General features: G+C 38.7%; 2 protein-coding genes and 1 long non-coding RNA gene across 3 annotated transcripts; all 3 read left to right on the top strand.

The window, feature by feature from the left end:
- The first annotated feature begins 28,210 nt into the window (after window positions 1-28,210).
- Window positions 28,211-32,407, top strand: LOC110900364 (putative disease resistance RPP13-like protein 1). Its single transcript, XM_022147243.2, has one exon. The coding sequence runs from the start codon at window positions 28,352-28,354 to the stop codon at window positions 32,405-32,407; it is 4,056 nt and encodes a 1,351-aa protein (XP_022002935.2). The 5' UTR covers window positions 28,211-28,351.
- A 19,345-nt stretch (window positions 32,408-51,752) lies between these two features.
- On the top strand, window positions 51,753-52,358 carry LOC110903570. Its single transcript, XR_002572071.2, has 2 exons — window positions 51,753-51,940; window positions 52,075-52,358. It is a non-coding gene; the product is annotated as an uncharacterized LOC110903570 (long non-coding RNA).
- An 806-nt stretch (window positions 52,359-53,164) lies between these two features.
- Window positions 53,165-56,283, top strand: LOC110900362 (putative disease resistance RPP13-like protein 1). Its single transcript, XM_022147242.2, has 2 exons — window positions 53,165-55,684; window positions 55,835-56,283. The coding sequence occupies exons 1-2, from the start codon at window positions 53,166-53,168 to the stop codon at window positions 56,259-56,261; spliced, it is 2,946 nt and encodes a 981-aa protein (XP_022002934.1). The 5' UTR covers window position 53,165; the 3' UTR covers window positions 56,262-56,283.
- The last annotated feature ends 15,806 nt before the right edge of the window (window positions 56,284-72,089 follow it).

Below are 72,089 nucleotides of genomic sequence, written 5' to 3'. Positions count from 1 at the left end.
TCCATCGATGCCCACTGCTAAAAACAACGTCCCTTTAAATTCACCCTTTAGGTGGGCCGCGTCAATGATAATGTCAGGTCTTAGATTAAACATAAAGCTACGAATCTGAAAATTAATGAAAACGAAATAAGAGCAAAACCCATGTTACTTTAAAAAAAATAAAAGCAACTACAAAAGAAAATGTGTAAATTACCGCAGCACCTAAAGCAACAAAAACCATTTCAAAACGACTCTGCTCATCAACCAAGATGTGAGTAACGCTTCCAGGATTTGCAAGCTTCAAATTGTAACAGTATATTGGTAGTTCGGCAAAAGAGTCTCGGGTTGTTCCTTGTAGAAGTTCAAGTGTATAGCTTTTACCACGCCAAGCTTGAAGGTTTGTTATCTCAACCTCGAACCTTTGTCTAAAATCTTTGACAATCTCTTTCGCTCGATATATGTCACGACCCCCGACCCACCCTAGACGGAATCGGGTGTCGTGAGCAGTCCCGTGGTACCGGTGGTTGCTTTTGAAAAACATTGCAGCGGAAATTTCATCAGGACCGTGAGTTAGGAAAAATATCAGAGCTTAGAAAACACCGGATTTTATTTATTAAATAGATGGGATAAATCCATGTTTTACAAAGGTAGCTTTAATAAGGGATAACCCAATTTATATAAAACAATATTTCTTAATTTGATTTAATTAATAAAATAAGCCACTTCTTGAAGTCTTTCAGTGCCAGATCCAATTCTTACTCCAATCTACTGTAATTACCTGAAACGCGTTTTAAAAAGGTTTTGTCAGCGGGAAATACTGAGTGAATCATTCATTTTAAATAAAATGACACGTTGTTATAATTTACAGTATTAAGGGAGATTACAATGTTTTTATCAACCAATTATCAAGAATAGGTATTTGTCACTCGACCGTATCTGTGACTGTGGTTATACCACTATTGGGTCCCGTCGCCCCAATAGTGACGAGTATCAACAATTTTAGGCTCGCCCACCTAAAGTGATAAAAATAGTAATGTGCACAAAACCCCACATACCGGCTGTAATTTGGTGATTACAAAGACTTAATCCCTGTAATTATAACTTTTGGAAAATAATTTGGAGTATTGTAAAACAGTTGATAAAAAGAGAATGACTCACAGTATAAGCATGCAGTATTGATTTAACAAGCTTCTCGATTCTACTCCTTCTGATAATTTAGCATATACTTTATTATTTTGGATCTTCTGATGATTTAGCATCCATTTTGATTGTAAGTGTATATTTGGGAGTATTCGGATGGTTAAACATATAGTTTAACAGAATGGAATACGTATTGGTGTAAAACCCAAATCAAACCTAACGGTAGTCACGAGATTCGAACCTTAACGAATTTCACAAAGTATAGTCTTATTCAGACAGTACTTTGGTATCCATTTATTGAACTCACAAAGTATAGCACTTTGGATTCCGTTTACCGAAATTCACAAAGTATAACACTTTGGCATTCGTTAGATGGTTCATGAATCGATCGGACAAAACATCTCTTTGGTGATTATTGGTTAGAACACCAACGTATAAAAAGAAGAATAGAAGAAATGAACGAAGGAAAAATGAATCCTAAGCTTCCTATTTATAGGTAGATTCATTTCTTAGCTAGGAAGTTTCCTTAACTATTAAGTTTCCTTAACTATTAAGTTTCTTTAACCATTAAGTTTCCTTAACTATTAAGTTTCCTTAACCATTAAGTTTTCTTAACTACTAAGTTTACTTATCCATTTAACTAATTAACTTACTTAGTTGTTTAATTAATCTTGCTTAGCTTAATTAATCTTGCTTAGCTTAATAAATCTTGTTTAGCTTAATTAATCTTGATTAACTTAATTAATCTTGATTAACTTAATTAATCTAGATTAACTTAATTAATCTTGATTAACTTAATTAATCTTGATTAACTTAATTTAATCTTGATTAACTGATTAATTAATCATACTTAACTTAATTAACAGATTAATTAATCTACTCAGTTAACTTAACTGCTAAGTTTATTTAACTATTAAGTTTCTTAGCTTTTAAGTATTCTAGCAGCTACCTGCTTACGAGTTCTAATTTATAGATACAATGGAACTCGTATTAGTGTATTAACTCAATTCAACTTTAACGATAATCACAAGATAAAACCCTAAAAACGAATGACAAAGTGCGATACTTAAACATCCATCGAATTCACGACGAATGACAAAGTATAACCCTAGTTTGATGTAACACCCTCTAATTTCATGCTTTCATCTATCACATCTACTCAATTTATTTAAGACTTTTAAACATTCAAGTAATCAATTATGAGATTTTTGGGGTGTTACAAATCTACCCCCCTTAAAAGAGGTTTCGTCCCCGAAACCTTAACACGTACCAAAAAGAGACGGGTAGTGCTTTCGCATTTCATCTTCAGATTCCCAAGTTAGATCCGATCCTTTCCGATGCCGCCATTGCACTAACACTTGTCGAGTGGCCTTGTTTCGTAAATGCTTTATTTTGGAATCTTTGATAGCTACCGGCTTTTCAATATAATTCATTTTATCATCCAATTCAATGTCATCAAGTGACACATGAGCAGTATCATCCGCGAGGCACCTTCTTAGTTGAGACACGTGAAACGTGTTATGGATTCCATCCAGAGCCGGAGGTAATTCTAGCCGGTATGCGTTTGCCAACACGAGCCACTATTCTGAACGGTCTGATGTACCGAGGACCCAATTTTCCCCGTTTGCGGAACCGTATTATACCCTTCCACGGCGAGACCTTTAAAAACACTCGATCTCCTTCTTGAAATTCAATAGGGCGCTTTCTTTTATCGGCATAGGATTTTTGCCTGTCTTGTGCCGCTTTCAAACGATCCCGGACTTGATCAATCTTTTCATTCGTTATTGCCACAACATCTTTAGGCGCGAGTTCCCGTTGCCCGATTTCTCCCCAGCATACAGGAGTTCTACACTTTCTACCGTACAACATTTCGTATGGCGGCATTTTGATACTTGTAACACCTCGAAATTTTGTGTCCAATGATGTGTTAACACGTGTCGTTTGATTACACGTGGCATCTATAATAAATAAAGGACCAATTTTGACAAACCTTGAAAGTATATATATTCGAGGGTTATAAACGTCAACAAGGGTAAATATACTGTATAGTAACCCTAAATAATGCTTGAACCTTCAAACGAATGTATCATATATCGTACGGAAGCGAAACACGAAAGAAAGTGAGAGATTACAAGCTATCAGGGGTTAACTGTGTCAACATGTTTAATTATACCTCTGAGTGACCCTTTAACGTTCCCAAGGCTGTGTAACAGTATTATACGCTCACTAGAATATAATATATAAATTTCGCGAAGTTTCGTTATGAAACGAGAAAGTTACGATCGGATTCGTACAAGAAGGGTTGAAAGCGTCAATAATGAAAGTCAAGGCTTTCTGAATAATTAATAAATAAACCGGGGACTTTATAATGCGGGTAAATAACACGAGGCCCCTATCGGTAAATAACCGAGGGCCAAACCGCAAAGTTACCCCTTCAAACTCGAAAGGTCAGGTAAATCATTACGAAAGATTTCGTTATTAATTACCGGATTCTGATAATCATGACAAAAGATTTTAAAAATCTGAAAAACAGACCTCTCGCGACCCGCGTGAAGGTTAGGCTTAAGTGTAGGCGGGCCGCGAGCCTCCTAAATAACACGCCTGATATTTGAACTTTAGGCGACCCGCGTTAAAGGAGCATGGAACTTCCATGCGGGCCGCGTAAAGTGCCCAGATGCAGAAAGTTGATGTTTTCTTGACTTTTGAGCATGGTGAACGATCAATCTCCAATAAATGAGGCATGGGCGCCCCCTACTCGACCCATACACCTCTGGGACACCTACCCATCATCTCTGGACTATTGTGGTGGTTGTAATGATCATAGATGTTTGGCATTGGCTATAAATAGCCACATTTTTGCACATAACATTCACACAACTTAAACATACACCTCTGGTCATTCTAAGGAGCTCCCAAGCACCCTTCTCTGCTCTATAAGCAAGAACACAACTTCTGTAACTGATCTAACCCTTTGTGGTTTCACATTTCCTTAGTAAATGGCTAAGAACCAAACCGTCGTAACTACGGTTTGACTTTACAATAAATCAGTAATGATTCAGTCTTATGACGAATCAAAAGTGGTTATGAGTTGGTATTTTTGTGGGTAATAAACCTCTAAAATGGTTCCCCCTGATCACCACTCTAACTATGTCAAATGTCGAGTCAAACGTGCGGTTAAAAAGTCAACAGGAAGCTATTTTAGCGATTTATGCATAATCTGTAATGTATATATTATGGAACCTGTTTTGACAATCATAAAACATGATAATAAGTATATAAACCGGTTTACGCTCGTTTGAATCGACCATTTGCTATATTGAACCGGTTCGGAGCCGAATGTCGCAAAAGTTTGACTTTTGCTTTGACTTCAGTTCTGACCCGTTTTAGTGAGGTATAAATATACCTTAGGACTCTCTAAGGACCAGGTCACATGTTGGAATAAACCTCTGTGATCGGTTCATGAGTTATCCTAGTCTTTTACGCTTTCCGTCAAATCGCCTAAAAGTTGACCGTAACGCCACTTTGTAAATAAAATGAGTATTTCGGACACGTGAACGGACCAGAACCTTTCTTATTAAATTATAAGCATGTCCTTAAAGTTTCACGTCAATCCGAGGTCTAGAATGAGAATTATGCTAAAAGGCGCACTTTTAAGAAAGTTTAGTAATTAACGGCGCAATTAGCATAACGCCCATCTAACCTAAGTTTTCGTCACCAAAACTTTTACCCACTGTGGTAAAATAATATTTTGGGAATTTTAAAGATTTTTAATAATTTTTACCTTGCTCATAACCTGCGGTTATGGCTACGGTTCGGTAAATACCGAATATGTCCTTTTTGGCCAAAACATGAGTTCTACAAAGTCTTTTGACCCGATTCCAGTTAACACTGATTTTAAATAATAAATAAAGTATTTTAAACTTTATAAACTATTCGGGAAACTCAGATTTCCTGTAGAACCCGAAAAGCTCTTTAAAAGTCTTTAAAATGACCGAAAAACCCCTACGGGGCGTATAAACAACTTAAACTCATTATGGGCATCACGGAAGGTATCCTACTGATACCAAAATACTTTTAAGGCATATTGACTTAGGAAATAAGCGTAGGGCTCTTACGGTTAACCGTTTCGCCTATTGCGCGCACGGTTCGGCTCACGGAACTAGTTTTCGTGCAATAGCCGATATGGGTCGAATTATATCATTTGAACCCCAAAACCCAGAGTATGAACTATAAACCCATATAAAACAAGTCTCTAAACTTGTTGGGTACAAATCATACTCCATTCTCGGTTTTCACGCGATTAAACCTTATCTACATATCGGAACCAACCGGTCTAGGCTACGACCAATATAATGACCCGTTAGCATTCTAAGAGGTTAATTGAAACCTTCGTTCCAGATTAGGAAGCCCCAGTAAAAGCTATCAGTGATTTAATCTAATAAAGGACTATACTTGCAAAGGTAAATACTTTTGACTTATTTCCCCTATACGGGCTTGGGTTACGGTATATTAATACCGCTTGATTGAGCATTATATGATTCCATCGCTTAGGTGGTTAATTGCTTTAGTATAATCGGCTCATTTAAACAGTTTTGTTTCTTATAAGCCTTTGGGGGGTTATTGACCGTTGTCCCGGATATCCTTGGCATCATTCTACGAAATGGCCACGACCATCGACATCCCGGTGTAGGCGTACACCCGGTATAAATTGTCGACATATAAAATTAAAAGACGTAGCCGATTGGTTTTTATACTACGGTTTTACGCAATGTGGTGTGTCAATCAATCTTTAACCCGGCACGACCCGGGCTACTGAACGCATAAAAGAACATGTAAAACGTTCACAAGATCATTATGAATTTTCCCAAGTTATAAAAGAGTTTGTGCCTTGTGCATTCAAATCAATTTAATAAACATTTTCAAATGAGTCAGTTGAATGTATTTACCAGTGTAAACTGACGTATTTTCCCCAAAAAGATTAAGTGCAGGTATCTAAACGTAATTTGGCTGGTACTAGCTTCCAAGCGTATTGATAAGTCTCGCAAGCTTGACGCCATATCTGAATGGACAATATTTTTATGATTTTGATCCTACTGTGGATATATTCAACTTCTGTAATACAATTGATGTTACAATCAGAGGTTGAAATCTATATTTATCTTTTAAGCTTCCGCTGTGCATTATATAATTGTGTGCTTTGACTATATTGTTGCCAACATCGTCACGGTAATCCCCCACCGGGCCCACCGGTGAAACACGTGGAAATCGGGGTGTGACAATACTACTTTGATAACTGTTGTTGTACGCGAACTCTACTAACGGTAAATGGTTGTCCCAATTACCCCCAAGGTCTATGACACAAGCCCTCAACATATCTAGCAACGTTTGTATAGTTCTTTCCGACTGTCCATCCGTCTGCGGATGGTATGCGGTACTTAATCGCAAGTTCGTGCCCACATCTTCGTGAAATTTTCGCCAAAATCGAGACGTGAATCTTGTGTCACGATCCGACACAATAGACACGGGTACTCCGTGACGAGCAATTATTTCATTCATGTAAATTTCTGCCAATTTTTCGGATGAAATAGTTTCTCGTATGGGTAAAAAGTGAGCGCTCTTTGTAAGTCGATCGACTATAACCCAGATCGCGTCATAACCTCGTTTCGTTCTGGGAAGCTTTGTAACGAGATCCATGGTTATGTCTTCCCACTTCCAAACTGGTATCTCTAAAGATTGCAATTTACCATATGGTTTTTGGTGCTCCGCCTTCACTTGGGAACATGTCAAGCACTTCGCCACGTACTTAACAATGTCGCGTTTCATTCCAGGCCACCAATACCCTTTCTTTAAATCTTGATACATTTTTGTAGCTCCAGGGTGTACCGTATAACGAGATTTGTGAGCCTCCTCTAGCAATAATGATTTCACCTCGGATAACCAAGGTACCCAGATTCGGTCATACCTGGTCATGACGCCATCGGTATTCATCTTTAATTCCCCAATCAGGCCTTTCATTCTTTGGATCACCATTTAAGGATTTTATTTGAGCCTCTTTGATCGTCTCCAAAAGTTTAGGGGTGACAGTCATTTTCATTGACTTAACTTGTATGGGTGATGGGTATTCCTTCAGGCTTAACGCATCTGCTATGTCACACCCCGATTTCCACGTGTCTCACCGGTGGGCCCGGTGGGGGATTACCGTGACGATGTTGGCAACAATGTAGTCAAACCACACAATTATATAATGTACAGCGGAAGCTTAAAAGATAAATACATATTTCAACTTCTGGTGAAAATATTAATGTATTACAGAAGCTGAATATCCACAGTGGATCGAATAACAAAATATTGTTCATACAGATATTGCATCAAGTTTGCGAGACTATCTACGATGCTAAGGAAGCTAATACCGGCCCATTTCGCTTAGTACCTGCATTTAATCTTTTTGGGGAAAATACGTCAGTTTACACTGGTAAATACGTTCAACTGACACATTTGAAAATGTTTATTAAAATTGATTTGAATGTACAAGGCACAAACTCTTTTATAACTTGGGAAAATTCATAATGATCTTGTGAACGTTTTACATGTTCTTTTATGCGTTCAGTAGCCCGGGTCGTGCCGGGTTAAAGATTAATTGACACACCACATTGCGTAAAACCGTAGTCTAAAAACCAATGGCTACGTCTTTTAATTTTATATGTCGACAATATATACCGGGTGTACGCCTACACCGGGATGTCGCTGGTCGTGGCCATTTCGTAAAATGATGCCAAGGATATCCGGGACAACGGTCAATAACCCCTCAAAGGCTTGTAAGAAACAAAACTGTTTAAATGAGCCGATCATATTTAAATCAATTAACCACCTAAGCGATGGAATTATATAATGCTCAATCAAGCGGTATTAATATACCGTAACCCAAGCCCATATAGGGGAAATAAGTTAAAAGTATTTACCTTTGCAAGTATAAATCCTTAGTTAGATTAAATCGCCGATATCTTTTACCGGGGCTCCTAATCTGGAACGAAGGTTTTAATTAACCTCTTAGAATCCTAACGGGTCTTTATAGTGGCCGTAGCCTAGACCGGTTGGTTCCGGAATATAGTTAAGGTTTAATCGCGCGAAAGGCGAAAACCAAGAATGGAATGTGATTCTGACCCAACAAGTTCGAAGACTTGTTTAATATGGGTTTAGGGTTCACATTCTGGATTTTGGGGTTCAAATGATATTATTTGACCCGTATCGGCTAAGTTATGAAAACTAGTTTCATAAGCCGAACCGTGCGCGTCTTAAGCGAAACGGTTAACCGTGAGAGTCTTACGTTTATTTCCTAAGTCAATACGCCTTAAATAGATTGTGGGATCAGTAGGATACCTCCCGTAATGCCCGTAACGAGTTTAAGTTAAAATATCGCCCCGAAGGGGTTTATTGGTCATTTTAAAGACTTTTTAAAAGGGCTTTTCGAGTTCTACAGGGAATCTAAGTTTCCCGAACAGCTTATAAAGCTTAAAATACTTTATTTATTATTTAAAACCAGTAGCAACTGGAATCGGGTCAAAAGACCTTGTAGAACTCATGTTTTGGCCGAAAAGGGCGTATTCGGTATTAACCGAACCGTAGCCATAACCGCAGGTTATGAGCAAGGTAAAAATTATTAAAAATCTTTAAAATTCCCAAAATATTAATTTATAATAGTGGGTAAAAGGTTTGGTGACGAAATCTTGGCTTAGATGGGCGTTATGCTAATTGCGCCATTAATTACCAAAGTTTCTTAAAAGTGCGCCTTTTAGCATAACTCTCATTCTAGGCCTCGGATTGACGTGAAATTTTAGGGATATGCTTATAAATTAATAAGCAAGGTTCTGGTCCGTTCACGTGTCCGAAATACTCGTTTTATTTTAAAAAGGCCGTTACGGTCAACTTTTAGGCGAATGACGGAAATATGTAAAAGACTCGGATAACTCATGAACCGATCACAGAGGCTTATACCAACATGTGACCTGGTCCTAAGAGAGTCGTAAGGCATATCTATACCTCACTAAAACGGGTCAGAACTGAAGTCAAAGCAAAAGTCAAACTTTTGCGACTTTCGGTTCCGAACCGGTTCAATATAGCAAATGGTCGATTCAAACGAGCGCAAGCAAGTTTATATACTTATTATCATGTTTTATGATTATCAAAACAGGTTCCACAACATATATATTGCCGATTATGCGCAAATCGCTAAAATAGCTTTCTGTTGACTTTTTAGTCGCACGTTTGACTCGATTTTTGACAAGGTTAGAGTGGTGATCAGGGGGAACCCTTTTAGAGGTTTATTACCCATATAAATACCAACTCATAACCATTTTTTATTCGTCATAAGACTGAACCATTTGCAAGATATTGTAATGACAACCGTTAGTTACGACGGTTGTGTTTATGAGCTATATCTATGGAAATGTGAAACCAAAATGGTTATGAACGACTTACAGAAGTTAACTCTTGATGAGAGAACAGAAGAGAATGCTAGGGAGCTCTTGAATGATCAGATATAAGTGTTTTGAGTTGTGTGAATATTATGAGCTTAAGGCATGCTATTTATAGCCAATGCCAAGCCTTATTGATCATTACAAGCACTACCATCTGACCAGAGGTAATGGTAGGTGTCCCCTAAGTGATATGGGTCAATTGTAGGGTGCCCATGCCTCATTGTTTGAGGTTTGATCGTTCAAATGGTCCAAAAGTCAAGAAAACACAATTTTTCTGCATCTGGGCACTTTACGCGGCCCGCATGGGAGTTCCCATGCATTTTAACGTGGGTCGCCTAAAGTTAAGAAATTAGGCGAGTTAGTTAGGAGGCTCGCGGCCCGCCTCAACTAACCCTTAACCTTTACGCGGGCCGCCTAAGGTTAAGATTTCAGGATTTATTAAATCTTTTGCAATGATTACAGAATCTGGCCATTAATAACGAAATCTTTCGTAATGATTCACCTGACCTTTCGGTTTCGAAGGGGTAACTTTGCGGTTTGGCCCTCGGTTATTTACCGATAGGGGCCTCGTGTTATTTACCCGCTTTATTAAGTCCCCGGTTTATTTATTAATTAATCAGAAAGCCTTAACTTTCATTGTTTACGCTTTTAACCCTTCCTATACGAATTCGAGTATAACTCTTTCGTTTTAAAACGGAACTTTGCGGAATTTGTACAGTATATTCTAGTGAGCGTGTAATACGGTCACGAAGCCTTGGGAACGTTAAAGGATCACTCAGAGGTATAATTAAACATGTTGACACAGTTAACCCCTGTAGCTCGTAATCTCTCACTTTCTTCCGCGTTTCGCTTCCGTTATGATTTATGATTTGTTCGTTTGAAGGTACAAGCGTTTATTTAGGGTTACTATACAGTATATTACCCTTGTTGACATTTATAACCCTCGAATTTATATACTTTCAAGGTTTGTCAAAATTAGTCCTTTTATTTATTATGGATGCCACGTGTAATCAAATGACACGTGTTAACACATCATTGGACACAAAAATTCGAGGTGTTACATGCTACAACATTGGCTTTCCCCGGATGATAAAGGATTTCACAATCATAATCCTTAATTAATTCTAACCACCTTCGTTGTCTCATATTCAATTCTTTTTGTTCGAAGAAATACTTGAGACTTTTGTGATCCGAATATATGGTACATTTAATTCCGTACAAATAATGTCGCCACAGTTTCAACGCGAATACTACTGCAGCCAATTCTAAATCGTGTGTTGGGTAGTTACTTTCATGTGGTTTAAGCTGCCTTGAAGCATATGCTATCACTTTACCCCGTTGCATTAAAACATCCCCCAAGCCCTGATGTGAAGCATCCGTGTATACTACCAAGTCATCTGAACCTTCGGGTAAGGTTAGAATTGGGGCGTCAGACAGCTTACTCTTCAAGGTTTGGAATGCCTTCTCTTGCTCAACTCCCCACATAAACTTCTCATTCTTCTTGGTTAGTCTGGTTAAAGGTAACGCTATTTTGGAAAAATCCTGTATAAACCTTCGGTAATACCCAGCCAACCCCAGAAAACTTCTCACTTCGCTCGGGTTCTTAAGAGGAACCCATTTCACAACAGCCTCTACTTTAGTTGGGTCTACCAAGACACCATCCTTATTAATGACGTGACCCAGAAATTGCACCTCTCTAAGCCAGAAGGCACATTTGGAAAATTTTGCATATAACTTCTCTTTCCGAAGAACCTCTAACACTTCACGCAAATGATTTGCATGTTCGGCTCTACTACGAGAGTACACGAGGATGTCGTCTATAAACACTATAACAAACTTATCTAACATGGGCCGACATACTCTATTCATTAGATCCATGAAAGCGGCCGGGGCGTTAGTCAAACCGAATGGCATTACTAAAAACTCATAATGCCCATATCGGGTCCTGAACGCAGTCTTCGCAACATCTTCTTCTCGTACCCGAAGTTGATGATACCCCGAACGCAAATCGATTTTTGAAAACCAACTTGCTCCTTGTAGTTGGTCAAAAAGATCATCTATTCGAGGTAAAGGGTATTTGTTCTTCACGGTCAACTTGTTCAATTCTCGATAATCTATACACATGCGCATCGTGCTGTCTTTCTTTTTCACAAAGAGTACCGGGGCTCCCCAAGGCGACACACTCGGGCGTACGAAACCCTTATCGAGTAATTCCTGTATTTGTGTCATTAGCTCTCGCATCTCAGTGGGAGCTAATCTATAAGGAGCTTTAGCCACTGGCTTGGCACCCGGGTTTAATTCAATTCGGAATTCCACCTCTCGCTCAGGTGGCAATCCCGGTAATTCATCCGGAAACACATCCGCATATTCATTCACCACTTCTACTTCTCCAATTTCAGGCACCTTCTGTCTTGTATCCACTACATAAACCAAGTAAACCTTACCCTCATTCCTTGCGTGCTTCACCGCCTCGACAATCGTGCACAGTTTTGTCTCTAACTTTCTTTCCCCACAAATGCTTATTCGAGCCCCACTAGGTGAGAATATATGAATGACTTTCGCCTCGCACCGAATTTCCGCGTGATAGCGGGATAACCAATCCATCCCTACTACCACCTTGAATTCCCCCAAAGTCATAGGAATGAGATCTATTTCAAATTCTTCGTTTTTTATGATTATCTTACAATTCTTACAAATTTCACATAACAAATAACTTTTACTATCCGCTACTTCTGCTTCTAAGGGTACAGGCATTCGTTCTTTTCTAAAAGAGAGGTAACACATAAGTTCGTCTGACACGAAAGATTTGCTAGCACCAGAATCGAATAACACATTCACGGGTATTTGGTTGATTAAGAAAATACCTGACACGACATTCGGTGAGGCCTTGGCTTCCTCGGTAGTAATCTGAAACATTCTTTCCCGAGCCTTCTGATTTTCATTCTTCTTTTCATCCTTCTGCCCTTGTTGTTTAAGCTTTGGACAGTCAGCTTTTACATGACCGGGAGTGAAACAATTGAAGCACGTCCTCACGGGACTAGGGCACTTAAAGTAGGGATGTCCCTCCTGACCACAGTTGTAGCACCCTTTCTTTCCCATTAAACATTCTCCGGTGTGAAGCTTTCCACAAGTTTTGCATGGGGGTATACTACTTTTTGATCCTCCTTTACTTCTAGTGTCGTGTTGCTTAGGCTTCTTGGAGGGACTCATAGTTGATGGCTTTTCAACAGGCCGTTTCTCTCCTCTTTCCACTTGTCGCTTCAGTTCTATCTCTCTATCCCGGGCTAGATTGATGAGTTCACCCAAAGTTTCACACTTTGAAGGAGTAATGAACTCCCTATACTCAGCCTTCAACATTCCATAGTACCGATTGATCTTCATCCTTTCAGATTTGACGAAATCATCACAGAACTTCAACTTATCGTAGAATATATTGGTAATTTCATCAATAGACTCATTTTGTTGGCGAAGATGCAAGAACTCATCTTGTATTCTATCAATTGCCGATTGCGGGCAATGATGTTTTAGGAACAATTCTTTGAACTCTTGCCATGTTAAAGTTTGGAGTCTTTCTTCCCCTATCTCTTTACATTTAGTATCCCACCAATCCTTGGCTTGTTGCTGAAGTTGACCCGTAGCAAACATTACTTGATCTTCTTTCTCACATCGACTACGCACAAATACAGCTTCAACGTTTGCTATCCATCTTTGGCACTTTATCGGATCCACCTCCCCTTTATATGAAAAGGGATTACACGCCATAAAATCCTTATATGTACACCTTCGTTCCTTACTTTTAGTTCTGGATCCTTCAATCATTTCCTTTAGCTCCTCAATCTTGTTAGCCATCATTTCATCAACAACCCCTAAAACTCGGCTCTCAACTTCTTGAGCTAGCTTGGGAAGGTTGGCATTCATTACTTTTTCTGCCGCCTCCATCATCTTATTATTGATTGCCTCTTGACGGGCTATTTCAGCATCATCTACATTACTTGTGTCCGTCATCTACATAGAACATTAATTCTATATATTAAAATTCTCTTTTTATACATCCCTCTTGACACGTACATATTCATTCTATTACATATTTCATTCTGTTTACTATCCATACTTTGCACATTATCATTCTTGATGATAATGTTGTATTGCTAGACCATTCCACATTAAATCATGCCTTCTTTCTTATTAGACATTTTCTTTCAACATTCTTGATGCATAATGACCTTAGCAAAAGATTACGGGGCCTTAGGAACTAATTAAAACAAACCCCGTACTCAAACAAACAACATAAAAAAAAATTTCAGCAACTTTAATGGTCACCGTAAGCTACGGTGAGCACCGTAGCTTACGGTGCTGAGTTATGCTTTACGGTGCTTCTCTTCTGTCTTACGGCAACATTATTTTTTGCCCAGTACCTACCGTAGCTTACGGTGGCCACCGTAAGCTACGGTAGTGCCCAGCGAAATTCACCCCAAAATTCATGTTTTTGACCATCCCGAACCGTTTTCGCGCACGGTTTCAATTCTACTAACCCCCAGGTATTCTAATGCACCATTTATCACTATTACTACATTCAAAACTTCTTTCTAACACTTTATAACTTGTAACATTAATTACTATAAAGCTTTCTTAAAAGTTTTACCTCTATTTGCGTCTCGGAGCGAACACACCCATCCTTGCGAGCTTTCGGTTTGAGTTCGGGCACTACATTGTGTTCGAATCCCTCAAACCTAGGCTCTGATACCAACTTGTAACACCCTCTAATTTCATGCTTTCATCTATCACATCTACTCAATTTATTTAAGACTTTTAAACATTCAAGTAATCAATTATGAGATTTTTGGGGTGTTACATTTGAGCAGCACTTAAACATCCATTGGATAGTTTCAATCGATCGGATAAAGTATCATACCAGTGATTAGAGTTATTACCCTAATAATGGGCAGAGTTTCGGGATTTAGAAGGTATAATCCCGAGCTACTATTTTACTATAATAAAAGCTAATAGAAAGAAAAGAATTGAACGAAATGAAATGAAACTATCGACTGCTATTTATAGGCTGGAAATAGGGCAGCCCGCGGCCCGCGTGAACCTTCAGCCAAACTTTACGCGGCCCGCGTGGATATGTGGATCAGATCGGAGGTTGATGAGTCACCGGTGGTTGCGACACGTGTGATGACACGTGGCCTTCATGCACATATGCAGACCTTCAAGCTGTCGCGGCCCGCGTAAGATTTCGTTATTCTTTACGCGGCCCGCATGAAGCCTTTATGCTCATCCGGAATAATTTAAGTTGACGCGGCCCGCGTAAGGTTATGCTTAACCTTTACGCGGCCCGCTTGAAACTCTAAATTTCTTGTTTTCTTGATTTCTCATGTACGTTAGGGTTTCAGGGGTTCGGGTTTCCACTTACGGAGTGTTTTAGGACATTTTTGCGCGAGTCGTTACAATATATCCTACCACTGTCTTTTAGTTGTTCCTTTAAAAAGTGACCCAAAACCTTTGGGTTAGCCTGACGGAAATGTGGGTGTGTTTGCGTCTTCGAACAGGTGTGTCTATCGTTCATATGTTTAACAAACCATAAACTACCATAAGGAATAGCATAAGCCTTAAATCGCCATTCACAACCATCACCCATGCATGAAACTTCATACCGTGTCTTAGATGATCTATCAACTTTAAACTCGAAATGCTCTAACAAACATTTCCTTCCCAACTCGAGCTTCATCTCTTCTTTGTTATTGAATATATTACCGGCCTCGAACACTATAGATGAAGAACCTGATTCGTTGTTAGACGTGAATGATTTTTCAAAATTATTTTCTAAAATAGGACACTCATCGTTTAAAACATCAACACTTTCTTTTACTGGAATATTTAGATCTGGAGCTTTGAAGTTGTTTAAAGAAGAAAAACCAGAGGAACCAACATCAGACTCTTGAATAACATATAATTTATATAATTCAAAAGGATTCTGCATCGCCAAATAAAAAAAAATATAACATCTCGATCATTAATTATATCGATCGGATCAGTAAACGTAGACATCTGGTATAACAACCGTGTAATGTTTGGAGTATCACACATGTTAGAAACATAGTTTACAAAACTATTATATGAATGATATATTTCAACTTCTAAACCACGTCTCCTTGAATCACTATCAGTAACATACTCAATGTTTCCGTTAATGACATCCCACTTCCCCCCAGAATAAAAAACAAACCTCACCCTCATGTTGTGAGATATTTACTAAAAACAAACAAACTTTTTGAATCTTAAATAAGGGATTCCATCTAAATAATTGCAACAAACGTGTTAAAATAAAAAAAATATAAAAACGTCTTACAATCGTACAAAACGTCTTCAATACGTACAACAAACCGTCTTATCCGGCTCGAGCTGATGTAGCCGGCTAAATAGAGTTAAATGGCTTAAGCCGTCCGAAAACGTCTCAAGGCCGTCTGGATAAATGGCCAGCCATAAGGAAACGTCTCAAGCCGTCTGAAACGTCTCAGCCAAGACGTCCAGACGTCTAACTTTTCTGTCGGACACGTGGCAGGTTTTGGTTGGTCAGCCGCCAAGACGTTTCAACATGTTTCAAACGTCTCCACGAGACGTTTGACTTGGCTAATTCGGAAACGTTGACTGAAACTTGGCTATTTTGGCTATTTTCCCATTGGATAATTCAATTGAAATTTTATATATACTAAATAGAGTTAAAAGCCTGGCTGGTAAGAAAGAAATTGAAATTTTAATGTTTAGAAAGAAAAAAAAATAAATTACAAGTTTTCTCTTTTATGTTTACATAAAATTACAGTTGTTGTCCGTTTGTGAGCCGTTATTTCAAATGTTTTACGAAACCCTAAATGTTTATCAAAATATCTACACTGATTAATTATTTGTAATTCTACAATTATCATCAGTATGTGGGGTTTTGTATACTTTTAATTGACACTCGTTACTATTGTGAATAGTAGCATGACCGCAAGCACAGGGAACAAAGGTTGCCCAGTAGCAATACTGTAATGGGTAATTGGGTAGATATAAACATTGTAATCGCTTTTAATACTGTAAAGTTATAAAATCTGTTTTGATTAAACTGGGATGCACTCACCAGTATTTTCTTGCTGATAAATTTTTTTTAAACGCGTTTCAGGTAACTTAAACAGAAGCCAGCTGGAGAGAACTGAATGCTTAGAAAAGTGCTATAAAAGTTAGCTAAACAAAAAGGAGACTTTGTTTTCAATAATTAGGGTTTATCCCTTCAAATGTATTGCAAACGAAACTTGGGTTTTATCCCATTATTATTATTATCTATATTAAAACCAACTCATGATGAATAGTAACCTAACTTCAATTTTTTTATTTGTTATTCTTTTATTTCAATTACATTACAAAATTACAAAATATTATTATTTAAATTCTTTTTATCTATATTAAAAGTAACTCATGATGATTTTTTATTTTTATTAGTTGTTTTGTTATTATAATATATTATTATTTGAATTACTTTTAAACCTATTTTGTTTTTCGCTTATATTTTGTAAGATATGATATTTTTATAAAATGCCATGTATGACTTTGGGATGTGGTTATTTTAGCGACATGTTTATTTTTATCTTCGTTTTGCTTTTGTTCAAAATCGAACAGATCAATTATAGTTGTTTCTTTTGTTCTTTGTCGTGGTCAACTGAAATAATGCCATGCAAACAACTTCGATTGCATATGGTATTTTATTTATATTTAAACTATGGTGAGTGTCAATACCATATTAGTACCGTGATGAATCGAATTGGTGTCGTGTGAACAACTTTGGTAGTGGTATAAAGTATCTTCTTTATATCGTAAACCATAGAGAGTATTTGTACCGCATCAACAAGATTCAAATTAATAGTTTTGAAGCCAAACAAAACAAAACTCAAAGTTAATACCAGAAAAATACTAAAAATTAAGCACATGATACAACTCAATACAATATAAACAAACTAATAAACATGTGGTACAAACCACATATGCACTAACATATCTCAAATTGATTGATAGTATATAACTTATTTTACAAATTTATACACACTAAGCATCATGTACAACACAACTATGCAAAAAAAAAAAGAAAAAAAAACTTACTAAGATCATATACAACACAACTATGCACAAAAAACTCACTAAGCAACATGTACAAACCCACTATGCACTAACATGTTTCAAATCATGTACAACCCAACTATGCACAAAAAAACTCACTAAGCAATATGTACAAACCCCCTATGCACTGAGATGTTTCAAATTGATAGTATATAATAAGATAATTATTAGGTATTTATTCTTTTTATTAGTAGCATTTTGTTTAGCATTCGGTTTGAGTTTTTTATAATAACTTACGTTCGGATCACTACAATAGCGACACGATATATGTTATCAAACAAAGAAACATAAAAATTAATACATACCGGTACCGATGTTGTTCAGTTCGGTACGGTATGATAGCAATACGATCTTAGTTTATCGAAAGGAAAAACAATAAAAATAAATCCCGGTATTAATACAAATGTTGTTTAGTCGGTTTCGGTTTGGGTTGGTACGATAGCGGCGCAATAGCCGTTTTCCATAATGTTTATATAGCAACGGTGAAAAAAATAAATATAGAATGCAAACCAATCAAACTAATATCACCTGAACAACATACAAATCAAATGATGTGTTGTGAGGGTTGATGCGTTGCATTGCAAGTAGCCGACGCAAGTTCGATTGTTGTTGTGTCCAATTCTATGTTTTGCCAATGTGGGGCTAGCCCACTTGTTAGATGTTCCAGGTTCAATCCTGGGTAAGAGTGATAAATATTAGAATTATTGGTGAATAGAGCAGATCAGACGTTGTCATTCAAAAAAAATGAACATCGGTACTAGTATGGATATTCGCTTTTATCGTTTTCGATCGATGTAAGATTTCTTTTTTCGATTACTATAGCGAGTGTAGGTACCATAACAAACGAACTGAACAAATACTAACTAAATTTTCGCCGCGAAGCGCGGGTGGAAAATCACTAGTTTGTTTATTATAAGAGATGGTGTTTTAAACTCTGATAAATATTTCCTAACTACGGTCCTGATGAAAATTTTCCGCTGCCAAATTAAAAAACACCAATACCATCTGACTGGCTCACGGCTCCCGCTCCCAGGGTGGGGTCGGGGGTTGTGACACACAAAGATTCAAAAATTAGAAAGTTTTTGGAAGCAATTGAGTGTGTCGCCGTGGGTATCGCCTGGGAGTGAGTAGCCGAATAACAGAGGTTTTTGAAAGTGTTAAGAATAACAAGGTCGTACAAAAGAATATATAACAAGCCCTAACCTTCACAAGTGCTAATGAACAATCATAAATCACAAGTACTCATGAACAATCACAAGTACTCATGAACAATCTTAAATCAAAAATCACAAGTACTGATGAACAATCTTAAATCACAAGTACTCATGAACAATCACAAGCACTCATGAACAATCTTAAATCACAAGTACTCATGAACAATCTTAAATCACAAGTGCACACAAGATTGACTCACAAGTTCTGATGACAAAAAAATCACAAGTTCTGATGACAAAAAAATCACAAGTGCGCACAAGATTGACTCACAAGTTCTGATGACCAAAAACAAGTGCGGATGATAAAAGACAAAAGGAAATTCACAAGTGCTGATGACCAAAAAACAAACAAGTGCTAATGAACAAATATCCAACAAGTGTGCACAAAGCTTTTATCACAAGTGCTGATAAAATTTGACAAGTGTGACTTCACACTAGTCCCTAGAACAACAAATACGGATACTCAAACTTCTAACACATAGTAAAGTTCGCACAATACCTTTTTTGGATCAAAACATAGATCTGAAACAACTTGAAAAAGAAGAAAACTTCTCAGACGACGACGAATATCTTCAAAATCTTCATTTTTTCTGCAAAATCTTCACGTCTCCATGATGTTTGGCAGAAACAAACATCAAATCAAGAGCGATGATGATTCGGAAGGCGGTTAGACCATTCCGAATCGGTAACCACGCTCTGATACCATTGTTAAAGCACCGGATCAACGACTAACATCAACATTGCACTTGATTCAAGACATGAAGAAAAAGCATAAACATGAAAGATATAAAGATGTAGAAGATGAAACCCTTTATTAACGAATCGGTCATCACAGATTACATACCAAAAGGGTGCACACATCTACAAAGCTGATCACTCAGATCCATTCTCACTTAGATGAATGAATGTGATGGATTCCTTGCCAATTCTCACCTATACATGTCAAAAATTCGGACCCTTTAACATATAACTATCCGAATTTGTTTGTGTATAACAACATGTATGTCCGAATTTATTGAATCTTGACTTTTCTTGACATTGGACTTGACCAGAACTGATAAAGCACAATTATCCAATGAGAGCTGCACTTACAGACTCCCCCTTAACCATTGCTATCAGTTCTTGTTAGGCATCGAAAATCTGCAGTCACCGGATACTGCGCTTACAAACCATTAAAAATTTATAGTAAGAAAGTTTTCCTCAAACAAATTGTTACGAATTTGAATATGTGAACTCATATTCCTTTGTGTTGACACTTGACTTTTACGCGTTTTTCAGGTACATGAGTTCGGCTTCAGGATTTTGGCATGTCTTGTCGTAGTTGATGCAATACTTCTTAATTAATGTTTTGGACAAACTTTTAAAACTAATTTGGGACCAAGTGTACTAAGATCCATAAGGATCAAACAACTATGTGGTGGTTGTGGCTATGTTTAAACTATAAACTTTAAATTTTATGTTTTAATTAAGTGGTATGTCCAAAATTATTATTGCACCCTCCACTAAGATATTTATGGGTACCAACCTCCGTCATTGCCACATTTGTATTTCCGTCGCGACGTTTTTGGGGTGTGATAATTGAGTCTAACAAGCCCCACCCTTGGCTATCCGTACCCTTGGGTGCAATTATGTCCTACTAGTTATGCATCGCCTTAATTAGTTGTGAGACAACTTTGTTATGGTTTGGTCACGAGCTTATGTTAACACATTCGTCGTTGTTCTTGCATGGCAACGATTTGATCATCGCGATTTTCATTAGACTATGCATATCGGTTTTTATCAAATGATTTAAAGTTTTGTCTGTGTCATTTAAACCTGTGAACTCACCAACAATAAGTTGACATTTTTAAGCACATGTTACAGGTAAGTGAGTGGCGTCTCACAACTTTTGGAAAAAGATGTAGCATGCATTATGACGATACTTTGTATGTTTGCTTTGTATTACCCGTCTTCGTAAGGGATATACTTGTCAAAGCCTTTAGTTAAATAAACATTGACTTTTGTTTAATTAAGTATTCTGAACATGTTGTTTATTTGGGCGATGTATGCCTAAACTTAAATACTTGAGTTTGCAACTTTAAAACACACTTGGTATCGTTGATCATTTTAATCACGTAGATGTTTGCTAATCGGATGCTTGAAAACATTTTTTGGCTGCGCCCCACATTTCCACCTTAGGAGGGGTGTGACAATATATGTCTTGGTTACTTTGTGTATTTTTTCCTAGTCATAAAACTTTACAAAAGAATTCATGAAAATCCTAGATCACCAAGAGGTAAAACGATCACTGTATGGCGTCAATTTACAAAGTAAAAATCATTTAAAAATATATGTTTATTCAAACCATGTCATTCCAATTGGAAAATCTTTATAGCTCATAATACTGCCTTCTATATAAATTTTAAGTTATTTGAACTTCTATTTTGTGAGTTATGCCCCTTGTAAGACACCCTAATGTAATGTTTCTGATTCGAAAATAGTTTTGACACATGTTTTTGTAAATTCATAGATACTGACCTAGGCTTATTGAAATATTACGAAATTTAATATTTGACATCTAGGCTCTTAGTATTACAAATTAGACTAAAAATCATCCAAAATAGTTTCTTTATTATCAAGTTATGACTTAAAGAAAATCAGTTTTGAAATCAAATTGCAAACTGTTGTGACTATTTTTGTTTTAAACAAGAGTTTAAGTACTAACCTTATATGCAAACATCAAATAGCGGCCAATTATCATCATGCTCATGTTATATCATCATTATTACAATAAAAATGAAGTTTTTAGGGTTAGGTTTTTGAGTTTATGTTCTGGAAACAAGAAAACACTAGAACAAGATCATACCGAATGTTTTCTTGACTGTTTTGAGGATTTGATGATGCTGGTTGTCCTACACGATCTTGGAGTGCCTTCTTGGATGATTTTAATGATCAAACATAGTAGGCTAATTAAGTTTAGAGATATGAATTCACAGATTAGATACTGAAGAATATTATGGCTTAATTGATTCTTCTCATTGATTTACACCTCAATATATACAAACTACAATCCCATAAATTAGGGAAGAACTAATTACATGATCTTATCTATATTTACATAAGGTATATCTATTACACCCCCTCAGTCGAAGCAAGAGGTGGACGAATGTTGAGACTGGAGCGGAAGTCGTCAAATAGAACCCGAGGTAAGCCTTTGGTGAAGATGTCTGCAATCTGAAGTCGAGTTGGGGTGTGAAGTACCCGTATCATGCCGCGTTGAACTTGCTCCCGCACAAAATGTATGTCAAGCTCGATATGTTTCGTGCGTTGATGCTGAACGGGATTACTCGATAGATAGATTGCACTGATATTGTCACAATACACTAAGGTGGCCTTGGAGAGAGGTCGACGCAATTCAAGAAGAAGGTTGCGAAGCCAGCAAATTTCAGCAACAACATTAGCAACTGCACGGTATTCAGCTTCAGCACTGGATCGCGAAATGGTCGATTGCCGCTTAGAAGACCAAGATAACAGATTTTGCCCCATATAAACGCAATATCCAGATGTAGAACGACGGGTGTCGGGACACCCGGCCCAATCGGCGTCGGTATACGCACGGAGAGAAATATCCGAACACGATGATAAGGTGAGCCCATAGTTGGCAGTGCCTTGGATATAACGAATAATGCGTTTCAATGCCTGCCAATGATCAACGCTAGGATGATGCATGTGAATGCATATTTGTTGAACCGCATAACTAATATCGGGCCGAGTAAACGTGAGGTATTGGAGAGCACCCGCAAGGCTTCGGTATAGCGTGGGATCTTCAAACAGTGTACCAGATGAAGCGGCAAGCTTAGGCTTTGTATCGACTGGAGTACCGACCGGATTGCATGAGGACATACCCGCACGATTAACAATATCCAAGGCATAAGATTTTTGTGAAAGAAACATAGTCTGACCGATGCGAGAAACCGTAATACCCAAGAAGTAGCTAAGAGGTCCAAGATCTTTCATGGCGAATTCAGCCGCGAGGCTGCCCATTAGTTTCACTCGTAGTGAATCGGTAGACGTGGTGAGAATAATATCATCAACATAGATCAATAAATACGCAATATCACCCCCGTAATGATATGTGAAAAGCGAGTTATCACATCGACTTTGCTCGAAACCCATGGAAGTAACAAAATCCGTAAATCTTTGGTACCACGCCCTTGGTGCCTGTTTAAGCCCATAAAGAGACTTCTTGAGACGACACACGTGATGTGGATAGTCTCGATGGCGAAACCCCATGGGTTGATACATGTATACAGTCTCCGTAAGATTTCCATGAAGGAAAGCATTTGTAACATCGAGTTGATGAATGGGCCAAGACTGTGATAATGCCAACGTTAAGACTGTCCGAATGGTGGCCGGTTTAACAACCGGACTAAAAGTTTCCCCGCAATCAATACCCACTTCCTGATTTCGACCATCACACACAAGCCGTGCCTTGTATCGATCTAACGTGCCATCGGACCTGTATTTATGGCGAAAGAGCCACATGCTACGAATAATATGCATGTCAGGATGTCTCGGGACAAGTTCCCAAGTCTGATTTTTAATTAAAGCATTAAATTCGGTCTGCATGGCATGAAACCATTCCGGTGTAGATAAGGCAACAGTGGGATTTTTTGGTATAGGTGCAATGTGGGTCGAGGAGAGGTTGAAAATTTGTTTGGGTTTGGAGATACCCGACATGGCACAGGTTTGGATGGTGCGATGGGGTGGAACGGGTGGTGGTGGGTGTGTCAGTGGGCTAGGAGTTGGGCAAGGGGATGTAGGCGGTGGGCTGTGAAAGGGAGCATCGGCCAATGAGTGGGCCGAGGGGTTAGTTTGGGCCGGATGAGGAGTGGTAAATGATGGGCTGGTTTGAGCTGTGGAAGTAGAAGGGTGAGGTTGGGCCGGAGGGGTGGGTGTGTGCTGTTGCGGTTGGGCCATAGGGGTGGGTGTGGGCTGTTGCGGTTGGGCCGTAGGGGTGGGTGTGGGCTGTTGCGGGTGGGCTGTAGGGGTGGGTGGGGTTGGTGTGTGGGCCAGAGGAGTGGAAGGAGGTGAAGTATGTGGTTCTGTTGGGTGGGTAGGTTGGCGAAGGTAAGGGTGTATGGGGGTATCAAGGAATTGGTAGGAATGAGTTGTGGGTTTGTGAGGTTTGGAAAAGGGAAATATGGTCTCGTCAAAAAGGACATGACGATTAATGGTGATGGTTCGGGACTTGAGATCAAGGCATTTGTACCCTCGATGGTTCGTAGGATAGCCGAGGAATACGCATGGGTAGGAACGATAGGCGAGTTTGTGTATGGTTGTATAAGGTATAAGGGGATAGCAAATGCACCCGAACACTCGTAAGTGGTCGTAAGATGGCAAGCAATGGTATAGGCGTTGGGTAGGGGTTTGAAAGTTGAGTATTTTGCTTGGAATAATATTTAATAAATATGTTGCGGTTTCAAGGGCATGATTCCAATAAGTGTTTGGAGTTGAAGAGTGGGCCAAAATAGTACGCATTAAATTATTGATGGTGCGTATTTTGCAATCGGCTTTACCATTTTGTGAAGAGGTATGTGGACACGAAAAACGGAAGTGCATACCATGGGTGGTGCAAAACGTATGAAATTGGTTATTTGCGTATTCACGGCCGTTGTCACATTGAAATTGTTTAATTTTGGTGCCAAACTGGGTTTGAATGAGAGTGGTGAATTTAGTGAACATGGCATACACATCGGATTTGTTGGCTATAGGGTATGTCCATAAAAATTGGTGTAATCGTCTAAAAATAAGACACAGTAACGGTGTCCCCCATTGGAAATAATAGGAGAAGTCCAAACATCACTGTGAACAATATCAAATGGCAAACGAGTAGTTGTATTAGAAGCAACAAAAGGAAGTCTAGTGTGTTTCCCAAAAATACAAGCACGACAAACTTTATTGTTTAAAGAACCACAAGAAATTGAAGAAGAAGTTTTTAAAGTTTGTAAAATAGGTGGGCCAGGGTGGCCGAGCCTTTGATGCCAGATATCTTGAGAAATAGCTGCAAAAGTGGATGCGGTGGTGAGGTTCGTGATGTTGGACGGGTTGAGAGTGTAAAGGTCCCCCGAGCTATTGCACCGTAGGATAGGTTTCTTGGTCTTGAGATCCTTTACAGTAAAACCATAAGGGTCAAATTCAACAGATAATTGGTTATCAGTAGTAAAACGACGCACATAAATTAGATTTTTAACAAGGTTAGGAGCGTATAAAACGTTGTTTAATTTAAAGGGAGGGAAAGGTGGGGGGAGGGTTATGTTGCCTTTTCCGAGTACCGGAATGGTTTTGCCGTTGCCAACAATAATGTTGCGAATAATGCTAGAATTAAAAAGAGACGGAAACTTATCAGATTGAGGAGACATTGTACCTGTCGCACCGGTGTCCATGGTCCATGAAGATTCGTTGTGATGAAGAGCCAAGTTGTAAAGTGCTTGTGCTATATCTGTTGGAGCATATCCAGTAGCATATGTCTGGGCCGAAGAGGGAGTGCTCGGTTTTGGGCCAAGGATTCCTTGGGCCGATTGATGTTGAGCCGGTGGATCAGGATTTGGGTTGGATGGGTAGGGGCATGGGGGAGGAGACCATTGGGCCCAAGGAGATGTTGGCTGTGGTGGGTAGTAGCCGGCCCATGGAGGTGGCGGCCAGTAGGGTGGTTGGTAAGGGGGGTAACGACCACGGCCATTAGAGGAACGACCACGTCCGCGACCTCGGCCACGGCCTCGGCCGCGTCCGCCACGGCCTCGGCCGCGGGTTTCGGAGGGAGGGCGGCGGGGCGAATCGGTGGTGGTGAGAAGGGCCGTGCCGGCGGTTTGAGCCGATGTCTTCGCTTGAGCGGTCTTCCGTTCTTCAAGTTGGCGTAGACGGGAGCGCGTGTTGTAGAAGTCCGGGAGCGGTTGGGTTTGCTGCAAGATTAGGGAGATGCTCTCATATTGGTCTGTAAGTCCGGTGAGGATCTGAAGTACGAGCTGATTCTCGGATATGGTGGAACCAAGACTAATAAGTTGATCGTGAAGAAGCTTCATATGTTGACAATACTCGGTCATGCTGGAGAAGTTTTCGAGCCGAGAGTTGAAGAACTTGTTTTGTATAGTAATGGTGCGAGCAGCTTGGTTGTCGAGGAAGAGGTTCTTGAGACGGCACCATGCGTCGTAAGCGGTAGTGTTGGTGGTCATAATGGTGTGCATGAGATCTTGAGAGATGGTACCGTAGATCCATTGTAGAACAATGGAATCGATCCGTTCCCATGACTCAAGATAGTTGGGTTTGGCGACCGGAGCTTTTTCCTTGTCTTTGTCGGCTGCTTCTTTGGTTGAGGAGGAGGATGTCGCGTCTGCACGGGGCTGCAAGTGGTCGAAGACCTCGTATGCTTTGCAATGGAGGACAAAGAGTTCGGCCCAAGTGTTATAATGTTCGGTTTGACTATCAAGGATCAAGGGAATATAGTTTTTGATGTTGTTTATCGTGACGGCGGGGTGAATGGGAGGAGATGCCATGGCCGGCCGAGAAGAGGAAGGAGGCCGACGGCAGTGGGAGAGAAAAAGAAAGTAGGGTTAGGGTTAGGCTCTTGATACCATGAAGAATATTATGGCTCAATTGATTCTTCTCATTGATTTACACCTCAATATATACAAACTACAATCCCATAAATTAGGGAAGAACTAATTACATGATCTTATCTATATTTACATAAGGTATATCTATTAGATATGTATAACAAGAATTATCCTGCGTTTTGACAACGCTAAGTCTTGATGCAAAGGTACAGGTGGTGTAGTGGTTAGGTGAATCCCCACTAAAAGAACGAACCCGGGTTCGATTATGTTTCTTTTGTACGGTATAAATTCGATTTACTTTACGTTTGATCCAAAACTGTAATGCTCGTATTGGTTACATTGAGTTAGATAACATATCTACTAATGTTAATTGAATTTTTTCAACGTATCCTTTTTCTTTCTTTCTTTTTTCCTTTTTAGAAAACGCTAATCTATTTCATCGTTTAACTTCTTTTGTTTATTTGAAGTTTTGAAAATAATTTTTTTCAGTGATTCAACGAGAGTACGAGATGCAATACAAATACACAGTCACAAATAAGTTTTGAAGTTTAGGTTAGTACTCAAATACGCAGTATCTCGCAGTCCAAATACCATTTTTACTTGTTGATGAAATCCAAAGTAATATGTTTAAATACAAAATTTGGTTAAGCAAAATTTGGTGGAATAAAATTACCCAATCAACCTGGAGCCTGGAGGGCTGGTGGCTAATGAACATGTGAGCCAAAAGGCCTAGAATCATGAATTACCAAACGTGGGCCTAGCCCATCTAGCTGAAACTGTAAAAAATACAAAAGAAACAAGAGACCTCAGGTAACTTTTAATCGTTTTGTGTTTTCTGAATTTGATTAGATAATTAGTGTGTTTGATCAAAATTTGCAACCAGTTATTCTCTGCTCAACCTACAGCCTCCAAGACATAATCCGACAATCTGGTGACCTCATCTCAACCTTTCTACAAGGTAATGGCTTTTGCTTTTCACCTTTCTTTTGTTATTTTAATTGTATTGCAGATAACTATTCTTAATTAAATAATAGTTTATCAATTGGCAAAACAATTGGAGTTTGGTATTAGTGTGGTGTTGCGTTAACCGTTCACTAAAAACGGATTTGGTGTAATTCAAGCTGTAAAAAAACAAGTGATAATTTATATTATATTAAAATATATTTTGATACCTAATTAAATTAAATTTCACTACTTATTAAACCAATTTAGTGTTTTTACACCTCATTAATTTAGTTTTCTTAACAAAACAACCAAATCTACTTTTAATTTACATTATTTTCGACAAATCCTAGGCTAGGCGCTTTGTTCGGCATTTCAGTTAATGACTAGTAACCGTCTAACCAAGCGCGACCACCGAAGCTTTATAAATTCTTTATTTTAATCAAATAGAAGGGGGTTTATATACGCATGTTGTCAGTTTTATATAGTTTTAAATTACATTTGTTAACAGTTTATCTTAAAATAATTATAAAATCAGTATTTGGTTGGACAACTTGTTTGTAATAGTAATACCATGCATATTAGTACATGATATACCGAATCAGATATTTACAAGACAATATGAATAATTGAATACAGAATGTAAGATGACTGACTATATGTGGATGACTTACACTCGTTCTTTTCCTCCACTCATATCTTATCAACATTTATCCATATGCATGTGAATTCAAGACAATTGGTTGAAATTAGTGACCATAAAACAACGTTCTTTCTCTGCACTCATCTTATCTCATCTTCATTCCTCTCATACAAAACAAACCAACTACTTACTCTCATTTCCAATTTACTACTGTTAACAATGGCTGATGCTGCTACTACTGCACTTGTCAAACTCATATTTGAAAAGCTTGCTGATGAAGTCTTCAAGGAGTATGCTCGTGCTCAGGGTATTCACTCCGAGCTCGAGAATTTGGGGAGAGAACTGTCCCTGATCCAAGCTCTTCTTCATGATGCTTCTGAAAAGGAAGTAACTGAAAAATCTGTTGGGCTATGGCTCAGTAGTCTCCAGCATTTGGCTTATGACATCGAAGACGTACTCGATGATGTGGCTACGGAAGCCATGCGTCGTGAGCTGACCCAGGAATCAGGAGCAAGCACAAGCAAGGTAAAAAAACTGATTGTCCCAACTTGCTGCACAAATTTCTCACTAAGTCATAGGTTGTCTCCCAAGATAGATACTATTACCATCGAGTTACAACGACTATATAAAGCAAACGCTGAGCTAGGTTTGACGGTGAAAGATGGAAAGGAGAGAGATCCTAATAGAGGAAACGAAACCTCTTTGCTAGAATCTGATGTTGTTGGGCGAGAAGGTGAGAAAAAGAGATTGCTGAAGAAGTTGTTAGGGGGTGATGGGTCATCCAAGGAAAACTTTAGCATAGTACCCATAGTTGGTATGGGTGGGGTTGGCAAGACCACTCTGGCTAGAATGCTATATAACGATACACAGGTGAAGGATCACTTTCAACTCAAGGCGTGGGTTTGTGTTTCTGATGATTTTGATGTCTTTAAGATAAGCAAAACCATTTTTCAAGATGTGTCAAAGGAAAACAAGGAATTTGAAAATTTAAATCAGCTTCAAGTTGCTCTTACAGAACAACTTAAAGACAAGCGATTTTTACTAGTTCTTGATGATGTGTGGACCGAGAACTATGACCATTGGGAAAACCTAGCGCGACCATTAAAATCAGGGGCTCCTGGAAGTAGGGTAATCATGACAACTCGCAAGAAGGAATTACTCAAAACGCTAGGTTTTGGTCATCTAGACCTTCTGGAGAGTTTGTCCTCTGAAGATGCTTTGTCTTTATTTGCTTTGCATGCATTGGGTGTAGATACATTCGATCCATACCCAAACCTTAGGGAAAAGGGTGAAGCTATTGTGAAAAAGTGTGGTACTTTGCCTTTGGCTTTAAAATCAATTGGAAGACTACTCAGAACAAAAACAACACCTGAAAAGTGGGACGACGTGTTAAGTAGTCAGTTATGGGATTCTAAATATGTTGGTGATCTTCCTGAAGATTGGAAGGTGATTTTTCCGGCCCTTATGCTAAGTTATCATGATCTTTCTGCAAATTTGAAGAGGTTGTTTGCATATTGCTCCTTGTTCCCTAAGGACTTCTTGTTTAACAAAGCGGACTTAGTCTTATTGTGGATGGGGGAAGGTTTTTTAAGTCAATCAAATGCAACCAAGTCACAAGAAGACTTTGGCAAAGAAGATTTTGAAGCACTGTTATCAAGGTCCTTTTTACAGCATGCACCTAATGACGAGTCTTTATATGTGATGCACGACCTGATGAATGATTTGGCCACATTTGTTGCTGAAGATTTTGTTTTAAGGTTTGAGAATCATACCAAGCTGGGGAAGGAAGCTTTGACGAAGTACCGTCATATGTCGTTCATTCCTGAGCGATATGAAGCTTACCAGAAGTTTGAGCCTTTTAAAAGGGCAAGAAGTCTACGAACATTGTTGGGAGTATCTATGGATCAAAATCGTATAAGGTACTTTTCCAGTAAGATTTTGGTTGACTTACTTCCTCAATTACCACTATTAAGGGTGCTTTCTTTGAGTGGCATTGAGATAAGTGAGGTACCAGATTATATTGGTAGTTTGAAGCACTTGAGATATCTTAACTTATCTCGAACTGACATCAAAGAGTTACCAGAGAACATTGGTAATCTTTTTAATCTACAGATATTGTTGGTTTGTGGATGTTACAGATTGACTAAGTTGCCTAAAAGCTTCTCAAAGCTCAGAAAGTTGCAGCATTTTGACTTTAGAGGTACTTCGTATCATATAAAGTTACCCTTGGGGATTGGAGAGCTGACAAGCCTACAAACTCTCACCAAGATTGTCATTGGAGGAGATGGTGGGTTTGCTATAACGGAGCTTAAGGGATTGAATAATCTCGGTGGGGAACTTTCCATTGTAGGGTTGTGCAAAGTGCAAAGCGCAGTGGATGCACATGAGGCAAAATTATCTCTAAAAAAGCTTACTAAGTTAGAGCTGAATTGGGGGGATGGTTCTCAACATGAAACACCTGAAAAGGAGGTTCTCGAAGAGCTGAAACCTGATAGTGAATGGTTGAAAGAGCTTGCAGTTAAGTCATATGGGGGAATAGAGTTTCCAAAATGGGTTGGGCATCCTTCTTTTCACCGGCTGGTTCATGTGTCGATACACAATTGTAAAAATTGTACATCTCTACCACAACTTGGGCAACTACCTTCACTTAAGGAGTTGTATATAAGTAGGATGCCTAATGTTGAATTCATAGGTTCGGAGTTAACTGGGACCAACCAGCTAACTGTTGCTGCCTTCCCTTCACTTGAAATCCTAAGGTTTGAAAGTATGCATGGTTGGGAGGTATGGTCAACCAATAATGAGGTTTCTGATGCAGTGTTTCCTTGCCTTCGGGAGCTTCAGATAGTAGACTCCCCCAAATTGATTGAAGTCTCATTAAAAACACTACTTTCAGCGCTTCCATGTCTTAGAAAACTTCTTATAGTAAATTGTCCCAAAATGATTGAATTCTCACCTGAAGCATTACCCGCACTTGAATTTTTACATTTTGAAGATATGTTTGGATGGAAGATATGGTCTACCAATGATGCAGTTTTTCCTTGCCTTCGTAAGCTTCATATAAACAATTGTCCTGAATTGGTTGATGTCTCAGCTGAAGCACTACCTTTGCTAAGAGTGTTAAAAATTGATGGCTGTGGCGATGGTGTGTTGAGAAGTCTGGTTCAGGCAGCTTCATCAATTACTAAGTTGAAAATGAGTTCTATTTCAGGGCTTACTTATGAGGTGTGGAAAGGTGTTATAGAACATATTGGGGCAGTTGAAGAAGTAAGAATTGAGAAGTGTAATGAAATAAGATACTTGTGGGAATCAGAAGAAGAGGCGAGTAAGGTTCTTGTGAATATAAAGAAACTGACAGTATCTGAATGTTCAAATTTGGTGAGTTTAGGAGAGAAAGAAGAAAAGGATAATTTTGGGAGCAACCTCCTGTCATCTCTTAGGATTTTGGAGGTAAGAGACTGTGACAACATGGAGCGTTGTTGTTGTCCAAATAACATTGAAAGTTTGGATATCAGTGATTGTAGTTCACTTACACATGTCTCCTTCCCAACAGCAGCAGCAGGAGGAGGTCAGAAACTCAAGTCAATTGATATATGGGGTTGTGAGAAACTAATGGAAAAGATTAGTAGCGCAAGCATGCCCATGCTTGAAAGCATAAATATAAGTGACTGGACCAATTTGAAATCAATCATGCAATTGGGTAACTTCATTTACCTCACTAGTTTGATTATAAAAGAATGTAACAGCATGGAGTCATTGTCTGCCCTTCAAATGAAGAATCTCAGCTCATTAAAAGTTTTGGAAATCACAAATTGTAGAGGTATTGATCCTTCCTGTCATGGTGGGGTTTGGCCTCCCAATTTGTGTTGCCTTCGTATAGGGGGGTTGAAGAAGCCCATGTCAGAGTGGGGCCCTCAGAATTTTCCATCTTCCCTTGTTCAGCTATGGTTATTTGGTGAACCCGATGTGAGGAATTTTAGACAATTATCCCACATATTCCCCTCTTCTCTTACTCATCTTTGGATAGAAAGATTTGGTAAACTGGAATCACTTTCAATGGGACTCCAACACCTCACCTCCCTCCAACATCTCACCATTGAGCAGTGCCCGAAGTTGAAACATCTGCCAAAACAGCTACTACCGTCACTTTTGAGTTTGAAGATCGAAGAATGCTCAGATCTGAGAAAAAGGTGTGAAGGAAGAGGATCCCACTACTATCCCCTCATCTCTCATATCCCCAAAATCGAAATAGACTCCGGGTACTTTTTTATTATATAACCTTTTGACTCCTTGTGGTTTTTTCATATGTGTAAATTATATACTTATTTTTTATTTCATTTAAACAACAAATTTTACATACAGTCTCAAGACAATTAAGTAAATTATTCTGAATTATGAGGTTTATTAAGATCTTTGTGCCAAAAGAAAATGTTTTTGAAAGAGGTTAGAAGAAACTGAAAATGCAAGTTTGTTTAGACATTATTTTGCTATGCTCATGACAATTGCAAAAAGAAAATGTTTTTTTAGTCTTAGAAAGTCAAACATTTTTACTTTCTTTGCAGGTTTTACACTGCTGAATCTGGATTTATGATATTCTGAAGCCGGAGGTAGATGACTTATATCCAAAGATGGAGAAAGCAAGGTTTTGTGAAGCTCAGATTTTTGCAGATTCAACATTTGACTTTTTTAGTCGGAGGTCAACCCACAAAAATAAAGTAAGTTAGAATTAATTGTTTGTAAAATCAATTGATTTGTGTGTTGAGAAGAACTAAAGGAGATGAGGATAGTGATATAGCATCACATGAGAGTTGAATTAATTCTAATACTAAAATGTTTAATTTCAATGCAGGAAATGAAATATTGAATTTTGAAAGAATAGTTGCTGAAGTTAACTTGGGAGCTAGAAATAGAAATACAAGATGGGCTTGATCAAAAGAATACAACTGGGCTGTAGCTACGTTTAATTGGGTTGCAGAAGAGGAACTTGGGCTGTTGGTGTTGGGTTAATCTTGATTGGGATATAGCCGGGTCACCAAAACGGGTCGAAACCGGGTTTCACATGAAGGGGTCAAAAGGGTTGTTGCGGAATTGGTCTTGGTTGACCTGAAAAGGAGTTGAACGTGTGAAAGGTAGCAACTTGTGAACGTTGGAATGCTACGTATCATGGAATAGTGGCAGATATCAAGCATGTGTGATTTTGTTTTTCTATAAATAATGTATTTGCAGTAGTTTGTTTTTTACACACTCATTTTATTAAGAAAGTCTGCAAGCAGGAAACCTTTGAGTTGGCCTGAACCAACAGAGTCAAAAATAGAATTTTGAGTCTGCATATTTTATAATGAACTTCAAGCAAACATAATGGCAGAATACACTTTCTCTTGTTCACAGTCGGTTCACCGGGTTGGTTTCTTATGTTTAACTTTAATGCAATGTATTTGTATTTGGCTCTTTAAATTTTGTTGAGTTATGACACATGGATTCATATGTATTCTTGTGATTTTTGTTGGGTTTTGGTAATTGACAGATGAATTATCTAGATAGACTCTAGATGTGTAATAGATGTTCGGTTGGTCCAGTCTGCTATTATTCGTACCTAAAGTTAGTCAATTAAACAATATGTTGTAACATCGCGACATATTATTAATGGTGGGCTGAATTAATTATAATAGAAGAAAGTTGATTTTGGGTGTTACTAGGTTAGTGTGAACCACCCTTACGATGCCTACAAGATGTTTGATGAAATGCCTTAAGTGTCAAGTTCGTATAATTTTGTAGATTTTGGCTTTAGCTATGTTCTAAAAGTTACACTGAATGAAATTGTAAATGAATACGCACCATGGAATATGTATATACATGTATGATTATAGTCAGAAGTCCTTGTTGATTAAATGAATTAAAATCATCTCGAAAAAAGAACTTGGAAAAAGGGGTTCATAACGTGTCAAATGAGAGAATGTAATGTTTATCATAAATAAAGATAACACAGTAGAAAGACAATATGGACTCTTATGTAAACATTAAGATTTTAATTGACCCGTATGTGTGTTGAATGGTTATTTAATAGGAAACTTGAACCATAACAACGAGTAAGCATCCCTTAATCCAAAAGAAGGCAGCTATTCTAGGGTGGAGATAGTATGGTTTTGTGAAGCTCAGATTTTTACAGATTCAACAGTTTGACTTTTTAAGTCATAGGTCAACTGACAAAAATAAAATAAGTTAGTTTCTATTCATTCATATAGGTAGTTGTTCAAAGCTTATTGAACTCTCACCTGAAACACTACCTTCACTTGAAATTTTACGGTTTCAAAATATGTTGGGATGGAAGATATGGTCAACCAACAATGCAGTTTTTCCTTGCCTTGGTGAGCTTTATATAGCAGATTGTCCCAAATTGGTTGATGTCTCAGCTGAAGCACTACCTTTGCTAAAGGTTTTAAAAATTACTAGATGTGGCGTTGGTGTGTTGAGAAGTCTGGTTCGGGCAGCTTTATCAATTGCCATGTTGCATATGGAATCTATTTCAGGGCTAACATTTGAGGTGTGGAGAGGTGTTATGGAGCTTCTTGGGGGAGTTGAAAAAGTAAGAATTGATGAATGTGATGAAATAAGATTCTTGTGGGAATCAGAAGAAGAGGTGAGTAAGGTTCTTATGAATATTAAGAAACTGCATGTATCTTGGTGTTCAAATTTCGTGAGTTTAGGAGAGAAAGAAGAGGAGGATAATTTGGGGGGGCAGCAACCTGTCATCTCTTAGGATGTTGATGGTAAGGCATTGTAACAAGATGGAGCATTGTTGTTGTCCACCTAGCATTGAACGTTTGGATATTGGTTATTGTCGTTCACCTACACGTCTTCTTCCCAACATCAGCAACAGGAGGAGGGCAGAAGCTTAAGTCACTTCATATACGTGATTGTATGAATTTGAAATCAATCATGCAATTGGGTAACTTCATTTACCTCACTGAGGTGTATCTAAACAACTGTCCAAATCTTGAGTCATTTCCCGACATTCCACTGCCTGTTCTCACCCATTTGAAAATAGAAAAATGTGAAAGCATGGAGTCATTTTCTGCCCTTCAGATGGCAAATCTCACCTTGTTACAAGAATTGACAATCAGAGATTGTTCCAAGTATTGTCCAATTTGTGTTTCCTTGAATTCGGGAGAGGTTGAAGAAGCCCATGTCGGAGTAACTTCTCTTGTTAAGCTACAGTTATTTGATGAACCCTGTGTGAGTAACTTCAGACAATTGTCTAACCTATTCCCTTCTTCTCTTACTGAACTTCGGATATACGATTTTGATAATCTGAAATCGCTTTCAATGGGACTCCAACAACACCTCACTTCCCTGCAACATCTCACCATTGTCCGTTGCCCAAAGATGAAATATCTGCCAAAACACTTGTTGCCTTCACTTTTGAGTTTGAAGATCATTAAATGCCCAAAACTGACAAAAAGATGTGAAGGAAGAGGCTCCCACTACTATCCCCTCATCTCTGATATCCCATCCGTCAACATTTAATATTAAAATACCTTCATACGTACAATACACAGGTACATTTTTCTTAAATAACCTTTGACTCCTTTTAGCTTTTGATGTGTAAATCGTATATTACATTTTTCTTATATTTAAACATCAAATTTTACATACTATGCTCATGGGAGTTGCAAATTTCTTTTCTTTTTTTTTTTTTTGATTCTTAAAAAGTCAACTTTTTAACTTTCTTTGCGGGTTTTATTCAACATTTTTTTTTCTATGGATTTTCTTAATCCGGAAGAAGACAACAGTATTCAAGGATCGAGAAAGCCTGGTTTTGTGGAACTCGGATTTTAATAAAGTAAGGTTTAATCACTTTTCATTCTGTTGTAGATGTGGTCTAGGTTGTTTACTCCTTTAGATCAATCTGTTTTTGTTATGCCGGTCCAATCCGATTATGAACCAAGACCGAGGAGACTTATAAGTATAAACCGAAGCCTGCGAACATTGTTTATTTCGGTCTGGTTACGACCAGACACTTGGCAAAACATATTTTACATGTGGTGAAACGGAATTAACAGTTATAGCCTGGAAACTAGACTTCTCATTATGATTAAATACAACTGATAAATACATGACTTGAGTGATGTTACAATTAATTGTTTGTAAAATTAATTAATTTGTGAGTTGGAAAGAATAAAAAGTCTTTGCTGCAAGTTGGTGCTCTGATACATGTATTCAACCTTGGGTATACACCTTCCATGTAAGATACATTACATAATTTACAAGTCTTTTGTTGTTCTATTCACATCCTTAAATCTTTGTTTATACGGTTCCCCCTTTTGTTTTTGTAGCAATAGGTAACAATAAGTGCATTAATCTGCAACGGCGGCATAGGGTAAGAGTGAGACACACTGTATTTAGTTAAATAAACCGTTTCTGAATTAAACAGATCAAATATATGTATCAATATCCACTGCAATCATGTATTCTGAATTCTTTAGTTAAATAAACCGTATTTAGGTCAACCTTTTTCTTTTAACTTTTTAGCAGGTTTTACAATGTTAACAATTTTTTTTTCAGTGAATCCCAAAGAAGACAACACTATTCAAAAATGGAGAAAGCATGGTTTTGTGAAGCTCCGATTGTACAGATTTGACTTTGTTAGTAATAGGTCAAACTCACAAAAATAAAGTAAGTTTTATTCTCATCATGATAAAATAGAATTGAGAAATATCTATCTTGAGTCATGTGACAATTAAATGTTTTTAAAATTAATGTAATTGCTTGTTTAATTGCAATGCAGGAAACAAAATATAAAATGAGTCTCGGCAGGATACTTATGCCTTCTTGTGAATATGGGTCTCCTTTGGTGAAATTGGATATGAAAGAGAATCTGGGGATAATGCTGAGGAAGCTGGGTCGTTGGGTGATTACGTTAATGAAATGAACCAGTGAAGAGAAGTTGAAGCAGGGGATTTGGATGACGTCATCAAAAGAAGGCTCAAAGCATGCTTGATTCCCCTGTTTTGATGAATACTGTAAAGGAATATTAAACGGGTTAAAATTTAGCAATTTGAAAGGAAACGGGTCACGAGATAGTTGAGGTGTTGAGCTAAAAGTCTTTGCTGCAAGTTGGTGCTCTAATACGTATTCAACCATTGGTAGTTTGCTAAAGTTGACTTGTATTTTGTTTTCAACCATTGCTTTCGATTGCCGTTTAATAATAGCATATATGCAACTCTGCAGGTATCAAAACACTATTAGGAATAAATGATGGATGGGCGGTTCATACTATGCCGGTTTAATCTGGGGAATTGATATTAAACAAAGAGTCACAAGAACAATGAGCTACACAAAACAATATCATGAAAATTGAATAGTTATACTGCTGCAATATTTTAAGAATTTTGGGTTTGACTTCTGAAGTTAATCATGTTACCTTCTGAGTTCATGATGGTCTTGTTGTAATCAATAGTATACATTAAACTTGTAGTCGTACAATGACATCTCTTGTTGATTTAATTGCTTCATATTAATGTTGGACTTAAAAAGTCAAATTGTTCAGTGCTTTTTTATTGCATTTGCAGAACCAATATGAACTCCATAACATTGTAATCTTCTTATTGATAGTATTTGTTTTAAGGTTTAAATGTATTTATTGAATAATCCCTTAGACATTTATTGATTCTGTGACAATTCTAAACTTGGAGGTTAGTCAAGTACCTATAAGTCAACTTATGAAACAAATTTCCACAATTCAGAACTTGTGACAAATTTGACACTTTCCCTATTTTACCAATAGAAGTTGTGATGGTATTTGGTGACTATTAATCAATATTACTTGTAATCTAAAGATTTTACATCAATTCTGGATTTCAAAATAATCTACATTGCCTTAAAGTCAAACTCATCAAGGATGCTGTTTTTAGCCCATACTTACCAGACCAACAGTCAAGTTGAATTTTTTTACGAAACTTAACCCTGTTATTATCCAAAAGTTATTGTAAATTTCAAGATATATTATCAACTTTGGATTCGGGTCCATAGTATGTTTGACCTAAAAAAGTCAACCCTAGCTGTATGTGTTTATTTTTTATTAGTATCTTGAGTGTAATATTGCCTATCAGTGGTGTTAAACATGTTAAAAAGAAACGGGTCAAACGTGCCACCATATAGTGAAGTATGCAAGTTGGTGCTATGATTATGTATTCAACCATTGGTACACGCAAATACCTTGATATATTATTCAACCTATAGTGAATTAATGTATGCAACCATTTGGGCTAAAAACATCAGTACTGGAGTTTGCTAAAGTTGACTTTTATTTTGTTTATCAACCATTGGTCTATATAATGTATGCAACCATTTCATGAACATTTACATAAAAAGATCGTCATTCCACTGATCTGCAGTTTGCCTCAAAAGGAATTTTAAAGTGTTATTGAAGCATTTCATCAAACACGTGGAATGCAATTCATCGGTATGTGAAATTACATACAAGTCCAACTGAAGCATTTCATCAAACACATGGAATGCAATTCTTCAAATACTTGAAACATACATAACATTGAATTTGATTTTTGAATGGAATCAAAAAGAGCATCTGAAATTTCATGCGGGAAACTAACTAAGTTTTGATAATTAACAAATTTGATTTTGACCCGATCCCGTTTTGACCCATGACCCGACCCGACCCAACTCGACCCGTTTGCCAGGTCTAGTACTCTAGTACCTAAAAGTCAACTTATGAAACAAATCTCCACGATTCCGAACTTGTGACAAATTTGGCTCTTTCTCTATTTTACTAATAGAAATTGTTATTCAAATATTTCACATTAGTTCTCACCTCAAAAACCAAAGTGGTGGTGGTCCATTGGTAAAAGCAAGGCCTTTAGACACCTTGGGAGAGGGAGGTCTTGGGTTCTAGTCCATAGACGACATGGAATAAAAGAAATTTGCCGTTCAAAAAAAAAGTTGTGACCTCAAAAATATCATCTATAATTTGCACCTTGTATCAGGGATGCTGTTTTTAGGCCTAATACTCACCAGTCCTATTTTATTAGTAACTTTTTTTGTAAAGTAGAATGGATTATGTGATTGTTGAGACTAAAGGGATGTTGAAGTGATGTATAAGATACTTAAATTTTAATTACATTGACGAAAAAGTAGAAAAAAAATGACCAGAAAAAGGCCCATTACATTAAATGAGCCTTGAAATCAATTTGAAATCAATCATGCAATTGGGTAACTTCATTTACCTCACCGAGTTGTATCTATACAGATGCCCAAGTCTTAAGTCATTTCCTGACATCCAACTTCCTGTTCTCACCCGACTGGAAATAGAAGAATGTGAAAGCATGGAGTCATTGTCTGCCCTTCAAATGAAGAATCTCAGCTCATTAAAAGATTTGACAATCAGATATTGTCCAGGTATTGATGCTTCCTGTCATGGTGTGTTTTGGCCCCCCAATTTGTGTTCACTTGGAATAGGTGGGTTGAAGAAGCCCATGTCAGAGTGGGGTGTTGGTGCACCTGTGTCTGTACTTTGTCTGTATTCGGTCTGTATATTAACGATGTCCATATCAGTCCTGTAAGTTGACCAAGTCAACCGTCCTCCTGGTTTGACTTAGTCAACAGTCGAAAGATAGTGAAAGATGTTCTGATCGAAGGATAGACTCGAAGGATACTAGATCCTTCGAGGTACTCGAAAGATATGGTTAGACCATGGTTCGACCATGGTTCGACCATTAGACCTCGAAGGATGATCCTTCGAGGTCAATGCTGATCATTCGAGTTTGTTGTTGTCGACAGATGATCCTTCGGACCATCTGTCGATTTGTTGGTGCACCTGTGTCTGTACTTTGTCTGTATTCGGTCTGTATATTAACGATGTCCATATCAGTCCTGTAAGTTGACCAAGTCAACCGTCCTCCTGGTTTGACTTAGTCAACAGTCGAAAGATAGTGAAAGATGTTCTGATCGAAGGATACTAGATCCTTCGAGGTACTCGAAAGATATGGTTAGACCATGGTTCGACCATGGTTCGACCATTAGACCTCGAAGGATGATCCTTCGAGGTCAATGCTGATCATTCGAGTTTGTTGTTGTCGACAGATGATCCTTCGGACCATCTGTCGAATCCTTCGATCTGGCATCATGGGCTGGGTATATATATACCCATGCAGTGTATGTGAGAGAGAGAGTTCTGCCATTCTACACATCCGAGAGAAAAAGCTTTGAGAGCATTCTGTCCAGGACTCACACACACACACTTAGAGAGTTTATAGAACATTTCTGTAAACATTGAGCTTGTAACCGAACCCTCATTGCATTAATACAATTTGTGTTAATCGGTGAACTTGTGTGTTTGTTTCTCTACTTGCTACTAACTCGGTTTGCTTGCTAGCTTGGATTCCGCACTCGCTAGTAGGTTTGTATAACAAGGTTTGAGGTTCGTCATCCATCGGATAGGGACCTACAAGTGGTATCAGAGCTTGGCTCTTTACCTTGTTTAAAACCGGGTTTTTACAAGTTTTGGTGTGTTGAAACACTTGGTTTTGCACCTGTTTTTACTTGGTTTCTTACATTTTCCTTGAGTAAAAACGTGTCTAAACTAACCGGGAGTGTTTAAAGTTGGGTTGGGTAACTTGAAAACTGGTTTTTAAGAAACTTTGTATTTTCCGGCCAACTTCCGGTGTGTTTCCGGTGACCAGACTTGGTGGATAAGGTTTGCCATTTTTGGACATTATTTTTGAAAGTCAAAAAGTTGGTGAAATCTGTGTGCAGAACATACCTTTCTGCCGAAAGTTGGTACACCAACCTGTCACCTTTTCACCAACCTATCACATCAGATCAGAGTGTGTCAGAACCTGCCGAAAGATATCTTTCGACATCGAAAGACTATCCTTCGACATCTATCGATCAAGGAAGGCTCGAAAGATAGTTATCCTTCGACCCATCCTTCGAAGTTTGGATCATATCCTTCGAGAAAGGAATCTAATCGAAAGACAAGTGTCCGAAAGATAAGGATTTATCTTTCGAGATCTGTTGTTCGAAAGATAAGGATTAAGCTCGAAAGATAAGGATCTTTCAAAGGAGAATCCTTCGAGCTCTTGAATCTTTCGAAATCATTGTTCGAGACTCAACAGTAATCTTTCGAGTACTGTTGATCCTTCGAACAATAGTTGATCTTTCGATTGTGGTCAGTTTATTGTTAACAAGTTTCTGTGATTTCAGATCTTTCGACCAGATCCTTCGACTGTGTGATCTTTCGGGTGCTCATCATCTTTCGTGACTTGGACATAGAATTTATTTTTCTTGTCAAAGATGAATCCGAGTTGGTGGGGAAATCCGGCTCCAGACAGTGGAAAATACATGAATACCAGTCAATCTCCATCATGGGCAGAATCTCCGGTATCTACATCCTCACAAACAAATGCCACTCCAGCTGGTCAATGGGCGTTTGTTTCAAATCAAACTCCGAGTATACAAAGTCTTCTATTAAGCGAAAGTGAAACTGGAAGTTTAAACAGGCCTCCAAAGTTGATGCATCTTAATGAATATCCGGGATGGGTTGATCGTTTCCATACATACATTCTTGGTCAAAATACAGAGTTGTGGTTGCGGTTCACTACGGAATTCGATCAAACTATCGAGGTTGCTGCTTCTTCGACAGCTACATTTGCCGATCTTCCTGATGATCAAAAGAAGACGTATGACTTAGAAAAGAAAGCATACGCTATTCTCACTCAAGCACTGAGCAAGGATATTTATCATCAGTTCGTCAGTTTCAAGACTACGAAGAAGCTGTGGGATGCATTGAAGACAAGGGGAGTAGGTAATGAAGCCACACGTCAACTACGACGGGATCTACTGAAGAAAGAATTCGATGGCTTCACATGTATGGATAAGGAGTCCTTGGGAGATATGACAAGCCGTTTTTATCACCTACTTACTGAACTGACAAACTTTGAAGTCACAACGACTCCAACAGAGGTGGTAAAGAAGTTTGCCGATGCATTGCCTCCTCAATGGAATAACTTTCTGGAAATCTTGAAGTACAACGGAACGTTGAAAACTACAAATATCAACGATTTCGTGCAGCTCCTGGAAAACAAGGATCAGGAAGAAACGTTGAAGGCAAAGAGAGTTGCAGTGCCACAGAATCCAGAAATGTATTACGGCACCTCCAATTCTTCATCAGCAAAAGTCGGTTCACATGCTCCACTTCAAACGGCATTTGTCACAAGCACGGATGTGTATGGCAATCCAGTGCAAGTTCCTGTAAAGCCGCCTCCAACCACAGATCTGTATGGAAATCCAATACAACCACCTCCTCCTCCTCCTGCTCAACAACCTCAATATGCGTGTTATGGAGGAACATCATCTGCTGCAGGTCAACAATCAAAGCCAAATACAGTACAGCTTGACACTTCAAGCTTCTCTAAAGTCAGTGTAGAAGTAGCTAAGGAGCACATGGAGCTACTTAACACTGTAGTAAGCGCGTACTGTGGATTGATAGAAGGTCAGATTGGAAACATTAATCTGACACAAGAAGATTACAGGCAGATTGATAAGGAAGAGATGGACTTGATGGATATCAAGTGGGCCTTTGCGAGTGCTGTGAGAAGAGCAAAGGATTGGATGGAAAGTACAGGCAGAACCAGCTTGGAAAGTAAGCGAGACACCAAGTATGGGTTCGATAAGCAGGCTGTTAAATGCTTCAACTGTGGTGAACGGGGCCACTTTAAAAGGGAATGTACAAAGCCAGCACAGCACGGGAATCAAAATCCCTTCAGAAACCAAGGCAACCAGCAGAATCAGAACAGAAACACTGAGCGTTCATTGGTGCCTGCAAACAACCAAACCAACAGAGCACTTGCAGTTCAGGTGGATGAAGGTTGTGACTGGTCAATCCAGTTGGGTGGTGATGCTCCCGATAGAACAGCATGCTTTGCTCAGGTTGTGAAGGAGCTAGTTCACACCAGTGGTGGAGAATCTTCCGCCAGTGGTGGTGAATCGTCTGAAGATGAAGACTCCTCGGGGTATAGCAGGAGCACTGATGAAGAATCATCCAGTTCTAGTGATGATCATGTGGGCGAGACATCAAATGCAGCAATCGATGCAGATATTGATGAACTCTTGGGAGAAGGTGCAGCAGAAACTCAAAGAAGATCTATTCTGGTGGATCAAGCTGCTTATACCTCGTCTTCTCTCCATTCAGCCTTTATGGCTAATGTCGACAGTTCATCAAGTCAGGTATGTGTCGATGAACCCACTGCTATTAACTGTGATGAATGTGATAGATTGCTTGCTAGATGTGCAGAATTAGAAGGAAACATGTCTGAGTTGCAAGCCAAACATGATGCTTTACAAGCTAGTTTGTTTGACTTGCAAGACAAACATAGTTCCTTGAATGCTGAATGGTGTGACTTGCAAAGCGAGCATGAAGCTTTGCAAGAGAAATATGATGTGACATTCATCCACAATCAGAAGTTGACTGTGGATCTTTCAAAATGCACAGAAGCCAACATGTTTTATGCAAACCATGAAAAAGATTTTAAGTCAACGATTGAGACTTTAAAGAAAGATAAATCTGAATTGACTAAAATGGTTTCAAGAAAACAAACTGATATAAATTTGTATATATCTCGTCTTGAGGATATGCAAAAAGAAATGGCCTGTGTGAAAACCGAAAGTGATGCGATCCAACTTAAGCTAGACAGCTATTTGAGCTCTAGTTATGTGCTGGATCACATCATTGAAGTTCAGAAAGCGAAAAGGGATGTCACGTGCATAGGCTATCAGAAGTGTCCACCACCAGTGAGACATAATTATGATGCCATGCCAGATGAAGAGTACAGAACTCATTTTGAGCCATCTGTACCTCTAGATGTGAAGGAGTTTGCTGCAGGAATCGGATACCAAAAGGAAGTATCCTCAGATTCAGATGTGTCAGCAGATACATTTGTAAGTGCTGAACAGAATCAAGATCCTCCAGTTGTGATTGAGGATGTTGATTCTTCTGATGATGAATCTGACGATACTGTCCCAGCAAAGTCTGATGCGGTAATCAAAAATGAGGACATACCTCTTGAGAATCACATTCTATGTGATCCCCCTGTACAACCCGCTAAGACTATTGCAACTGAGTCCACATCTGCAGAAGAGCCGGAGAGGGTGAATTTGCTGTACACTCTAGTTGGTGATGATAAAATTTACTCAGACAAAGATTTTCCCATTAAGAATGTTAATCAATCCCTAATCTGTAAAGTCTTTGAAAATTCGACAAGTAAGTTTTTGGGAAAGACAGGACCACATGTCACAGTTACACAGTGCCCTCCTGTTCCAAAAGCTGAAGTTCGAAAACAATTTGGCAACAAGAAATTACCAACTGTGCCAAAACAGCAAAATCACACCAAGACCACAGGAAAATCACCGGCTCAAACTCAAAAGAAGCCGAATCAGAAGAAGAACAAGAAAAATGTTAACTTTGTGAAGTCGACGGGAACCGACAAAATGGAAAAGTTTGAAAATCAATCTAACTTGGATTTTGTCAAAAAGGCTACAATTTTGAAAAGAAATGAACAAAGCAATTCAAAGCCTAGTACCTCGGGTTCACAAAGTCCAACATCATCGGCTAAACGAACACATGATTCTTCGGGGTTTGTAGAACGAAGAACATGTTTCAATGTGGAACCATTGGGCATATAATTCGAAATTGCCCATATCTTCATAAAATGAAAGAAAAGGTTGTTGATCCCCGTGATAAAACTGACCGTAAGCCATCTGTTTCCACAAAGCAAGATCCCAAACTTGTAAAAGAAAGGGAAAAGAAACAGAAGCGCCAGCAGGTCAAAAAGGTTGAAAAGGCAATTAAAACCGATGTGACTCAAAAACAATCTGTTTCTGTAAAACCAGAAAAATTAAAAACTTCAAACAAGAAAGACACTGGTAAAACAAAACAGACTTGGAGACCGAAATCGGTTACTAAATCAGGGGGAACATCACAACTCACCAACCATCAAAGACAAGAGGTTATTGTCATTGATGAAAATGGAAGACCCAAGACCACAATGGCTTGGGTCCCCATCTCCAACTAATCATTTGAGTTCATGTGCAGGGTGCTTCAGGAGGAACTATCAGTAGTCACTGGATTGTTGATAGTGGGGCATCCAGGCACATGACGGGCGACATGAAGCTTCTCTACGACGTTAAATCTATTAGGGGAGGTTATGTTGCTTTTGCTGGAGATAAAGGTGGGTACATTACGGGTGAAGGAATGATATCCAACGGGATTGTCAGCTTTGACAAGATCAATTTTGTGCAACAACTTGATCACAATCTTCTTAGTGTTTCTCAAATCTGTGACAAGCAGTTCTCAGTACACTTTGATGCTAATGGATGTTATGTGCTGAAACCCGGCTTCAAAATTCCGAAAGAATGGATTCTCTTGTCGGCTCCAAGGATTAATGACTTGTACGTCCTTGATATGAGCCAGGCTATTACTACGTCTGCACAAGCAACTTGTTTTGTTTCCAAAGCCACAGAAAAAGACACTATCTCTTGGCATAGACGTATGGGACACATTCACCTACGAAAAATGAATCATTTGGTTGCAATTGGTGAATGGCGTTCCCCTCAAAAATTTCCATCTTCAAGACGTCTGTGTTTCGTGCCAGAAAGGAAAGCAAACAAAGAAGAAGCATCCTACAAAGAAAATCAACACGGTGGCAGTTCCTCTTGAACGTTTGCACATGGATTTATTCGGTCCTGTCAAGCACAAGAGTATTCGGGGTGACCAATACTGTCTCGTGATAACCGATGATTATTCAAGATTTTCTTGGGTTGCATTCATGGCACACAAGAATGAAACCTTTGGCATCATCAAAAACTTGATCATTCAGATTGAGAATTTGTATAAGTTAAAGGTTAGGCGGATACGTAGCGACAATGGTACTGAATTTAAAAATCATTCCATGACGGAGTTCTGCACTGAAAAAGGTATTCTTCATGAGTTTAGTGCTGCTTATACTCCTCAACAGAATGGTGTCGCTGAACGTAAGAATCGCACATTGATCGAGACTGCTAGGACAATGTTGGTAGAGTCACAGTTGCCCATTCCATTCTGGACTGAAGCTGTGGCCTCTGCATGTTATACATTGAACCGAGTCCTTACAGTCAAAAGACACAACAAGACCTGCTTTGAGCTTCTTCAAAAACGGAAACCAGATTTGTCTTATCTAGAACCGTTTGGAGCTCCTTGCACAATCATCGATCCTAATGGAAAGTTCGGGGCAAAAGCAATTGATGGATACTTTCTTGGGTATGCCACCCCTAACTTACGAGTCTGGAATCTAGAGACAAAAAGGGTCGAGGAATGGTCTGAGGTCAGAGTACAACGGCACACCTTGCCAGTCAAAAATCCGGGTCAACCTTGGATGTTTGAGTATGATGACTTCTTTAATTCGATCAATGTTGAAGCCGTTGAAGATAATGCTGCGGCTAGGATGTTTTTCGAGAGTGACAATGCAACAGTTTCACCGGTGGTTCGTCCAATTCTTGTTAATCAAGAACCATCTTCTTCGGTGAACAATAATACTCTCAACAATGAGGATTTTCATGATGCAAACGAATTGAACGAATCTTCAGAGGATGACGAATTTGTGGATGCAGATCAAGAAGTTCCAACAACAGCAGTTCATGGTACTTCAGAGGGTACTCCTCCAGTGGATGCCCATAGAACAGCTGAGGCTACTGCATCATCCTCTTCGTCAATTCCTGGTCTTGAATTGGTTGTTGATCTTAATCTCAACAACCTAGGTATAAATGTTCCAGTTCCAGAAAATCCAGAAACAAGGATTCATAATACCCATCCTCAACAAAACATCATTGGAAATGTGCAAAGTGGCGTTCAGACAAGAAACATGTTGCGAAACAACAACAATGCAGGCTTGTACGCAGCTATTCGAGAATCCGGGCAACAAAACGATTGGTCTTTCGCGTGTTATGTCTCACAGGAAGAACCAAGAACGTGGAAAGAAGCCTTGAAGGATAATGCTTGGGTTGAAGCAATGCAGGAAGAACTGCAACAATTCCAGAAGCTGGGTGTCTGGAAACTAGTAGAGAAACCTGCTGGATACAAGAAGATTGGTACCCGTTGGGTCTTCAAATGCAAAAAGGATGACCGTGGAGTTGTTATCCGAAACAAAGCTCGTTTAGTCGTTCAAGGTTTTCGTCAGATTGAAGGGATCGACTACAACGAAGTCTATGCACCTGTTGCACGTCTCGAAGCAATTCGAATCTTTCTTGCCTATGCGTCCTTCAAAGGATTCAAGGTTTATCAGATGGACGTGAAAAGTGCATTTTTACACGGTGTGGTTGAAGAAGAGGTGTACGTCGAACAGCCTCCAGGTTTTGAAGATCCTATCCATCCCGATCGGGTTTGGTTGCTCAACAAAGCTCTTTATGGTCTTCATCAAGCACCACGAGCTTGGTACGCAACCTTATCTCACTATCTGCTGGAGAATGGTTTTCGTAGAGGTCTTATCGACTGCACTCTTTTCATCAAAGAACAAGATGGAGATCTGCTTCTGGTACAGGTATACGTTGATGATATTATTTTTGGTTCTACTAATGATGCTTTGTGTAGGAATTTCGAGCGGATTATGCAGGAGAAATTCGAGATGAGTGCTATGGGGGAAATGACCTTCTTCTTGGGCCTTCAAGTACAACAAACGGAGTCTGGGATATTCATCCATCAGACTAAATATGTTGGTGACATCTTGAACCGGTTTCAGATGTCTGATGCAACGCCCATTGGTACCCCATTGCCAACTAATCACGGAATTACTCCAGACTTGAAGGGAGAAGCTGTTAGCCCTTCAATCTATCGCGCTATGATCGGATCCCTCATGTACCTCACAGCATCAAGGCCAGACATAATGTATCCAACGTGTCTTCTTGCCAGATATCAAGTTAATCCAAAGGCCTCCCATCTTGCAGCTGTTAAAAGGATTTTTCGCTATTTGAAGGCGTACCCTGACACTGGTTTGTGGTACCCTAGGGATAATAACTTTGAATTGGTAGCATTCAGTGATTCTGATTTCGGTGGATGTAAAATCGACGGCAAATCCACAACGGCTGGATGTCAGTTTTTAGGAAATCGCCTAGTTACATGGCAGTGCAAGAAGCAGACATGTGTTGCTACCTCAACATGCGAAGCTGAATACATTGCTGCCTCAAGTTGTTGCTCCCAAGTTCTTTGGATCCAGCAACAAATGCGGGACTACGGTTTTGAATTCCTAACTACTCCTATATACGTTGATAATTCTGCTGCTTTAGATATCACTAGAAATCCTGTGCAGCATTCAAAGACCAAACACATCGAAATCAAATATCACTTCATACGTGATTGCTTTGAGAAAAGGCTAATCGATGTTGTTAAGGTCCACACCGATGACCAACGTGCCGACTTATTTACCAAAGCTTTTGACAAATCTAGATTTGACTTCTTATTATTGGTAAACGGCATTAAGGTCAAGCAAGAGTAAAACCAACATCGGAAAATCATTTTTGTAAATATCTTTGTGTTTTTAAAATTTATCTTAGTGTGTTGATTTTAGGGGGAGTAAATCCGAAAATATGAAAATCCAAAAACATCGAAAAATTTCAAAAACACAAAAACAATAGAAAAACAAAAATAAGTTTCCTGGCGAGCAAAAGAGAAAATGATAGTACATCAGTGGTCTATCCAAACCTCTTTAAACCTTAAATGCAAAACGATAAGCAGCTCTATATAAGATGTATCGGTAGGCTCACAATCATTTTAAAGTGTGCAGGGTGATATAAATCTTAATCGACTGAAGACCAGGTGGGAACCACTCATTGGCATATGGTCTTAGTACCGAAATTTCGTTTGATAGATTGCCGAGGTTCTGAGATATTCGGTCTTTATGCTGCTTATCATCTGGGTATCATGGTTGTATCTTTTACCGAAAAATAACGGGGACGCAAGTCTAGATCTTCCATGATACTATACATACGTGTACATATTATATACTACATTCGACCTCAATAAGTGATAAACAATCACATGTCCAAATCAAATAAGTGATAAAATATCACATTTATCCGGGTGTCAAGTTCGTCTCTCTGCTGTACGGAAGTACTGACCTGTTCACGGACTTGCACCTGTGCCCTCATGCATACGAAAATCAAGTTCCTCATAAATAAGTGATTCTATCACATAGGACTTGTTTTTCAAATCAAAATAAGTGAGAATCTCACATCATATACGGTCAAACAGATGATAATCGGTATACTCACCGGTAAGATGAACCCTCGTGCATACCTTGATACGGGAATGTGTCGTGATGTGGATGAACACCGGTCGGTAAGTATAAATCATACCTTAACGTATCCTCTAAACATGATTACATCTGATAAGTTGAGCTTAAGTGGACAACAATACCGATAATTGTTATAGGATGTTTATCTTAATGTTAACTAATAGAACAACAAGAGTGTTTTGGCTTGACCGTACACTGATATGATTCTCTTACCCTCGAAACTCGCAAAAAGAAGTCTGTATATATTTATTTGCTGCTTTCAGTCTTTACATTTGAGAAATACAAAAATACCAAAAAGATTTTATTTCTGCTTTATTTTCGATCGTACGGTGTTGGAGCTCAAGTCTTCGTTACCTAAAATCTGAACGAAAACCGAATTGACTAAATCTTCATAAACGGTCGAAATTTGCATGTTTTGAAAGTTAAAAATTAAATTTGATAAATTTTATTAAAACTTTCAAACTGTCGGACGGTGTTTGATTGTGACATGGTCATATGTGTGTCAATTGTATCATTTCCAAGCAGTTGTTCTCATTACGCGTTTAGATTTCTTGCATGTGCAGATTCTAAAGGCTAGGAGAACATGGTCGATGACAAAGCTTTGGAATGAAGACACGACGTGAAGGCGCTCAAGTGATGAAGATGATCGAGTTGCCGCTGACAATCATTAACACCACAAGGATCTCACTTCATAAAGATAAAGTTTTTCACGAGCATAACTCAAGGGGGAGCTTATGTTAAGGGGGAGTTTGTCAACACACTTCCTACATGATACGGGTAGTTTGTTGGTACACTCTCTTCTTTCAAGACGTGAAGACTTTGAAGATCCTCCGACATTGAAGACATGAAAGGACATCAGAGTTTTTGGGAACTCGAAGACCAAAGACCGTCGAAGTTCGAGACGAGTCTACAACTATAGAAGATAAAGACAAAGCTACAGCCAAGGGGGAGTTTGTTGGTGCACCTGTGTCTGTACTTTGTCTGTATTCGGTCTGTATATTAACGATGTCCATATCAGTCCTGTAAGTTGACCAAGTCAACCGTCCTCCTGGTTTGACTTAGTCAACAGTCGAAAGATAGTGAAAGATGTTCTGATCGAAGGATAGACTCGAAGGATACTAGATCCTTCGAGGTACTCGAAAGATATGGTTAGACCATGGTTCGACCATGGTTCGACCATTAGACCTCGAAGGATGATCCTTCGAGGTCAATGCTGATCATTCGAGTTTGTTGTTGTCGACAGATGATCCTTCGGACCATCTGTCGAATCCTTCGATCTGGCATCATGGGCTGGGTATATATATACCCATGCAGTGTATGTGAGAGAGAGAGTTCTGCCATTCTACACATCCGAGAGAAAAAGCTTTGAGAGCATTCTGTCCAGGACTCACACACACACACTTAGAGAGTTTATAGAACATTTCTGTAAACATTGAGCTTGTAACCGAACCCTCATTGCATTAATACAATTTGTGTTAATCGGTGAACTTGTGTGTTTGTTTCTCTACTTGCTACTAACTCGGTTTGCTTGCTAGCTTGGATTCCGCACTCGCTAGTAGGTTTGTATAACAAGGTTTGAGGTTCGTCATCCATCGGATAGGGACCTACATGGGGCCCTCAGAATTTTCCATCTTCCCTTGTTCAACTATGGTTATTTGATGAACCTGATGTGAGGAATTTTAGACAATTATCCCACCTTTTCCCTTCTTCTCTTACTCATCTTATGATATGGAATTTTGATAAAGTGGAATCACTTTCAATGGGACTCCAACACCTCACCTCCCTCCAACATCTCTCCATTTGGTACTGTCCAAAGATGAAACATCTGCCAACACAGCTGCTGCCTTCACTTTTGAGTTTGTACATCAGAAATTGCCCAAAACTGAGAAAAAGGTGTGAAGGAAGAGGATCCCACTACTATCCCCTCATCTCTCATATCCCCAGCATCATCATTTCCCCAGGTACTTTTTTATTATATAACCTTTTGACTCCTTGTGGTTTTTTCATATGTGTAAATTATATATTTATTTTTTATTTCATTTAAACAACAAATTTTACATACAGTCTAAAGACAATTAAGTAAATTATTCAGAATTATGAGATTTATAAAGATCTTTGTGACACATATTTTTCCTTTCTAGATTTTATTGAAAGAGGCTAGCAGAAACAGAAAATGCTAGTTTCTTTAGAAAGTGGAAGAGACTCTTCAGGAACAAGAAAGAGCTTCTTGAACCCTGGTTTGTCTGTTTTTCATAAGACAATTTTTCTATGCTCAGGACAATTTCAAAAAAAAAAAAAACAAATTGGTTTTTTAGTCTTAAAAAGTCAAGCTTTTCTACTTTCTTTGCAGGTTTTACTCTGTTAAGAGTATTTTCTACGGATATATCAAAGATGTAGAAAGCAAGGTTTTGTGAAGCTCAAATTATTGCAGATTCAACATTTGACTTTTTCAGTCATAGGTCAAACTCATAAAAATAAAGTAAGTCAGAATTAATTGTTTGTAAAATCAATTGATTTGTGTGTTGGGAAGAACTAAAGCAGATGAGGATAGTGATGTAGGATCACATGAGAGTTGAATTAATTCTAAAACTAAAATGTTTAATTTCAATGCAGGAAACGAAATATTGAAAATTGAAACAAGGAGTTGCTGAAGTAAATTTGTAATGTTTAATATTGATTTGTGTGTTGGGAAGAACTAAAGGAGTTGCTGAAGAATACACTTTAATTGGGCCTGATCAAAAGAAAAAAAGGTTTGGACTCGACGGGGCCGTAGGTACGTTTAATTGGGTGGCAGAAGAGGAACTTGGGTTGTTGGTGTTGTTCTTGAAATCCTGCTTTTTGATGTATTATACTGGTTGCCTACTTTTACTCCTTGGAATGGAATTTTGATTGCTTCATGATGATGTGATTTGTTAGGGTTACTTTTTAGTAACTGAACACATACTTACATTACCCTGATTTCATAAGTAGATTTTCTAGACTTACGTCAGGTTTTTTTAGCTTAAATACATAAAGTGATATTTTACATAATACACAATTACTAATCAACCATTAATTTAAACAGTATCCTAATTTTTTTTTGAACGGCAAACAGAATCAATCCCGAGCAGTCTCAGGGCATCCACTGGACAAATGGAGTACTCCGAGAGTAACCCAAGTCCACCACCAATTACGGAGAAAACCGGTAACCCACCAGCCCGTTGGCACGACGGTGAAGTTACCAGTAAAACCGGTTTGGCTCAACGATGCAACCCAAGTTTCCGTGTGTCTCCTATCATTGTCCACCAATGCCTTACTCTACACCAAGTGGGAGTTGAAGCTGCATCTCTCAACAGAAATGCAAGTCTTCCACCACTTGAAGGATTAAAAATAAATTTATGTAACTCTTATTTTTGTAAGAACTAACTAATGCAAAGACGTTACAATCAAATTTTAATATCTTTTTATGCATGATGGTACATTGCTTGGAAGCAAAATAAGGAATCAAATATATCCTAAAGTAAGATAAAAAGAAAACTTGTTAAAAGAGCAATGCCTATGTATGAAACTCAAATCCAATACCTTACTTACTAACACCAGAACCATTTTCTAAAGTTTTCTGCTCACACGAAAATTGATACTTATAACATTCGCAACTTGAAATTTTAATCGATAAACACATTCTGAAAAACCAACTTTCTCCCATTCCCATTTCACTGTTAACAATGGCTGATGCTGCTGTTTCTGCCCTTGTCAATCTCATATTCGAGAAGCTTGCTGATGAAGCCTTCAAGAAGTATGTTCGCGCTCAGGGTATTCATTCCGAGCTCGAAAAACTGGGGGATAAACTATCCCAGATTCAAGCTCTGCTTCATGATGCTTCTGACAAAGAAATAAAAAAAGAAGCTGTTAAACAATGGCTGAATCGTCTCCAGCATCTGGCTTACGATATCGAAGACGTACTCGACGATATGGCTACCGAAGCCATGCGTCGTGAGCTGACCCAGGAATCAGGAGCAAGCACAAGCAAGGTAAAAAAACTGATTGTCTCAACTTGCTGCACAAATTTCTCACTAAGTCATAGGTTGTCTCCCAAAATAGATAGTATTACCACCAAGTTACAACAACTATATGAAGAAAAACATAAGTTAGGTTTGACTGTGGAAAATGAAAAACAGAAAGATGGTAATAGAGGAAATGAAACCTCTTTGCCAGAACTTTATGTTGTTGGGCGAGAAGGTGAGAAAAAGAGATTGCTCAACCTGCTGTTAGGGGGCGAGTCATGTACAGAAAAGTTTAGCATCATACCCATAGTTGGTATGGGTGGGGTTGGAAAGACCACTCTAGCTAGACTGTTGTATAATGATCCACAGGTGAAGGATCACTTTCAACTCAAGGCTTGGGTTTGTATTTCTGATGATTTTGATGTATTTAAGATAAGCCAAACCATCTTTCAAGATGTGAATAGAGAAAAAACGGAATCCAAAGATTTAAATCAGCTTCAAAAGGCTCTTACAGAGCAATTTAAAGACAAACGATTTTTGCTTGTACTTGATGATGTGTGGAGTGAGAACTATGAAAATTGGGAAAAACTTGTGCTCCCATTTCATTCGGGGGCACCGGGAAGTAAGATAATCATGACGACTCGCAAGAAGGAACTACTCAGAATCCTAGGTTTTGATCATCTTGACCTTCTTGAAAGTTTGTCACCTGAAGATGCTTTGTCTTTATTTGCTTTCCATGCATTGGGTGTTGATAGCTTTGATTCATACCCAACACTTAGGGAAAAGGGTGAAGCTATTGTGAAAAAGTGTGGTACATTGCCTTTGGCTTTAAAAGCAATTGGAAGACTACTCAGAATGAAAACAACACCTGAAAAATGGGACGACGTGTTAAGTAGTCAAATATGGGATACAGAATATGTTGGTGATCTTTCTGCAGATTGGAAGGTGATTTTTCCGGCCCTTATGCTAAGCTACCATGATCTTTCTGCAAATTTGAAGAGGTTGTTTGCATATTGCTCCTTGTTCCCTAAGGACTTCTTGTTTAACAAAGCGGAGTTAGTCTTACTGTGGATGGCGGAAGGGTTTTTAAGCCAATCAGAAGCAACCAAGGCACAAGAAGATTTTGAAGCATTGTTATCAAGGTCCTTTTTTCAGCAAGCACCTAATGATGAAAATTTATATGTGATGCATGACCTGATGAATGACTTGGCTACATTTGTTGCCAAAGAATGTTTTTTAAGGTTTGAGAATCATACCAAGTTGGGGAAGGAAGCTTTGACAAAGTACTGTCATATGTCATTTATTCCTGAGACATATGAAGCTTACCAGAAGTTTGAGAAATTTAAAAGGGCAAGAAGTCTGAGAACATTGTTGGCAGTATCTATGGATCAAATACAAATAAGGTACTTTTCCAGTAAGATTCTGGTTGACTTACTTCCTCGGTTACCACTCTTAAGGGTCCTTTCTTTGAGTGGATTGAAGATAAGTGAGGTACCGGATTTCATTGGTAGTTTGAAGCACTTGAGATATCTTAACTTATCTCGAACTGACATCAAAGAGTTACCAGAGAACATTGGTAATCTTTTTAATCTACAAACACTGATCCTTTTTAACTGTCAGAGTTTGACTAAGTTGCCTAAAAGCTTCTCAAAGCTCAAAAAGTTGCAGCATTTTGACTTTAGGGGTACTCCATCTCTTATACAGTTTCCCTTGGGGATTGGTGAGCTGAAAAGCCTACAAACTCTCACCAAGATTGTCATTGGAGGAGATGGTGGGTTTGCTATAACTGAGCTTAAGGGATTAAATAATCTCGGTGGGGAACTTTCCATTGAAGGGTTGTGCAAAGTGCAAAGCGCAGTGGATGCACATGAGGCAAAATTATCTCTAAAAAAGCTTACTAAGTTAGAGCTGAATTGGGGGGATGGTTCTCAACATGGAACACCTCAAAAGGAGGTTCTCGAAGAGCTGAAACCTGATAGTGAATGGTTGAAAGAGCTTTCAGTTGAATCATATGGGGGAATAGAGTTTCCAAAATGGGTTGGGCATCCTTCTTTTCACCGGCTGGTTCATGTGTCGATACGCAATTGTAAAAATTGTACATCTCTACCACCACTTGGGCAACTACCTTCACTTAAGGAGTTGTATATAAGTAGGATGCCTAATGTTAAATTCATAGGTGCGGAGTTAACTGGGACCAACCAGCTAACTGTTGCTGCCTTCCCTTCACTTGAAATCCTAAGGTTTGAATATATGCGAGGGTGGGAGGTATGGTCAACCAATAATGAGGTTTCTGATGCAGTGTTTCCTTGCCTTCGGGAGCTTCAGATAGAAGATTGTCCCAAATTGATTGAAGTCTCATTAAAAACACTACTTTCAGTTGAAGTCCTAAGGTTTAAAAGTATGCATGGCTGGCAGGTATGGTCAACCAATAATGAGGTTTCTGATGCAGTGTTTCCTTGCCTTCGGGAGCTTCAGATAGAAGATTGTCCCAAATTGATTGAAGTCTCATTAAAAACACTACTTTCAGTTGAAGTTCTATATTTTAAAAATATGTGTGGGTGGAAGGGATGGTCAACCAATAGCGAGGTTTCAGTGCTTCCATCCCTTACAGAACTTCATATAGAAAGCTGTCCCAATATGAATGAATTCTCACCTGGAAAACTACCTAAACTTAAAACTTTACAGCTTAAAGATATGTTGGGATGGAAGACATGGTCTACCAACGATGCAGATTTTTCTTTCCTTCAAGAGCTTCATATACACAATTGTCCTGAATTGATTGATGTCTCAGCTGAAGCACTACCTTTGGATAGTTAATTTTCTTTCCTTCCACCTATTCCCCTCTTCTCTTACTAAACTTTGGATAGTTAATTTTGAGAAACTGGAATCACTTTCAATGGGACTCCAACACCTCACCTCCCTCCAACATCTCACCGTGCAAAACTGCCCGAAGTTGAAACATCTGCCAACACAGCTGCTGCCTTCACTTTTGAGTTTGAAGATCATTGAATGCCCAAAACTGAGAAAAAGGTGTGAAGGAAGAGGATCCCACTACTATCCCCTCATCTCTCATATCCCCAGAATCGACATTGGCTAAGGTACTTTTTTATTATATAACCTTTTGACTCCTTGTGGTTTTTTCATATGTGTAAATTATATATTTATTTTTTATTTCATTATGAGATTTATTAAGATCTTTGTGACACATATTTTTCCTTTCTAGATTTATTTGATATAGTTAGAAGAAACCAAAGAGGTTAGAAGAAACTGAAAATGGAAGAGGCTCTTCAGGAACAAGAAAAAGCTTCTGGAACCCAACCCTGGTTTGTTTTTTTGTTTTAACCATTATTTTGCTATGCTCATGACACTTGCCAACAAACAAAATGTTTTTTTTAGTCTTAAAAAGTCAAACTTTTTTACTTTCTTTGCAAGTTTTACTCAGTTAACAGTATTTTCTATGGATATATCAAAATTTATGTGATTTTCTGAACCCGGAGGTAGATGACATATATTCAATGATGTAGATTCAACATTTGACTTTTTTAGTCCTAGGTCAACTCACAAAAATACTGTAAGTTAGAATTAATTGTTTGTAAAATCAATTGATTTGTGTGTTGAGACTAGTGATGTAGGATCACATGAACAGTTGAATTAGTTTTAATACTAAAATGTTTAATTGCAATGCAGAAACAGCTAGAAATAGAAATACAAGATGGGCTTGATCAAATGGTATGTTTAATTGGGTTGCAGAAGAGGAACTTGGGCTGTTGGTGTTGGGTTAATCTTGATTGGGTTATAGCTGGGTCATCGAAACGGGTCGAAACCGGGTTTCCCATGAACGGGTCTAAAGGGTTGTTGAAGAATTGGTCTTGGCTGACCGGAAAAGGAGTTGAACATGTGAAAGTCAGCAACTTGTGAGCGTTGGAATACTATTTCGTTGAATCGTGGAATAGTGGCAGATATCAAGCATGTGTGAGTTAGCAACTTGTTGCAGTAGTTTGTTTTGTACATACTCATTTTTATTAAGAAAGTTTGCAAACAGAAAACCTTTGTGTTTGATGAAATGCCTTATGTGTCAAGTTCGTATAAAACAGAAAACATTGAATAAAATTGTAAATAAATAGGCACCATGAACATGTATATACATGTATGATTATAGTCAGAAGTCCTTGTTGAGTAAATGAATTAAAATCGTCTAGAAAAAAAGAACTTGGAAAAAGGGGTTCGTAACGGGTCAAATGAGAGAATGTAATGTTTATCTATGTTATGTGGTATGAACAAATACATAAATAAAGATAACACAGTAGAAAGACTATGTTGAATGGTTATTTAATAGGAATCTTGAACCATAACAACGAGTAAGCATCCCTTAATCCCAAAGAAGGCAGCTATTCTAGGGTAGAGATAGTATGGTTTTGTGAAGCTCAGATTTTTACAGATTCAACAGTTTGACTTTTTAAGTCACAGGTCAACTGACAAAAATAGAATAAGTTAGTTTCTATTCATTCGGTTGTAGATGAGGCCTGAGTTGTTTTAAGTCAAAGTAAACAGATCTACAGGCCCGAGTTTTCTAAAAACTGTTTCCATATACGCACAGATTGTGCTTTCGATATAAGCCATTAACTTTGCTGATTACGTATGAGAGGAACCATGAAGACTTAAAATCAGTTAAGTTAATACAAAGACTAAACAAAATGTTATCACATGATCAATAATTATATAAATTTTGAATCTAATAACCCAAACCTAATAATTTGATACATCCTAGATCAAATCACTTGTGGACATGCCCCTATTCCTAGACAAATAAAATTAGTGAGCTGAACTTACAAAATTACCAGTTCTTTTAAAATCGTACCCGTTTGACCCGTTTGTTGTTTCTATTACAAAAAGAAACGAGTTCTTCCAGTTTAGGTGAATAATAACCAACTTTCATAAATAATTTAAATAAACATATTTTTACTAGCATTTTCATCCAAACACAAACCAATTCAGTGGTGACTAACATCCTTGGAGTCAAGATTTTGAACACAATTTCCACAAGAAACCCAATTTCAGTCAAAACTAACAGTTCTCACTAAATGTCACCAATTTAACATCCAAAAAATGTGATATAATATTTACATCAACTGTTTTTAGAAGTTCATAAAGATATTTATATAAAGGAGATTCAAGATGATATGTAATGTTCAAAGTTTATAAGTTGTTATGATGTTTAACACAGATCATTCAGTAGTCCTTGTAAGTTGTAACTCAAGATTTCACAATAGTCTATTACGCCTAAAAGTCAAACTCATCACAGATGCTGACTTTAGTCCTAACACTTACCTGGGTCATAAGTTACTTAGGATATCATGACAAATTTCACCCCACTATTATCCATCGTTCATAGCAAAAATAGTGAAACAATATTAAATGGGTCAAAATTTAGAAAAACAAAGTCAAACGGGTCCTGGGTTGGTTGAGGTGTTGAGCTAAAAGTATTTGCTGCATGCTGCTCTGGTGCTCTGATATGTATTCAACTATGGGTACACGCCTACGCAAAAATACCCTGATGTTGTAATCATCCATTGAGCTAAAAATTGCATTGCTGCAGTTTGCTATAGTTCACTTTTAGCTCAACACCTCAGGGTTGTGAAATCAAAACAACAATATCATGACTTTTTTTTATTAGATAACCATATCATATTACAAAGAGTCACAAGAACGGTTACAAGAAAATGAGCTACACAAAACAATATCATGAAAACAATTAGACCACTTGATTCCAACCCCTTGTTCTCCCACGTACAAGTTATTTCATTCATAGTCTCCTGTTTGAATAGCCATACTGCTGCATCTTGGAGCTAAACAAAAAAAGACGATGATGCACAATTTGTCTTCTACATGTACTCCACCAGTGTTGTGTGTCTGGTACATTTGGGTAGCCCCGGAGACGTGTGATCAAGGACAGTTCGCCAGTTGGCATGACAACGGTCGCCACTTTACACATAACAGTGTTCATGCTCAGAAAGTCTGATTGAAGCATTTCATCAAACACATGGAATGCAATTCATCAAATACGTGAAAAAAAAAACATATGATTGAATTTGATTTTGGAATGGAATCGAGAAGAGTAGGGCTGTAAACGAACCGTAACCATAGTTGTCGGTTTGACTTAAAAAGTCAACCCTGGCTTTCATTTTGCTTATAAAGTCAAACTGTAATCTTTATTTAATCTTATATATTCATGTTGTCATTTGTGTTTCTTAACTTATAATATGTTCTGCTGGCAGGTCACAGTGGCTAGAAAGGCAGTCACTTTACTTTCATAAAAAAACATTAATAGAAAATACTGTGAATTATTGGTTTTATTGAGGCAGATTAAAATGTGGCCTTATTGAGGCAGAATAAAACTTATGATAAAAAGAAAAAACCAGAAAAATTTAAGAAGATGTCTCATCTGTTGGAGGATAAGTTACCTACTCACCAGAAGGCGGTGGTGTGATCAGCCTACAATTCTAATCAAGTTGGATTAGGATTAATTAATTAATTTAAATGAATTCAAATAGTTCGTAATTATCTAGAAAGTTGTTTAGGTAATTAAAGATACCTATTTGAGTAGGATTAGAATACTTAAGGCAGAAGTTATTTGGTCCTATATATATTCATCGTAACCAGTTTTTGAGATAGTTTTCTGATTAATAAAGATATTGGAAGTTCGCCAATTCTACGTTATTGTATTCCTGGCTTGAATTGGTATCAGAGCTAGTTCAAGCCACCAATCTCTATTACGAACCTGCGTTCTCATAGTCGGAAGAAGCCAGATCAGCGACAACAATTCTCAGTTCAGTTTCAAGTCACGTATTGAACTGAGAAAAAGTCAAAGGACTGGAAGGAAGCCCACTACTAACATATAGCAGGAAGAAGGGATCGAGATCGATGGCTGGTGAAGATGGCAATCAGCCTCCTGTCGCCGTAAAGGAAGGAAATTCCACTGTCTTGCAATGTCCGGTATTGAATGCAACAAACTACAATACATGGGCCATTCGAATTCGAGCAATATTCCGAGTTCATGGAATACTCGAAGCCATTGAATCTACGAATGCTACTCCCGTTGAAGCAAAGAAGGATCACATGGCGATTGCACTTCTATATCAAGCTATACCAGAAGACCTTGTACTCCAAGTTTCACAACATACCACCGCGAAGCAGATTTGGGATGCTCTGAAAACTCGTTACGTTGGTGCTGAACGGGTTCGGGAGGCAAGGTTCGAGACATTGGAAGCTGAGTTTGAAGGCCTAAGGATGAAGGAAGGGGAAACCATTGATGACTTCTCAAGTAGGATCAGTCAAGTGGTTTCTAAAGCTTCTACACTCGGGTCCACTTTCGATAACAAGAAACTGGTACGTAAATTGCTTGGGTCTGCACCACCTAAATATATATCCCTTGTTGCCTCGATTGAGCAATTCGTAGATTTGAACATTATGTCGTTTCAAGAGGCGGTTGGGCGATTAAAAGCTTTTGAAGAAAGACTAAAAGGGGCTGAGGAACAGGTTGATGCTCAAAGTAAACTACTTTCTAGGACCGAAACCTCATCCTCCAACCAAAGTCGTGGTAGGGGCAGGGGTAATAGGTCCTTTGGAAGAGGTCAAGGTAGGGGACGGGGTAATAATCATAAAGATGGTTCAAAAACGTCTTCCCAGAACCGAACCGAGGAGCGAGATAATGGCAAGAAAATAGATCGATCAACTGTTCAATGCTATAGATGTGACAAGTTTGGTCACTTCTCTTTGGTGTGTCCAGAACCAAAGAATAAAACTGCCGAGGCAAATTTTGCTGATGCTACTGAAGGCCAAGCTGACACACTATTAATGGTTCAAGCCGTCAAAGAAGAAGTGTTTCTAAATGAAGAAAAGTTCAAACCCAAGAAATATCAAGATGACGACAAAGATCTCGGAACATGGTATCTTGATAACGGGGCTAGTAATCATATGACGGGAGAAGAATCATTTTTTGTTGAGTTGGACAAAAATATTAATGGACGAGTCAAGTTTGGAGATGGCTCTTCTATACAAATCAAGGGGAAGGGAACTATCATTCTACAGTGTAAAACCATTGAGCACCGAATGATTGCAAATGTTTATTTTTATTCCTAACCTACGTTGCAATATTTTCAGTTTAGGCCAAGCAACTGAAACGGGATGCTGGGTATGGATGAAAAATAATTTTTTGTGGCTATATGATAAAGATGGAACAATAGTTATGAAAGTGCCAAGATCAAGCAATAGACTATACAAGATACGATTACAAGTAGGTATTCCAGTTTGTCTTCATGCAAGTTTGGATGAAGCGGCATGGGTTTGGCACGCAAGACTCGGCCATATCAATTTTGATTCCATGAAGCTTATGGCATCTAGCAAGATGGTGAAAGGGCTACCAAAGCTAGTACATCAAAATCAGGTATGTGATTCATGTTTGTTGGGAAAACAAGCAAGACGGGCGTTTCCCGAACAAGCTTCGTTTAGAGCAAAGAAAGTTTTTGAATTAGTACATGCTGATCTTTGTGGTCCTATTTCCCCGTCACACTAACCGGAAACAAGTATGTTTTTGTCATCATCGATGACTATTCCCGGTACATGTGGACATATATGTTGAGGAGTAAAGATGATGCGTTTATGACGTTTAAGAAGTTCAAAATTTGGATTGAAAAACATAAAGGGACTACCGTAAAGACTCTTCGAACCGACAGGGGAGGAGAGTTTACATCTCACCAATTTTCAAGATTTTGTGAAGATGAGGGCATCACGAGACATCTGACCGCTCCATACACACCTCAACAGAATGGTGTGGTGGAACGTCGTAACCGTACACTTCTTGGTATGACTAGGAGTATTATGAAGGCCAAAGGTGTACCAAATTTCATGTGGGGAGAGGCAATGAGACATGCTACTTATATTTTAAATCGTTCGCATACGAGAGCTCTTCAAGATCAAACACCTTATGAGATGTTTAACGGAAGAAAACCAAACTTGATGTATTTGAAGATTTTCGGATGTATAGCTTATGCAAAGGTCATGGTTAATCACTTAGAAAAACTTGCAGATCATTCTAAGCCACTTGTGTATTTGGGAAATGAACCTGGTTCCAAAGCCTTTCGGTTATATGACCCGAAGAACCGAAAAATAGTGGTAAACCGGGATGTGGAGTTCGATGAAAAAAGAAGGTGGAACTGGTCTAAAACAACAAAATCAGCTCAATAAGGAGCAGGTACTTTTATTCTAACTGAATATGTGGATACAGGTGTTGAACAAGTGCAACCTGAGGCTGAATCTGGGTCCGAAAATGTTGTTGAATCTGGGTCTAATGATGCTGCTGAAACAACGGCTACAACAGAAGATGACAACAGCCAAGATGAGGTTGTTGGTGACCAAACACCCCAGCAAAGCGTCCAATCTGAAATTGGCAGCACTTATTCAAGTGACAGCAGTGAACCACCAGCTCCAAGAAGATCCAGTCGAGTGCTAGTTACTCCTGTTCGGTTCAATGATTATGTAATGAGAACCGAAGTAATGGAAGAAGAATTATTTCTTGCAACTGATGAAGAACCTCGATCATACGAAGAAGCAAAGACAAGCCAAGAATGGATACGAGCAATGAAGGAAGAAATAGACTCTATTAATCGAAACAATACATGGAGTCTAACCGTGCTTCCTCACGGTGCAAAAACAATTGATCCCAAGTGGGTATTTAAGGTAAAGAAAAATCCAGATGGAACGATCAGTAAGTATAAGGCTAGGCTCATGGCAAGAGGGTTTGTACAAGAACACGGGATCGACTACGAAGAAGTCTTCGCACCCATTGCTCGACATGAAACAGTGAGACTTCTCATAGCATTAGCAGCAAGTGAAGGATGGATTTTACATCATCTTGATGTAAAATCTGCATTTTTGCATGGAGAATTGAGTGAGGTAGTGTTGTTGATACATATTTGTGGACGCGACTCGACTTGACGCATGTCGGCTCGGGCAACGGCATTCCTCCGTCATTGTGAATCAAGATCAAGAGCAAGCCAAGACACATAAAGGACTTGAACTTGATATTCGGGCTAAGCAGATAAGTGAAACAAGCAAACAACACTTGGGCTTGTAACTGTTTGGCGAATCATCAATTGGGCCCAAGCCCATCACGACGAAACAACAAGGGAGTCGACGAAACTGCCTTGTTTCGTCGACCAATACTCCCTTTCGTCGACCATGTTTATGATTCGCCGAGTTCTGATTCGTTTCGTGGTGCTGTGACTATATATAGTCCGTCAGTCTCTGGATAAGAGATGAAAGGTTGAACACAGAGAGCAAAAGCACACACACGAGAGAATTTAGAGAGTTTGCAAAATATATTTGTAAACATTGAGCTTGTAACTGATCTTTTCATATGTATTAATACAGAGGTGTTAATCGATGAATCTTGCGTGTCGTGTATTTGCGTGTTTTATCTCGGTTTGCTTTCCCGGTTGGATTCCGCACAACCGGGTTGGTTTGTACACAAGGATTAGGTGACTAGATCCTCCTAGCCGGGCCTACAAGTGGTATCAGAGCCTTGGCTCTTCTCCTTGTTAAAACCGAGGTGTTCTTGGTGTTTTTCGGGTTTTGAAAAGTTTTCATTTTTCTGGAAAAACATTTTAATCGGGATTAAATCTTGTGTTTTGCTTTATGTTTTATTAAAAACCTTGTTATTTCTCATGTTTACATGTTAGTTATGGGTTTTTATTAAACATTTTTAGCAAAATAGTGTTTTCGGAAAGTTTCGGGTGACCGGAAAACTCATAGTTTTACTAGAAAGCTCATTGTGTTCTTCATTGTGTTCTTCACAATCTTCAATTTGTTCATCAAAAACTCACTTTTTGATCCAAGTCAAATATTTGTCAAAGTGTTTATTGTTGAAAATTGTGAGTTGATTATAATATTGTAAAGCCTTACTGGTTGGTAGAATAGGTAATGCTGTTGATTTGAGAGGTTATCTGTGTGTGTCAGTAAAAGGATAAGGCAAGCCGAAAGCAATCACCAACTTTTCACCAACCCACTGAACCACTTTTGGACGAATCAAGAGTTGACCAAACAGATAAATCATCCACATATTCGGCGAAACAATTCCAATTTGGTATCATCGACGAATCATAAATCATCTACATATTCGGCGAAGCAAGCTTAGTTTCGTCGACTTAATTCATTTCGTCGACTTGGGCTTTGCTTTTCAAATTAAATTTGTTACGTCATCCTAGTGGGCCAAATTACTTTTTGGTTTCGTCAAAGCCCAAAGCCCAAACCAAAACTTCTGTTTCGCCGATTACCATAGTGGGCTTCCTTTCGTTGAGTATATAACAACACAATCTGTTTCGCCATTCACCTTGGGCCTTAAATAATTTTGGGCCCGTTTCGTCATTGGTAGCCTAAAACCGTTTTGTCAAACCTTTTATTTCGCGAAGGAGTTTACAAATTGAGTTTCGTCAACATAAAGTTTGAAAGCCTATTCTGTTTCGTAAAAATAACAAAGTCCGTTTTGTAGAAAATTGTTTGGTCGAAACACTTATAGTTTTTAAACAGAAGGTTTACATTTGTGATTTAACTGTTTGTTCAAAGTGTGATTTTCAGGTATTCATTTTTCTTGATCAAATATGAATCCAAGTTGTTGGGGAACTCCGTCTCCGGATGAGGGAAAATACAGGAATACAAGTTTATCTCCCCCATGGGCCGAATCACCCGTATCCACGTCTTCGCAAGCAAATGCTATATCAACCGGTCAATGGGCTTTCGTATCAAATCAGACGCCGAGAATTCAAAGTATTCTGTTAAGTGAAAGTGAAACCGGAAGTTTGAATCGGCCTCCAAAGTTGATGCATTTAAATGAATATCCGGGATGGGTTGATAGGTTCTACACATACATGCTGGGGTAAAATACAGAATTGTGGTTACGTTTCACCACAGATTTCGATTAAACAATAAAGGTTGCCGCTTCATCTGCTGCTACGTTTGCCGATTTCCTGAAGATCAAAAGAAGACGTATGATCTGGAAAAGAAAGCATACGCCATTCTCACTCAGGCATTAAGCAAAGATATCTACCATCAGTTTGTCAGTTTCAAGACAACGAAGAAATTATGGGACGCGTTGAAGACCAGAGGGGTAGGGAATGAAGCAACACGTCAATTGCGACACGATCTACTCAAGAAAGAATTCGATGGCTTCACATGTATGGATAAGGAATCGTTGGGTGACATGATAAGTCGGTTCTATCACTTGCTTACATAGTTGGGTAATTTTGGGGTTGTAACGACTCCAGTGGAGGTAGTGAAGAAGTTTGCTGATGCATTGCCACCCCAGTGGAATAGTTTCTTGGAAATTCTGAAATACAACGGGGTTTTGGCTACTACAAACATCAACGAGTTCGTGCAGCTTTTAGAGAACAAGGATCAGGAAGAAACTCTAAAGGCAAAGAAGGTTCCAGTGCCACAGAATCCAGAGATGTATTATGGAACCTCCAGTACCTCTTCTGCAAGACCAGTGTCTCATGCTCCTCTTCAGACGGCATTTGTCATGAGCACAAATCTTTATGGCAATCCGATACAGGTTCCTGTCAAGCCAGCTCCGACAACAGACTTGTATGGAAATCCTCTACAGCCAGTTCCTCAACAGCAAGCCTATCGGCCATCTACTGTAGCAACTGATCTCTATGGGAATCCACATCCTGCTCAACAACAAGCTTGTTATGGAAGCACGTCATCTGCTGGTCAGCAATCAAAGTCAAATACAGTACGGCTCGACACATCAAGCTTTTCAAAAGTCAGTGTGGAAGTAGCTAAGGAACATATGGAGCTGCTAAACACTTTGGTGAGCGCATATTGTGGGTTAGTGGAAGGCCAGATTGGCAACATTAATCTGACACAAGAAGACTATCAGCAGATTGACAAGGAAGAGATGGATTTGATGGACATCAAGTGGGCCTTCGCGAGTGCTGTGAGGAGGGCACAGGACTTCATGGAAAGAACTGGCAGAACCAGCTTGGAGAGTAAGAAAGACACCAAGTATGGGTTCGATAAGCAGGCAGTGAAGTGCTTTAATTGTGGTGAACGGGACCATCAAATGCCAACCAGGCACTTGTGGTTCAAGTAGATGAGGGGCGTGATTGGTCAATCCAGTTGAGTAGTGATGCTCCGGATGGAACAGCATGTTTTGCTGAGGTTGTCAAGGATTTAATTCACGCCAGTGGTGGAGAATCTTCCGCAAATGGTGGTGAATCTTCTGAGGATGAAGACTCTTCTGGTTACAGTAGAAGTTCAGAGGAAGAATCCTCGAGTTTAGGTGATGATCATGTGGGTGAGACTTCAAGTGGGTCAGTTGATGCAGATATTGATGAGCTTTTGGAAGAAGCTGCAGCAGGAATTCAAAGAAGATCGATTTTGGTGGATCAAGCTGCTTATTCTTCGTCTTCTCTCCATTCAGCCTTTATGGCTAATGTCGACAGTTCATCAAGTCAGGTATGTGTCGATGAACCCACTGATGTTATTTGTGATAATTGTGATAGATTGCATATTAAATGTGCTGATTTAGAGGCAAACATGTCTGAGTTGCAAGGCAAACATGATGCTTTACAAGCTAGCTTTTGACTTGCAAGACAAACATGTTTCATTGAATGCCAAGTGGTGTGAGTTGCAAAGCAAACACGAGGCTTTGCAAGAGAAATATGATGTGACGTTTATCCACAACCAGAAGTTGACCGTGGATCTTTCAAAGTGCACTGAAGCCAACATGTTTTATGAAAACCATGAAAAGGAGTTTAAGTCGGTAATTGAGAAATTGAAGAAAGATAAAACCGAGTTAACAAAAATGGTTTCCAGAAAACAAACTCACATTAATTTGTATATAACTCGCCTTGAGATTATGCAAAAAGAAATGGCTTGTTTCAAAACCGAAAGTGAGGCGATCCAGCTCAAGCTAGACAGTTATTTGAGCTCTAGCTATGTGTTGGATCACATCATTGACGTTCAGAAAGAGAAACGGGATGTCACATGCATAGGTTACAAGAAATGTCCACCACCTGTGAGATACAATTATGATGCAATGCCTGACGAGGAAGATAGAACCTATTTTGAGCCATCTGTTCCTCTAGATGTTAAGGAATTTGCAACAGGACTCGGAGACAAGAAAGAAGTATCATCTGATTCAGATGTGTCAGCAGATACATGTGTGTCTTCTGCTGAACTGAATCAGGATCCTCCGGTTATTATTGTGGATGTTGATTTTTCTGTTGATGAATCCGATGATACTATCCCAGCAAAGTCTGATGCGGAAATCAAAGAAGAGGACATACCTCTTGAGAATCATATTCTATGTGATCCTCCGGCAAAACCCGCTAAGACTGTTGCAATCAAGTCCTCGTCTACAAAAGAGTCGGAGAGTGTGAATTTGCTGTACACTCTTGTTGGTGATGATAAAATATATTCTGACAAAGATTTTCCTATTAAGAATGTTAATCAGTCTTTAATCAGTAAAGTCTTTGAAAATTTGACAAGTAAGTTTTTGGGAAAGACAGGACCACATGTTACGGTAACACAGTGTCCTCCTATTCCAAAGGCCGAAGTTCGAAAACAATATGGCAATAAGAAATTACCAACAGAGAAAAGGCAGCAAAATCATACTAAACCAAAAGGAAAATCACTGACTCAGGGTCAGAGAAACAGACTCAAAAGAAGAACAAGAAGGTGGACTTTGTGAAATCAAAGGGAACGGACAAAATTGAAACGTTTGAAAAAAAATCTAACTTAGATTTTTGTCATGGGCCCCGACCCGGTTTGACCTGTTTCTGGAGCCGCGGGAAAGAAATCCCGTGATATTTATTTATGTGATTTTAGCAGCGGAATTCTTTAACATCAGGATCGTTATAAAGCTAAAAACTTTTCCCGATTATTTTATTTCACAATTCGGGCTAAAACCCTGATAATTTACAATAATAAGATTTTTCTGATAAATCTTTATTTCAAAACATATTTCTTTATTTTATACTGAGCCACTATCTTAAGCTTGAAATGCTCCCCAGCACTTTTCTTGAATTACAGTAGATCACCTGAAACATGTTCGAAAAAAAAGTTTTGTCAGCGGGGAAATACTGACTGAATCATTCAGTTTACTGAAAATGACACATTTGTTATAATTCACAGTATTAAGAGTTTTTACATATGTTTATTATCAACCAACTACCACAGTATTTGTCACTCGACCGGATCTGTGACTGTGGTCATATCACCATTGGCTGCCCCAATGAATGACGTATATCACTTAATTTTAGGTTCGCCCACCTAATGTGATTAAAACATTAGTAATGTGCACAATACCCCACATAGTGGCTGTAATTTGGTGATTACATAAACTTAATCACTGTAATTATAACTCTGAAAAATGATTTGGAGTATTGTAAAACAGTTGATAAAAAGAGAATGACTCACATTGCAAATCTAACACAGACAAAATATGATTTAGCCTGGTTAACCTAATTTCAATAATAATGCACACAAAACCAGGTTAGTGATCAATACAGCAGTCACGATAACTCACGAAATCAAATTCTCACAATGAACGACAAAGTGCAATACTTAAACATTCATCGATTTAACGACGAACGACAAAGTATAACCCAATGTGGGCAGCACTTAAACATTCTTTGGATATATTGATCTCGGAAAATGAATCGTAATAGCGATCAAGTAATTACCCTATTTTGCGGCAGCGATTCAAGTACAGTGTTTTTGTTTAATTGTAATATAAGTGTGATAACTCGACGTACAGAAAGCGTTTAGCCGTCGTTTTAACTTCCAAATTCAAGTCCCAAGGTCGGCTATTTATAGCCAGAAAATAGCCTCGCTTACGGACCGTAAGCCATAACCCTTACGGTCCGTAAGGGTTCGGTCTAATTTGTAGAGTAGCCTAGTCAGTAGCATAGGCTTGATGAATCAATTATTTCAAAAATTCTCAGCTTAGACAATGAAATTTAAAGATAATTATCAACTAGGGTTTACCCCCCTGAATTTTAGGGGCCCTGATCCTGATTCCGATTATTCCGAAAATTTTAGGGTTAGTGCGGAATTACTTGGGTGTCTCAATTAGGGTTTCCTTATTGACTAATTATCATTTTAATTATAAATTTTAGTGAGAGTTGTTACAATTTTGTTAAACAAGCAACAGTGTTGAAAAGAAATGAACCAAACTGTTGAAAACCTAGTACCTCGGGATCACAAAGTTCATCATCATCGGCAAGACGATCACATGATACTTCGGGGTTTGTTGAACGAAGATCATATTTTGAATGTGGTACAATTGGACATATAATTCGAAATTGTCCATATCTTCATAAACAAAAAGGCAAAGTTAATGATCCCTGTGATAAAACTGACCGCAAGTGATCTGTTTCTGTAAAACAAGACCCCCGTCTTGTAAAAGAAAGGGAAAAGAAACAGAAACGCCAACAGGTCAAGAAAATTGAAAAGGCAATTAAAACCGATGTGGTTAACAAATCATCTGTTTCTGTCAAACCAGAAAATTCAAAAACTTCTGACAACCATGAAGTTAAGATTTTAAAGAATGACACTGGTAAAACAAAATAGACCTGGAAACCAAAAACGGTTAAAGAATCAGGGGAATCATCACAATTTACAAATAATCAAAGAATAGAAGTTATTGTTGTTGATGAAAATGGAAGACCCAAGACCACAATGGCTTGGGTCCCCATCTCTAACTAATCAATTGAGTTCATGTGCAGGGTTTTCCAGGAGGAACTATCAGTAGTCATTGGATTGTTGATAGTGGGGCATCCAGGCACATGACAGGCGACATGAAGCTTCTCTACGACGTCAAATCTATTAGAGGAGGTTATGTTGCTTTTGCTGGAGATAAGGGCGGATATATTACGGGTGAAGGAATGATATCCAATGGGGTTGTTAGCTTTTTGATAAGATCAACTTCATGCAACAACTTGATCACAATCTTCTCAGCGTTTCTCAAATCTGTGATAAGCAGTTCTCATTACACTTTGATGCTAATGGATGTTATGTGCTGAAACCCGGCTTCAAAATTCCTAAAGAATGGATTCTCTTGTCTGCTCCAAGGATTAATGACTTTATGTCCTTGATATGAGCCAAGCTATCACTACGTCTGCACAAGCAACATGTTTCGTTTCCAAAGCCACAGAAAAAGACTCAATCTCTTGGCACAGACGAATGGGTCACATTCACTTACGCAAAATGAACCATTTGGTATCAAATGAATTGGTGAATGGTGTTCCTCTTAAAAATTTCCATCTTCAAGACGTCTGTGTTTCGTGCCAGAAAGGAAAACAAACGAAGAAGCGACACCCGACTAAGAAGATCAACACGGTGGCAGTTCCTCTTGAACGTCTGCACATGGATTTGTTCGGTCCTATCAAGCACAAAAGTATCCGGATTGATCAATACTGCCTCGTGATAACTGATGATTATTCAAGATTTTCTTGGGTGGCGTTCATGGCACACAAGAGTGAAACCTTTGGTATTATCAAAAACTTGATCATTCAGATTGAGAATTTGTATAAATTAAAGGTTAGGCGGATACACAGCGACAATGGTACTAAATTTAAAAATCATGCCATGGCGGAGTTTTGCAATTCAAAGGGTATTCTTCACGAATTTAGTGCAGCTTATACTCCTCAACAGAATGGCATCGCTGAACGTAAGAACCACACATTGATCGAGACTGCTAGGACTATGTTGGTAGAGTCGCAGCTGCCCATTCCATTCTGGAGTGAAGCTGTGGCCTCAGCATGTTATACGTTGAATCGAGTCCTTGCAGTCAAAAGGCACAACAAGACCTGTTATGAGCTTCTTCACAAACGGAAACCAGATTTGTCATATCTTGAACCGTTTGGAGCTCTATGTACAATTATCGATCCTAATGGAAAGTTTGGGGCAAAAGCAATTGAGGGATACTTTCTTGGGTATGCCACCCCAAACTTAAGAGTCTGGAATCTAGAGACTAAAAGGGTCGAGGAATGGTCTGAGGTCAGAGTACAAAGGCACACATTGCTAGTCAAATGTCCTGGTCAGCCTTGGATGTTTGAGTACGATGACTTTTTCAATTCAATCAATGTTGAAGCCGTTGAAGAAAATGTTGCGGCAAGGATGTTTTTCGAGAGTGACAATGCAACAGCTTCACCGGTGGTTCGTCCAATTATTGTCAATCAAGAATCATCTTCAGTAAACAATAATGCTCTGGACAATGAGGATTTTCACGATGCTACCGAATTGAACGAATCTTCAGAGGATGATGAATTCCTAGATGCAGATCAAGAAGCTCCTACAATAGCAGTTCATGGTACTTCAGAGGGTACTCCTCCAGTGGATGCCCCTAGAACAGCTGAAGCTACTGCATCATCCTCTTCGTCAATTCCGGGCATTGATTTGGTTGTTGATCTCAATTTCAACAATCTGGGTATAAACATTCCAGTTCGAGATAATCCTGAAACAAGGATTCACAATACTCATCCTCAACAAAACATCATCGGAAATGTGCAAAGTGGCATTCAAACAAGGAACATGTTGCGGAACAACAACAATGAAGGCCTGTATGCAGCTATTCGAGAATCT

The sequence above is a fragment of the Helianthus annuus genome, chromosome 13 (genome assembly GCF_002127325.2).
Source record: "Helianthus annuus cultivar XRQ/B chromosome 13, HanXRQr2.0-SUNRISE, whole genome shotgun sequence".
Lineage (NCBI taxonomy): Eukaryota > Viridiplantae > Streptophyta > Magnoliopsida > Asterales > Asteraceae > Helianthus > Helianthus annuus.
The sequence above is the reverse complement of the archived record's forward strand: the minus strand, read 5'-3'. Positions and strand labels throughout refer to the sequence as shown.

What these genes read in the sequence shown, in the direction of transcription:
- LOC110900364 (XM_022147243.2), top strand. Translation starts at nt 28,352, where the DNA reads ATGGCTGATGCTGCTACTACTGCACTTGTCAAACTCATATTTGAAAAG.
- LOC110900362 (XM_022147242.2), top strand. Translation starts at nt 53,166, where the DNA reads ATGGCTGATGCTGCTGTTTCTGCCCTTGTCAATCTCATATTCGAGAAG. An exon ending in CCTTCACTTGAAATCCTAAG is followed by an intron (nt 55,685 to 55,834) that starts GTTTGAATATAT and finishes TGAAGTCCTAAG; the next exon opens with GTTTAAAAGTATGCATGGCT.